The sequence below is a fragment of the Magallana gigas genome, chromosome 2, assembly GCF_963853765.1.
Source record: "Magallana gigas chromosome 2, xbMagGiga1.1, whole genome shotgun sequence".
Taxonomy (NCBI): Eukaryota; Metazoa; Mollusca; class Bivalvia; order Ostreida; family Ostreidae; genus Magallana; species Magallana gigas.
This window is the reverse complement of record NC_088854.1, coordinates 32,460,042-32,532,130: the sequence shown is the minus strand read 5'-3', so window position 1 is coordinate 32,532,130 and position 72,089 is coordinate 32,460,042. Positions and strand designations below refer to the sequence as shown.

General features: G+C 35.4%; 5 protein-coding genes and 1 long non-coding RNA gene across 6 annotated transcripts; 3 read left to right on the top strand and 3 right to left on the bottom strand.

Moving 5' to 3' along the window:
- Positions 1-22,956: 22,956 nt before the first annotated feature.
- On the top strand, positions 22,957-24,977 carry LOC105337593 (uncharacterized). Its single transcript, XR_010711014.1, has 4 exons — positions 22,957-23,036; positions 23,658-23,772; positions 24,472-24,582; positions 24,731-24,977. It is a non-coding gene; the product is annotated as an uncharacterized lncRNA (long non-coding RNA).
- A 912-nt stretch (positions 24,978-25,889) lies between these two features.
- LOC136271493 (uncharacterized) lies at positions 25,890-31,696 on the bottom strand. The gene is made up of 6 exons (XM_066071606.1): positions 31,629-31,696; positions 31,338-31,365; positions 31,188-31,241; positions 30,901-31,047; positions 30,648-30,734; positions 25,890-27,205 (listed from the first exon to the last, which is right to left on the bottom strand). Exons 1-6 carry the CDS (start codon positions 31,694-31,696, stop codon positions 27,047-27,049), a joined length of 543 nt encoding a protein of 180 aa, XP_065927678.1. The 3' UTR covers positions 25,890-27,046.
- A 15,362-nt stretch (positions 31,697-47,058) lies between these two features.
- On the bottom strand, positions 47,059-50,708 carry LOC105330440 (uncharacterized). The gene is made up of 10 exons (XM_034448407.2): positions 50,685-50,708; positions 50,506-50,594; positions 50,315-50,396; positions 50,056-50,108; positions 49,880-49,946; positions 49,737-49,789; positions 49,475-49,541; positions 49,206-49,258; positions 48,703-48,862; positions 47,059-48,517 (listed from the first exon to the last, which is right to left on the bottom strand). Exons 1-10 carry the CDS (start codon positions 50,699-50,701, stop codon positions 47,452-47,454), a joined length of 1,707 nt encoding a protein of 568 aa, XP_034304298.2. The 5' UTR covers positions 50,702-50,708; the 3' UTR covers positions 47,059-47,451.
- Positions 50,709-53,865: 3,157 nt separating this feature from the next.
- Positions 53,866-56,345, top strand: LOC105330438 (IgGFc-binding protein). The gene is made up of 3 exons (XM_011432111.4): positions 53,866-54,454; positions 54,865-54,903; positions 55,132-56,345. Exons 1-3 carry the CDS (start codon positions 54,217-54,219, stop codon positions 56,343-56,345), a joined length of 1,491 nt encoding a protein of 496 aa, XP_011430413.3. The 5' UTR covers positions 53,866-54,216.
- Positions 56,346-56,686: 341 nt separating this feature from the next.
- On the bottom strand, positions 56,687-64,003 carry LOC105330437 (centrosomal AT-AC splicing factor). The gene is made up of 9 exons (XM_011432108.4): positions 63,815-64,003; positions 62,542-62,705; positions 62,297-62,401; positions 61,825-61,891; positions 61,550-61,624; positions 59,115-59,243; positions 58,534-58,654; positions 57,948-58,080; positions 56,687-57,627 (listed from the first exon to the last, which is right to left on the bottom strand). The coding sequence occupies exons 1-9, from the start codon at positions 63,935-63,937 to the stop codon at positions 56,901-56,903; spliced, it is 1,644 nt and encodes a 547-aa protein (XP_011430410.4). The 5' UTR covers positions 63,938-64,003; the 3' UTR covers positions 56,687-56,900.
- LOC105343948 (G protein pathway suppressor 2) lies at positions 63,992-71,531 on the top strand. The gene is made up of 11 exons (XM_034448409.2): positions 63,992-64,081; positions 64,818-64,949; positions 65,425-65,531; positions 66,734-66,858; positions 67,046-67,145; positions 67,415-67,550; positions 67,787-68,005; positions 68,807-68,910; positions 69,286-69,384; positions 69,555-69,635; positions 70,008-71,531. Exons 2-11 carry the CDS (start codon positions 64,853-64,855, stop codon positions 70,074-70,076), a joined length of 1,137 nt encoding a protein of 378 aa, XP_034304300.1. The 5' UTR covers positions 63,992-64,081; positions 64,818-64,852; the 3' UTR covers positions 70,077-71,531.
- The last annotated feature ends 558 nt before the right edge of the window (positions 71,532-72,089 follow it).

The following is a 72,089-nucleotide window of genomic DNA, read 5'->3' as shown; positions in this document are numbered from 1 at the left end:
ACGAGAAAATATCTCGTTATTACGAGTAAATCATCTCGTTATTACGAGAAAAGATCTCGTTATTACGAGATAATTTTCTCGTTATTACGAGAAAAGATCTCGTAATTACGAGAAAAGATCTCGTTATTACGAGATTATTTTCTCGTTATTACGAGAAAAGATCTCGTTATTACGAGAAAAGATCTACATAGAATTGTGCGTTTCTGAAAAGAATTCGACTGGAACACCCTTTCAGTCTTTTTCAATCAAGAAACGTTGATTCAATTTTGATTAATATTTGAAAATAACAACGATCATTTTTCATTAATTTCTACACATCAATAATTGGATTTGACATTTTATCTTATATGAATAAAAGGAAAGAACTTCATGTTATTTTACTATTTAACTTATATATATTATAATCCCACTACGAAGTAAATACCAGGTAGTCCTATAGTCGTAAAAGTTACAGTTAACTTTAATGACTTTATAGTTTCAGTCATGGATATGGATATACACGATTTACCCGATTTTGTGTTTTATATGTTTATACACAACCTACATGTATATTGAAAATCATTGATTTTTTATGCTAACATTTTGGAGTCTGAAAACAAATAACACGTATCCTTCTTAATTATTGATAAACAATTCGATGAATTTATTAATCAATCTGCTTGCTACTTCTTCTGAAATTTCTTTAAAACTGCTTGATCCGATTTTATATCAAATTATGCGTACGCTTTTAAACGATGATTATGCTAAGTATGTATATATCAATAGACATTGTAGTAGTTCATACACTTTACATAAAAAGACTAGAATAATGAAACGCGACATTTTAAATAGATCTTTTCTCGTAATAACGAAATAATTAACTCGTAATAACGAGATCTTTTCTAATAATAACGAGATCTTTTCTCGTAATTACGAGAAAATTATCTCGTAATAACGAGATCTTTTCTTCTAATAACGAGATCTCTTTTCTCGTAATAACGAGATAATTAACTCGTAATAACGAGATCTTTTCTCGTAATAAGGAGATCTTCTCTCGTTATAACGAGAAAATTAACTCGTAATAACGAGATAATTAACTCGTAATAACGAGATAATTAACTCGTAATAACGAGATCTTTTCTCGTAATTACGAGATCTTTTCTCGTAATTACGAGAAAATTATCTCGTAATAACGAGATCTTTTCTTCTAATAACGAGATCTTTTCTCGTAATAACGAGATAATTAACTCGTAATAACGAGATCTTTTCTCGTAATTACGAGATCTTTTCTCGTTATAACGAGATAATTAATTCGTAATAACGAGATTATTAACTCGTAATAACGAGATCTTTTCTCGTAATTACGAGATCTTTTCTCGTAATTACGAGATCTTTTCTCGTAATAACGAGATGATTAACTCGTAATAACGAGATCTTTTCTCGTAATTACGAGATAAAAATATTTTTTTTTAGTGGCCCTATTCGTCTTTCGTACGGTTCCCATACAATTCACCTCAGTTTAAATCAGCCAGTACCGGAAATGCATGTTTCCAGATTTACTTTTTTGCGTACTGCGTCATCAAAAAGTGGTGTATAGAGCCACCTTAACAAGCAAACGACCAAAAATAAGAAACATGTTTACAAATAAATTCAATAAGAAATATTTACATTATATAAAATAAAACCTATTGTCTAGATACAATAAAATAATCAGCGTTTTGAAGAAATATCTTGTGTGTCAACCATAAAATAAACAAGAGATGTTTGTGAAACACATGCCCCCCTCCCTTGGAAATATCCACAAAGAAAATGAACGTAAACCGAAAATATTTGGAATTTTTACTAAGTCCAAGGGGCATAACTCTGTTATAAATTGCTCTACCATACCAAAAATCGAACTTGACCTAGATATTTTATAGATAAACCTGTATACAAAATTTCATACCAATATGTGTACCCTCTGTACTACTCAGTACTACTGGAAAATTGGATTTTTTTTTACGTCCAAGGGCCATAACTCTGTCGAAAATTGCTCGATCGTACCCAATATCAAACTTGACCTAGATATTATCATGATAAACCTTTATGCCAAATTTCAATTCAACATGTTCCACCTCTGCAAAGAAAATGAGCGGAAACTGCAAATAAATGGAATTTTTCTACGTCCAAGGGCCATAACTCTGTCGAAAATTGCTCGATCGTACCAAATATCGAAATTTATTTAGATATTATCATGATAAACCTGTATACCAAATTTCATTTCAATATGTTCATCCTCTGAGAAAAAAATGAGCAGAAACTGCAAATAACTCAAATATTTCTAAGTCCAAACGTCATAACTGTCGAAAATTGCTCGATCGTACCCAATATCGAACTTGACCTAGATATTATCATGATAAACCTGTATACCAAATTTCATTTCAATATGTTTATCCTACGCGAAGAAAATGAGCGGAAACTGCAAATAACTCAAATTTTTCTAAGTCCAAGGGCCATAACTCTGTCGAAAATTGCTCGATCGAATCCAATATCGAATTTGCCCTAGATATTATCATGATAAACCTGTATACCAAATTTCATTTAAATATGTTCATCCTTTGCAAAAAAAATAAACGGAAACTGTTGGTGGACCGACCGACCGACCGACAGACAGCAGCAAAGCAATATGCCCTCTCTTCTTCGAAGGGGGGCATAATAAATATGACAAGAAGTCAAACTTTAATCACTATCAGGTTGGTGTTTTGGTCTCTGATTAATGGAGAGCCCAGATACTGACCTTGAGAGTCACAAGTTGCAACCAAAGTACATTGGTCCTTGTTTGATTCTAGAAAAGATCAACAATTTGTTATACAAAGTTAAAATCAACGCGCAAGCTAATGTCAAGATGATACATCACAATAAAATAAAGCCATATGTAGGAGAAATGTTGCCTTGGATGAGGAAGTTTATCAAGAAGAATTAAATACATTTGATAACTAAAATATATTGATCATAGATATGTTATATCCTCTACTGTCAGAATTTTTTTTCATCAATACCTTAGGAAGGAGATGATGCATTTCGAATTCATATGATAATATATAAACAAGCCGAATACATATTTAATGTATCACAGAACTTGGTCCTAGCCGGGGGTTGGAAATTCTGGGATTAGAGATTACTAATACATATATAAGTACTTATACTTACATGTATCTACTTCTTATTACAGTTGTTGTTATCATCGTTGATCAGAAAAGCCACTATGGACCCAGCAACTCTTAAATTGGCAAAGAAGAAAGGCCCATTCTTCCATTGTACATGTACATTTACAGATTGTTCCGAGCATGGAGATCGGGCGCGGGTAACCATGGTTAGACATGTACTACTTAAACTTACAGCTAATGTCAAGGTCCCTCTTTAATGTTCCATTTGTGACTTCGTATCGATGTCAGAGAAAGAATTAAACATACCAAGTTGAACCTCCCACACAAGAGCCAGGGTCAAGGAACATTCGAAATTCTCAAAGGAAGAGAACCTATCGGTATCTCAGAGTTGAATTTGAAGAAATGGGAGAATGTAGCATCAGTCACATTCTGGTCAAATAAATTACAAGAAAAGAAGAGAACAGATGGCAAGTCAGATGAAAAGTTATGCAGTGTCGAGAATCGTGAGATTGAACCGGTGGTAGAAGAAAGGATAGAAGACATTAGAAATCAGCTGTTGGGATTAGGCGATGAAGACTACGAGATTGACCAAGAAACAGTTAAGGAGAATGACAAACCAGAGGAAGATAGTACATGCATATCTAAGAAAGAGAAAATCCTGGATGAGAAGTTGAAGAAGATCGACGAAGTATTTAGAATGATTTCAGAAATAAACAGGAATGGCCCGACCAGGGGACTCTCCCCAATCCCTCTGAGGGAACAGACCCCACCACTGAGACAAAGGAGTGCATCAAGAAGTCCGATTAGGAGAAAATCAGTTCCCCTCGCCCCCAATACGTCATTCCCCTGTAGAAGACATCGTCCTAAAAACAAGAGAACCAACAACTGGTGAGAAATGAAGTGGAGGAGAGCCACGACCCTTTTCGAAGATAAAGATCGATTATGGATTTTTGCCGTCGGTAGTTTTGATCGTTTGCCGATTAGTAAAAATATCGAGAATTATCGCCTGTTCTTCACCTCTGACTCCTTGATTTTATAGAGAGCAGTTGTTCCAATTTATTTATATTATTTTTAATTATTTATTTTATTTTATTCGTTTAACTTAGGGATTAATATTTTTATTCATTTATATGATCGGAATATCAACTATGCGGTGATTTAACTGCGAGTTGTTATTTCCGTGATTTTTTTTATTGAGTTAATAAATTTTACGGTAATTCTTAGACTTTTAATTTGATTGAAATTGGTTAAGATTTTTGAAGTATTTTTGATTGAGAATTATTTTTGAACAAGTTTAGATTTATTTAATTATTTTTGGCGATTTTTTGGAAAATCATTTTTCATTAGTAATATTTTTCTTTTTGCAATTATTGATAAATAAGTTATAGGAATAAACCAATGTTGTTTATCAAAACAGTAAATTAACTGTGAAATGTATCCGTGGTTCTGTTTTTGTCTATTAGTAGGTTAACCATAATGAACATCACAGTAATTTAACTGTTCGTTCATTTTTTGGTTGTTTGTAAATTTCAATTAATGTTCTTATTTAATAGTATGTTATTAGGTTAACCATAATAGTGAACGAATGAGTAATTTAACTCAGTTTACCGAATGGTACAGTTAATCCTGTTTTACATTCAATCAAATGTCACATAACGGGATTATATAATAAAAGTTATTCCCTTTGCCCACCCTTATACATTTGGGAGGTTTTTAAAAGAAGGTTCTGGTGATACATTAATGATTTTAATTTATTAATTATATGTGTAATTAAGGTCTGAATGAGTGTGAGAGTAAAATTATAATTATATTATTACATATGTTGTGTCATTGAATAAATTTAATTATTATCTTGAATAAATCTTGATTATTTATTTGAATGAATTCAGGAGTTCTGCACAGATTAAACTGGTATTGACTTTGTTTATAAATTTTGCATATTTATATATCTTACAATGCTGCTGCGCTACGTTAAATTGTAATAGGTTAGCGATAAATTACAGCTACCCGTGAGCGTTATGATAAAATGACGTTATGATAAAATGAAGCTTTGTTGGAGTACGTTTGTAAGAAATAACATAACAGAAAAAGTAAAAATTGTACGCCATTGAAATTTGATATACAGAATTATGCTATCCTCGGGAATATTTTCATAATTTTTTGAATGAATCCATTTTACCAATCTTCATTCGTAATGCTCCAAATGTATAGCAAAATTTGGTGCATTTCAATATTTTGAGATGGTCCCAACCAAAAACAAGACGGTAGAATTTAGTATTTTATAATATAAGGTAGAAAATAATATGATAAGTCATATATATCAATTTGAGAAAAAAAAAATTGTATTTTATCTGCTTTTTAGTGCGGTAAATGACAGTTTCCAATATATTCCTATAATAATAGTACCTCTATTTTGAGATTTCACCCCCCCCCCCCCCAAATCGGTCTCCGGTAGTAGCTTTATTTAGCTACTTTGTAAACATCCGCCCGAACTATTCGCGGAAAAAAACAGAGAGGCGCAATATGGTATGTATGACGACTTTGAATTTATACCGTCACTTAATGAATAATGCTCAGACTTTGTTTCAAAAAGGCTGCAACTTTGTAAGGTGATGGGTTTAGTGTATGCACCACACGTACCTACCGTTGAAACTGTCATTATTTTGTTAAATTTATCGTAAACGCATGCATAGAATGGATAAAAACTTAAATGACCTGAATTAACCCTCCATGCCAAGCATACATGCAGGAATTTGATGTTTAAAACTAAATCCCGGAGGTGGGGATATCATCAATCTGGACAAAATCTTTGGAAGCACAGAAAGATCTTTAATTCAAAGTTGCACAGAAGTGTCAGACTCTTTCGATGAAATAAAGCTCAACAGAGGGACAAACATCAAAGGACAATCAAAACGTGGAAAACCATAGAGCGGCCAAGTAAACATTCAGTATATTGAGCATGGTGAGAAGAGAAAGCAGGCCTTATACTAAAGAAAAAAGACCATTTTATCAAAAGTTTGGATTTTCAAAATACACTTTTCTATATAAACCACGTATATCAGCTTCTTCTTCATTTTCTTCTCTTTCATATTTGACAACTAGTCGGCTCTGAATGTGCTCTTTAATGTTCATCGAGTCTTTGTAAAACTTAAAGAAAAGAGCCTTCTTCTCATTCTCTACGTCTCTCCAAAGATCTTGCTGCTGTAAACCTGAAGTAGTATGATTTCCATCTAGTAACAGCGGGTGTATTAATGATACTTGACTATGACCCGTGCGTGCACGGGTTGACGTTGCATATGACATCGGAAATTTGCGAAATAGATACAATATCATTGACACCGTATATTGTTGACATTAACATAACCAAGCTTTAAGCCTAAAAGAATGCTTTAATTTCACTATACTCTGCTTAGTTAGATTAATCTGTGTTTCAAGACAGGCCTTCACCACACCCGCTATGAAGCAAAGAATTGCAGAATCGCTCGGAAACGATTTTGGAGAAAATTAATGAAACAGTTTAATTATTCATAAAAAACCCATTTCGAGGCTGTAAAATTCCTTCATTAATAGAGAATTCCAACACTTTTTCACCACCGTTTTTTACTCGTTTCAATATTTACACACCATCTTAACATTCGGAACTCTCGGGATTTTTCATATTAACTTCATATTAATTTCATATTTTCTTTGTTGACAGAATACGGTATATATAGCAAAATTTCAATAAATATTTACATGGATTTGTGTTATCGTTTCCGAGTTTATCGAAGCAAATGTGATATTGTGGAAACATAAATTAAAGAGCCTCCCGTAATTTAGCGTGAATGTAATGTGCATGCGCAAGATTGTAACATCCAAAAAATCCGCATGATTTCCGGATTTTTGTTAGGAATTTTCGTTGATTATTAATTAGGGAAGCTTGATTGCGAAAAAATAAAAACAAATTGTCAATCTTCAGGTACCGTTGATGTTAGAAATATATAAAACAAAACACAGTACTCTTCCGATTTCTCGGTATTAAAGCTAAAAAAATCGAGTCTATTATTTTAATATAGTAGTATAGATAGATAACGATGTGTTTTCTATTGAATTGTTACAAGCGTTTTTTTAAACTCTGATTTGTAAAGACACTATTGTTTAAACCAATTACGGTTGGTAATCTGGATTTGGAATAAAAAGTGTTAGGGTCGGCGCATTAAAAATGGGGTAGGTCTGGAAACCGGACACACATAATATTTTTTGTCCTTACTAATATGGCGGTTGTCAAAGGGAAATAATGCGTATAAATTACTATTTATTTTTGAATTTATATCATCTTTAAGGACATTATGAACATTATTAAAATGCATGACATCTCTTACGACTATGGTAGTACAGAAGAAATGTTAACTCGTTCGATTTCAGTTTCTCAATGAGTGGCATATTGGTCCCGCCCTAGGGATTGAACACCTGAGTCGTCCTCACCCACCCAGAGACCATGAACCTCACAATTTAGGTGGAGGACTTTATAGGCATCATAACCATGCATTTATCTTTTCTCAAGCTTTTCCAAGATGTCATACATTTTCACAATAAGGTAATTTAATACATTTTTACTAAATGGTCATATTGGCTCCGCCCTAGGGCCTAAACCCCAATCCCCGGAATTATGAATTTCACAATTTAGGTATATAGCTTCATGGACATTTGACCCATACATTTAGTGTTTTTAAAATAAGTAAGGGAGTAAAACTTTTTTTTTCCATTTTTACTATGTGGCATAATGTGGCAATATTAAACCAATGTCCTAGGGATCATGAATTGCACATATATAACAAGAAAGCCTCATGGACATTATAACCATGCATTTAGTTTTACTTAAATATATATGGGAATATAAAAGAATATCAGATTTACAACACTTTTACTACATGGTCATATTGGCCCCACTCAAGGGTATGTACCCCGACCTTGGGCCATGGATTTCATTATTTTTGGAAAAGGTCTTCATGCTCATCAAAGCCATGACTTTGTTTTTTTTCCTAAATTTTGCCTGAAGTCCCGGGAGTTGTAAAGCCATGAATTTCATAATTTAGATTCCTCTTACAATAAGATATATTTCACAGCAAAAGTAGTCATGAAATTTTCCTGAACGAATTAAATATGTAAAATTCTAAAAGCACGAGGAACGAAGACCATTTGCAATAGTGTCACCTCGCATTAAATAATAAAGCAGACTTTCAATTACATTGCCAACGCAAATAAAAACGCATCACTGAAACTATAAAAAGTGTAAAATATCATGCGTGTCCAGAACGAGTGAAGACAGCGATAGTCCATGGAAATCCATATACAGCCAACTGCCAGCTGCTTATTGCTGACTGCCAATAGCTCTCTTTGCCTTTTGAATTTGTTAAGCGCATGTGCAGTCATTTATTTGAGAATGGGTTGATAGATAGGTCTTTCTAAAAGGGGTACACACTATGCCACTTATTTTAAGAGTAAATGCAGGGCCAAAAAATTGTTGAATGACAGATGTCCATTCACTGCTTCGTAAAGAAAATAACAATGAATTTGCAGAAAACTGTGCTTTTGCAGGGAGTCCTCCCAATAATAAAAGAATAGAAAGGTGGTGGAGATATCTCAAAGAAGCGTACATTGACTCGCATTTACCACTTTTGAGAGACATGAGAGATAGTGGAGGTCTTGATTTGTCTAAAGCTATTCATATAGAATGTCTGAGAATTTGTTTCATTCCTGTCAACCATTATGATCTAGATATGTTTGAAACTATCCAGGCAACTGAAAATGACTTTGCAATGGACTCATGTAACGAGTTTTCTGAAATTGCCTTAGAAACGATGTTGCATCTAAATCTATAGCTCCCAAGCACGTTACAAAAAACTGGAACTTTTTGGAACCTTATGTTTAACTTAAAAAGTAACATAATTTCTGTGAAAATAATGTTAAAAAGGCAACACTATACTTTAGAGTTTTAGTTTAATCTGCTCACACCACGATGTTCAAAACACTTTTTTAAAGCCATACAAATATGTAGATAGTATTGGGGGTCTTAATCTATCATTCCCAGTGCAAATTCTTTGCAGCAAGTTGCGCATGGGGATACTAGTAACAATATTGCATACAGATTATGTAGAAAGAATAATCTCACCGTGACCAGGCTACGCTCAGGTCACAGTAAGAATTCGTCCCATATACTTGCAATGTAGCAGCCGCGAAGCGGATCAGCTTTGCGTCGATTTTTAGTATGTTAAAAATTATCTGCAGAGGAAAGACACATTTAAATACATTACAAACCTTTTTGAACATGCATATGTAGTTTAGTCCACAAAATATCCATTGAATGAGTCGTATAAAGTCATTTTGTTAAATACGCGTTTGAATCTGCCTGCCACACCCCTGCGAATGTTATTGTCATTTAAATTTTGGACCACGTGATTTTATTTGACCCTTTCAGTTTCGCAGTAAAAATTGTGCCTAGTGTTTATAGTCTATTTAATAGAATCTAGGTACTTGTAGTCAAATATAAAATCTAGGGGTTATTTATTCTAAACTTTATCTTCATTAATAATTGGTGGATGTAAAGTGTTCTGGAAATAAATGTGACAATATAAAAAATAGTTCTTGTCTGCGTTTGCAACAATTAACATGCTTGTAGAGATCCTCCCTGATGATTAATTTTCGATCCGCGCCTGACCTAGTAATAGCATCAATAGTGAAACAGACTATGCTATTTTATGCAGAATGTTCCTTGAAAATGGCTCGATATACTAAGTTTTTATGCAAAACAGACACCCATTATTTTTCTAAAAACATGGTACTGCACACCACAAGCATCAAACATGGCTATGATTTTATTAAGCAACCTAATGTTTATATTTTCAACCACTTTACACGTGGCTGAACACGAACGATAACTCTGTTCTGAATATTATCGTTTAATATAAGTAACCGCTAGATGGCGAAATAAGACATACATCTTAAAAGGTTTTCATGTTTTAACATAAATCCAAGTAGGATATGATATAAAAACGACCAGTACTTACGTATTTTGAGAATATTATCCGAGCACTCATACTTCCGCTCGAAATTTCACAGGAACTGAGCACATCTCGGTGAAGTCTCGTGAACTTTCATTCGAGCACCTCTGGATTTATTACATACTTAGCAACGATAAAGAAAACATTCCGAACACATTCGCAGGGGTGTGCCATTTTGGCGGAAATCGCACGCGGAATATCTCGGATTTTATGGTCAACATGGCGACCATAAACAGCAAATTTTCAAACGTTATGTTTAAAGTTGCAGCGATTTCGCTACAAAAACAGTTAATGTGGTATTATGGGATTATAAAATAGCAACATTGTTGGTATTAGAAACCAATAACATGAAAATTTAGGGGAGATACAGCGCTATATAATTTCTTTATTTGCTAGGAATCGAGTATATGGGACGAATTCTATCGTTAAACCGGGTTCGCAGGACATCTGTCATTTTAATTATAGAACATTCTATCTATAAGAGCAAAGCAAATAAGTATTTCAAATTACAACAGAAACAGTGAGGAAAACTAAAGTTTAAATATATAAACCTCTTTCAATCCTAGCATAAATGATGTTTTCATATCATAATTATCACATTTTTGACATACTGAGATATCAGCTGTTAAAACTACGTTCACATAAAGCACCAGACCTGTTTCTTTACAAGATTAGAATATTGTCAGAAACATTAAATAAACTGTCTTCCACTTATGCTTTTATTTCTGAGACAAGACCATCTACACTACATGCAGTTGGCAGTAATCAGTTAGGAGCAAGCAAGTTGGCAGGTGATAGTTCGCTGTTGTATATGGAATTCCATAAAAGTCATACTATAAGTTGCTCAATTTTCCGATTGCTTATACATTTACGTTTTGTAGTTTTTAATGTCATTTTCACCCTATTTGAAAGATTTAATTTATAATCGAGGTTAAGACATTAGTTATTGAAAACCTTATTCTGAGTGCATCAATAAATTCTTGTGCAATGATTGCGAAGGGAGATGAGGGTCTTTGTTGAAATATTTCGTGGAATGCCATTGATATCTACATTTTTGGAAGAAATTGTCACTTTCAAGAAAGGAATAACCACATTATCTATTAGAAACATGTAACTGGTGGAAAGATATTTTTTAGCAGTAAAATCAATATTAATGCTGTCAAAAATTACAGATATGAAAATGTGTAGTGTCTCCCCGACTACCAAACTGGTTGTACGTTGTCAGTTACATTACACATGTACTAGTATCTGCATAGTTACCTGCAAAAACATCATAAACTGACTCATGATTAACAGTTTAGCAGTCTACTTTTACTTCGTTGTTTTTTGTTTTCTCCTTTCCGAATTCTCTCTAGACGAGAACGCATTTTTGGGAAGGCTTTTTGTATTTACATTTAGGAATATATGGAAAACTCTTGTGGTGTCTGCGTTTCTGGTGAGTTTAAGATGTCCTCGGGCATTAGAACATTGATGAACACTAAAATATTCTTTGATATGTCAGCTTTACCCTTCTTGTGTATTTTTCGGCCTGATAGTCCACACACACTGACGTCATAAACTTTACGAACATATTTGCCTTTTCAAATCATTTGGCTATGTCTTGCAAAAGTTGCTTCGTCAAGTGTCCTGCGGCATCTTTGACGTACACTCTCTATAAATACACCTTTTAATATATATAAAACTTCTAAGCTACTGCATAGATGTATATATCTAATATCAATCCTCAGGTATAAATAGAATAAAACTTACCTTGTTTCATATTACACTCTGTATCAGCCCGAGACACCAATATCAGCCGGAGGGCTAATACGAGGTGTAATATGGGAAATAGTATTTATTGTTATATTTATTATATAGTTAGAAATAACATACAGAAAGTAAAAAAAAAACAAACTCGCCAAATGCATGTCGAGCTCCCCAACCGTAATTTCCTCCGGTTTTCTAAGTTTTCCACCCCGCATAAAGTAATCAGTACCATTTTGCTCGTCCTGTAGTCGTATTTTGCAGACCTCTTACAGATTCAAAAGTAGATTCGTTCTGCGTGTCTGTCACGGTGTCCCTGTCAACGTTAGTAATAAACCTAGCAGCAGGTTTTCAACTACACTTAAGCCTAGACTCGGCTCCAACTTATTTATCCCCAGCGAAATTAAAGGATTTTTTTTCACTTGCATGGGTGTCGTAAAGTCCACATATGAATTTAAATGTTTTTGCATTGAGATAAATTTTACCGTGTGCAAATATACACACATGCCGAAGCGGAAAATACAAAGGACTTCCGAAAAGAGTTTATAAACTTCTTCCTATTTTGGAAGGAGAAAAAACCTAGAGGAGTTTCACAAGGGGTGCGGCACGGATCCGTATTAGCCTTGCAGATCGATATCAGCCTTGGAGGCTGATACTGGTATTATGTAATAAATGATATTTTATGTAATAATGTTTTATGTAATAAATGTTATTATATGTAATAATTAAAGAATGTATCAAGGTTGCATGCAAGCAAGAACTTTAAACATTCAAGGTCTGTATATCACCTAAACATTTTTGCAGTCCTGGAGATACTGAACCATTAACAGCAAGCAGTAATCTAGTGTTAAGAGAAAATAGGTTGAATTGTGTTTGCTATGAACTGAAAATGGTTAAAATTTTCAGTGAGAAATAATTATACTCACATTGTTCCCTCTAAGGGCATCTTTCCTTGACAACTGGGAAAATCCTTTCCACGTCAGTAGAAGAGCTTAATGCAATTTTAGATCTGCAAGTGTATAATGTATTTGCAGTTGTGGTTTTCTTTCTGCTCTTCTTGACATTCTCTTCCTCACAGCTGGTGCTATAGTACCATGCCCCTTCCGGAATGTCATCTTCCTCCATATGTAGGCACTCTATGTAAAACCACACTGCTCTTTAACAATTCTCATTGTCGCTGAACATAATGGCAACCCCTGGTTGTTCAGTCTTGCATAGCCAGAAACAAGTGCCCTGTTCATCAGAGTCATCAGCACACATTCGCAATATATTCTGCACCATGGGCATAGTAGAGATTTTGTTTACTTTTTTGCTTGCTGTTGAGTGCAGGCACATCAGTTTGTCTTCAGCATCTGGGATGTCCTGCAAGGATTCCGTATCCAAGAAACGGAAAACGAGTAAAATAACATCTCTCTCTGTAAAAAAAACCTCTATGAAGTTTCGTTGTAATTGAAAGATTTTTCTGCGCATGCGCACTTTGATATTTCCACTGTAATGGCGTCCGTAAATGGCGAAATTTCTCATGTGAAAAACGTGGAACTGATTTACTTGGAAATACGATGAAATTAGCATGTGATGATATGGGACTATGTAAGAGCAACAAAATACGTATTTGAAAAAATCAAATGACAATTTGGGCAAGGTGCGACGCGTACTATATTTTTCATTTAATACGAAGAGAATATAGGAGACGAAGTCAACCCGTAAGAAATCTGTGTTTAAAACGATAGAACATTTTATCTATTTTACACTGTGCGGACTTAAAAATCTTTGTTATTGCTCAAATATAGGAGGAAACATTAAGAAAAACATGCAAAATAAAGCAGAAGTAGGGAATTTTTTATTACATAGCTGGAATCACGAGCTGGTTTAACCCTCTTTTGTTCGGGTTAACGATAAAATTGTCATTCAATTCTTTTAGTGATCGAAACCACAAATTTATTTTTATTTCAAGAAAAAAGAAACAATGCAAAACAAACAAGAGATGTTTGTAAAACACTTGTGCCCCCCTAAACCTCTGAGGAAAATGAACGGATACTGCATATAATTGAAATTTTTTAACTCCAAAATTGTTTGAACGTACCCCTGTCTTGATCTAGATAGTCTTATGATAAACCTGTATGCCTTTCATATCAGTATATGACTCTCTGCTTGGAAAAGAAACTGAAACCATTGGTGGAGTGACCGACAGCAGAAAAGCAATATGCCCTCCCCCGGTTCTTTGAAGGAGGGCATTAATATTAATTTTCTTTCTCTGATAGAATAGAGTGTTTGAACAGTATGATTAGTACCATCTTCCCAAGTCAAGGGTTTCTGGTCCGCGAGCGGATCAGAAACAGGCCTCTGAACGCTTTATATACTTTGAAACAGGAAGGAAACTGGTCGTCTTCCCACATTGTTCAGACTTGCTGCTGGGTAGACAATGTATATCAAAAGGCTTAACATTTTATTTCAAATACCTAGAATCAAATGAAGGTATTATTTTATTAACAACATGTACGTTTTATTTAAAGGAACGCTGAGAAAATAATGGAGTCACAGTAGGCACTGGCACGATAAACAGAAACCGTAGCTGTTCGACATCTTAGAGTCAACAGATATGTAATTTCCTACGTCATCAACATTTTCTATGACGTAAGGCTTAAAATTTGACGGTCGACAGTATTGAATCATAAATTGAGAAGATGCAGACCAAATCAGGGGCAGAGTCCGAGTGCACTTCTCTATATTTCTCGAGAAATTCAATCCATATCCATGAATTAAAAGTAGCAGACGACAGAAATAGTGCCAACATGTGGCTAAATATAGCTAGAGAGGCGCTATATGTACCTGATTTGCACATGCTGGTTATTAATCGCAGAATCAAACACGATACCCACCCCAAATTTTCCTCCTATTATGATGAAATTAAAAATTTAGAATGAAAATAGTTTTAACAACTGATTGAAAGTAAAACTTGTATGGCTTTATATGATAATGAATAAGAAGTCCCCCAACCCCTTGAGCAAAATAGGATTAGGATATCTGTAAATGATTCATGCATATTATCCTTGCTTCCCTAGTTACAGCTACTAACAAGAAGCGAAAATAATCACTACCAATAATGGACTAGGCTCTATAATTGTTGGTCATTAGTTCCATCAACAGTTTCCGTGCATGTTCTTCGCAGAGATGATTGTATATACTTCTTTATCCGATGTATACTGTTATACATGTATCAAGTAGGAATGACAATATTTAACATTGATCAAAGCTGTAGAGAGAAGCCCAAAAATACTGGCATTAAATCGATAACAACAAATTACTTCACAAACTTACTAATTTATACAAACTTACATATCTATAGTAGAACACTTATCTAATGTTTCTAGTCTTGACGGCCTCTATAGTGAGGACGGTCAGTATAAATGTAAGTGAAAGTACATCCTCTACGAATGCCGCCAAGGCTTCGGAAGAGGGGTGTTGCTAAAACGCGGAACGGAAAACGGAACGGAAAGCGGAACGGAACGGAAAACGGAAAATATCATATCACGTTTATTGCTTTAAAAGGTTATAGACTGGCAAAAAACGATTTACTTTGTGTCATGTATTCATATCTAATGAATGATTATCAACATGTGGCCGTCTTATTGATATTTTTATGAATGTCTATCAAATAAAGCATTGTATTCAATTGGCTTTGGTTGAGTACGAAACGGAAAAAATCAAATGTATACGAATTGTGAAATATTAACATGATTAAACGAGTAAATTAGCTATTATAAATATTTTACTTATTTTTCTTATATGGTATTGCTGGCATATCAGCGTGACGTACACAGTTAATGAAATCGTTTCATGTGTTATTTGAGTATTTTTATATTTCAAATATGTTGTATATACTTTGAGCATTCAATTTTTGGTGTTCTATATGATCTTAAATCAAACAGACGATATAGTATAATTGAGATGGAAAAAAAAACCGTACGACTGACGACATTTAAAATTAAAATACATTTAACATTATTATACCCGGTACCTAGTGAAACTAGTATTTTTAGCAATGCAAATTTGTTTACGTTAGCATTACTTAGCAGTTGTTCATTCCTGCAGCTATATACATATGATCCGAATAGAGAGCTCTAGACGTTTCCTGGTTAGATTTTCCGATTATAAATCGGGACTATAGTCTGTCGATCCCAAAATATTCATGTAGTACATTTAGACAAATTAAAAAAAAATACACATACCTGTAAAAAATGCAGTTGAAATAGATGAAACGGGAAATATCAAACAAAACTCAATTGACGCTTTATCATTTGTTTTTCAGAAAATTCACAGGATCGAAAACATATTTCATACGGAGATTTATAATGGAAAAATGTTGACATCCTTTCTCTATTTGAAAGTCACTAAGAAGACACTACTCAATTTTTCAACGTTATAATCTGGGTCTGTTGAAATGCAAAACCCCGTAGATGTCTTTATTTTTTAGCCATGTTTTGAAACCAGCTGATGAGCTAGCGAGGACGTTTTAAAGAGGAATAATGAGCATTTTTTATTCTCTATGAAAGAAAAACGCTTGAACCCTGAGGTATATATAAATATCAAGTTATTCAGCAAAATGTGCATGAATTAAGGATATTTTGGGACAGAATATAGTAGTCAATGCATGTACTGTTAATTTTGAGGAAATAGCTATTCTTGAATAAATAATCTAATATTGCTAATCTTTCAAAAAAAATTGAAAATTACATAAAGTATATCGTTTTTAGCATGATTAACGAATCTATCAAGTAAATAACATTAGATAAGATTTTCTGTTTTCCGTTCCGTTCCGCTTTCCGTTCCGTTTTCCGTTCCGCGTTTTAGCAACACCCTCGGAAGAGTACCCTTGGCATCCCCCTCACTACTACTTGGAGGTTCCTAAGAGAATTCTTGCCAGCGTTGGAGGGTTTTCGGGAACCTGCGTCGTTCACTTCTCCTACCCTAGGGCGATCATAACATGAAGGAACGGGTGATTTACACTTATTTTTCCTGCTTTACTTAAAATTAACGAGAAAAAACCTCGCAAGTCGAACCAGACGAGCGCAGAGATCATCCTTTAAAGAAATGAGAGGGAAACTAACTCCCGTTGTTACTTCTGGAGTTAAGAAGCCTGGGAAAAACATACATAAAACGGTTAAGTTAGTTATTTATATATATTTATTAACACGTGTTATAGATAAAAATATACTATGTCCCAAGATATCCTCGATTCACATTTTGCTTAATTACTCGATATTTACAAATACCTCGGGGTATTTGATTCCATTTGATACATTTACAGAACCCCGCGTCAAACGGGCGCCGCTCTAACTTAAAATCATGGATACGCCTCTGACTTCTGTCAGAATTTTGTTTCCTGACATAAAGTTGTTTTCCTCTAGAAACTCCCGTTACCATACAATGTGACATAGATGCTATCAGTTATAATGTTTACTTAAAAAAAGTACATGCAGCTGAGTAGGGATGGCATTGGACCTGTTAGTATATGGTCGTTGTTGCCGTTTCCCTCGAAGGGTAATTCTTGATAATTTTTGATATGATTGACGGAGTGCCGGTATCTAGAAATGAGCTGCGAGTCATTTAAAGAGTCCAATGGTTTCGTTCTATTTCGAAAAAAACCCACCACGCTGTTGTCTTTAAGAACGCTACATAAGGAAATCTGTCGCCATTTTCATTACGCTTCGTACGTTCTTACGTCTGCTGTACGTCACCCATAGGTTTTCATGTAGATGTACGCCAAAACGCAAGATAAGGTCTTTAAAAAAACGCAAAATTAGCCTGAGTTACGTCTCTATTTCTAATTACGACCTTTAGTAAAACTGGCCCAGGGCGATATTGTATCTAAGTTGGAGATTGTTTGTCAACGGGAGGTTCTGGGTCATTCCCAGCCCTTGCCTTAATTTGTGGTCAATGTACGAATTACCAAGCCCGGCAAACTTTGTTCTCTTGTAGGAGATAAAATGGCAAAATCTACAGAAGAGCAGATACTTCCCGCGGGACAGGTGCTTTAAAAAAGATAATTGGTCACATCCTACTTCTCTTGCCTATATTCACAGGGTTTACATGTCCACGTACGGCCACACTTCCCGGTCGAAATCTCCATAGAAATGTGGAAGAATATCAATTCAATATTAGACCAACCTAAGATTTGTACACATCCGATCAATACAATATTGGTTAACTTTAAACCAACACAATATTGGTAAATTCTATTGAGGGAATATAGCAATATTGTAAATATTTTATGTTCGTTTGAACGGTAAGAACTAAAATTCAAGAAGAAAAGGGTATACTATGAAATGAAATTTAAATTGGTACATTAACCGAGCAGTAAACAGTTATTATATGTTCTATTCTAAGACACAAAAAGATTTTTTAAAAATTTGTAGAGGGTGTGAAGCAATGAGTTAAAATCCAGATGTTCAATTGTAGTGGAAAAAAAAATTATTCACCAAGTTTGACAGAGACCTGGAGAAAAGGACCAATTCTTACTCAAAGTTCGGAAGGCAACATTTGCATGTTACGAGAGAGACTATTCAATGTGTGCTGCCTATTTCTTGGTCTGCGACGGTGAAGTGGTCTCCCAACTAGTATATACTCAGCCGCATCTTTTCCATTTATCTACTTCATTTCAAGCTTGAACTAAACCAATAGTTATCTACCACATGTATAAACTGTCCACCATTGTGAGAAATATGCATAGCTCTCCAATATATAGCGTAGTAATCTAATAAATTTAATAACCTATTCTTTGTGTTCTTCCTATCAATCATCAGGTCAAGTCAAATCTACGTAGCAGATAATTGATGTGGCCCAGGCAGGTGGCCCTAGCTCGGAAGGTTACCCATTTTATAAATGACACTGATTATTACTTTCTTTAAAGCTTAAATTAAATTCATCATTATGTACTATCAGGCATATACTAAAACCATTATTGTGAGGAGAGATACACGACTCTCCAATGTATAGCTGTGTAACATTCTAATAAATAATCTTACCTATTCTTTGTATTCTAAATTCATATATCGATCAAGTCTGCAAGGCAGGTAGGGAAAGTGGCCCAGGCAGATGTCTCTAGCTTTGCAGGTCTTTTGCTGGTTGTTTACACTCTGTGGTTCTAGAGTAACATGCTCCGGAACAACACAGTGTGTCTTGGTATGATGCAACAATGGATGCATCCAACTTTATGATAACCATGACTCTGAGTCTATGTTCATGCACGGCAACCCACGTGTTCTTAACTAAATGCTAAAATACTAAAATCCATACTTGTTGCTGCTTCTAGCGCCAAGCCAGATGCGACACGGACCATTCGAACCACGAAGAGAGCCCGAGTATACTTTTTCCTCTATATTTCTCGGAGAAATTTATTCTGTAACGCCTTGTGTTGAGAACAAAACGATGTAAAGTTTATTATTTATTCAACCATAAATAACATGACACAAATAACAACGCCGTTCAAAAAGAGCATCAGACAAGTCTCAACCCTTGGGACGATGGCAAAATCTGTACAATTACCGACACAAATTAACTGGTACTTATATCCAGTATATATATCCTATACGTAAAATCCCACGATCAAAATAAAACTTTAAGGCTGTCGATAAAATACGAATAAATATCGCCACTACAAGTATACAGAGAAAATATTCCTTAACTCTCTATAAATCGAAATAACTAGTACTGAACTAGTAAATATGAATTAAACTAGCAATATAACTAGTAATAATTAATTAAACCCTATTACTACAAATGTACTTCAGTCACTTAGATACTTAAACAGTACACACCTTCAAATCTGCTGCATAATCTTCGTGTGCTTCCTTAGCACACAACAAAAAGGAGAGAGCAGTGTTGGGGTATTTATAGTGTGCCAGAAGAACACAAAGAAAAGAATAATAACTTTGTAGACTGGCAATCAACATGTCTACCATATTAAATATACTCGTACCTTTTTCACACACAGTAAAAAAAATATATACTGTACTTAAAATAATTATTCCAACTCATTTACGGCATTATTATAACAAAATACACTTGTCATTTATCAATCAAACAGAATCAAATAATGAAACATATCATAGATACATGTAGCTATCTACAATAATGCCAGCACAAAGGAAAAAAAAGAAGACTTCCAGCAAAGATCAATTATGAAAAAAAAACAATTCAATACTTTTAGTACATTTTTCTCCACAATGGTTAATATTTATTATTCATACATTAATTAATAATTCTCAATTAAATAAACAAGAACTCCACCAATTCCACAATCATTACGCAGTATTTACTTTTATCATATAATAATGAGTAGAAGATTACAATATTTAATATTAATCCAAGCTGTATAGTACATAAAAAAAATTCAAGAATGAAAAATACTGGCTCAAAATTAACGTGAACAAATACTTACACAACCTATCTATATCTAATTACACATCCTAATGTCTCTTGTTAGATTTACGGAATGGACGGTCTGGCTGAAATAAGTCATCTAATGGTGATCTATGCCAGGGACGCTGCTGGGGCTTGGGACGATTCGGTCTGGTAACCACGCGCACCACCGACTGTAGTTTCCTAGGAGACCTCCTGAGAGGAGCCGATGACCTTTGCGGACGCGGATGGTAGGGCTCACCCTCTCCCGGACCATCATGGAATGACTTAGGCGCCTCATCCCTACCCCTCCTCAAGGCTGAAATGGTAGCCTGGTGCTCCTCAATAACTCGCCACTGTCTTTCCACCTCTCTCTCCAGGCTCTCCGTCTTCTGATTCCGCTCGACCTCAGTGGAAGAAGGCTCCCTCACGATGAACTCGTCCAAAAGTTGTTGGTCCTCCTCAGTCAATAATTCCGGTAGGGAAGAATCCAACGCCGACTGGGGGGGGGGGGGGTGGCTGCCGAGGACGGGAGGGAGACTACTGGAAGGGAGACTGCTGAAAGGGAGACTGCCGGTGACGAGAAAGCCAACGTGGAAGACGGAAGGGAGGAAGAGATGAAAACGGGTACAGGCGGCAACGAGGTCACACTAAGTGGTACGGCGGCGGCCAGGGAAACTGGAGGACCATCAGGGGGAGGAAGACTGGATGGTCGCCTGCGGGACTCCCAGTGCCTCAACGAATCCTCCACAGACAGCACCACCATCATCTCCTCCAGCATGGCGGTGTTGTCTTTCATCTGAAGGTACGAGCTCACTGGAGGCTCTGGGCCGTCTGCCACCCGCATCTTATGCTCCAAATACCATTTCCCATGTTTTACAAACTTGGTCCTCTGAAAAGCGGTGAATTGGCACAGCCGACAGGAGAAAGGGTAATCCTCAAGAGATTGAAATGTCGTTGGTATACATGGTTGGTCACAGATAGCTTCTCTCCCCTGTACCCACTGGGCTTGCAGGACCACACTCTACCACGTTTCCCAGCGGAGACATCCATTATGAGATCTGTAAGTGAATCAAGTCAACAATTAAATATGAAACCAACACAACATTGGTAAAATTTAAGACCAACACAATATTGGTAAAATTCTATACATGGAATATAACAAGGCCCCCCCCCCCTTTCTAACAGTGGTACTGGTTGAGACTTGTTCACAAGACAAGTGAATAGAAAATGTTTTATTAGGTAGTCTATCATCACAACTATGTATAAACACAAAGAATACATATTGTGCATATTAAATCTTTAAGGCCGACGCTAGCTTCTGGGCCCACTTAGGGGGGTTTATCGCCTCGGTATGGTAGTAGTTTATTGTGATTCACTACTTTTTAAAACCCACGGGTATCCATCTGTATTTCGAATACTAGTTCACTGTGAACCTTAACCACCACACATGGGCCCACGTAAACAGGCTGTAATTTGGTACATTCTCCAGCATATATGTTTTCATTTAATTTCCACACCAGATCGCCCACAGAGTAGCTATGTGTGAAAACTTTTGAGTCATATAAATTCTTCTGGCGCTCGGCTGCTCGTCCCAGGTATTTGCGACATATCTCATGTGCTTTATTAAGTTGACTTCGTATTTCCTCTACGTAGGTACCATAGGATGAAGTTAATTCTCTTGTGGATGTTTCAGGTCTGAAGATAATCTCAGAAGGAAGGCGGACCTCTCGACCGAAAATGAGCAAATTTGGTGTCAATCCAGTAGACTCTTGAGGGGTAGAACGATACGCAGCAGTAACACAGCTAAGGTAAACATCCCATTCGTCATCGTTAACTATATAGGAACGGATCATCTGGATGAGGGTTCGATTAAATCTTTCCGATGGCCGATGACCTTTGCGGACGCGGATGGTAGGGCTCACCCTCTCCCGGACCATCATGGAATGACTTAGGCGCCTCATCCCTACCCCTGCTCAAGGCTGAAATGGTAGCCTAGTGCTCCTCAATAACTCGCCACTGTCTTTCCACCTCTCTCTCCAGGCTCTCCGTCTTCTGATTCCGCTCGACCTCAGTGGAAGAAGGCTCCCTCACGATGAACTCGTCCAAAAGTTGTTGGTCCTCCTCAGTCAATAATTCCGGTAGGGAAGAATCCAACGCCGACTGGGGGGGGGGGGGGGGTGGCTGCCGAGGACGGGAGGGAGACTTCTGGAAGGGAGACTGCTGAAAGGGAGACTGCCGGTGACGAGAAAGCCAACATGGAAGACGGAAGGGAGGAAGAGATGAAAACGGGTACAGGCGGCAACGAGGTCACACTAAGTGGTACGGCAGCGGCCAGGGAAACTGGAGGACCATCAGGGAGAGGAAGACTGGATGGTCGCCTGCGGGACTCCCAGTGCCTCAACGAATCCTCCACAGACAGCACCACCATCATCTCCTCCAGCATGGCGGTGTTGTCTTTCATCTGAAGGTACGAGCTCACTGGAGGCTCTGGGCCGTCTGCCACCCGCATCTTATGCTCCAAATACCATTTCCCATGTTTTACAAACTTGGTCCTCTGAAAAGCGGTGAATTGGCACAGCCGACAGGAGAAAGGGTAATCCTCAAGAGATTGAAATGTCGTTGGTATACATGGTTGGTCACAGATAGCTTCTCTCCTCTGTACCCACTGGGCTTGCAGGACCACACTCTACCACGTTTCCCAGCGGAGACATCCATTATGAGATCTGTAAGTGAATCAAGTCAACAATTAAATATGAAACCAACACAATATTGGTAAAATTTAAGACCAACACAATATTGGTAAAATTCTATACATGGAATATAACAAGGCCCCCCCCCCCTTTCTAACAGTGGTACTGGTTGAGACTTGTTCACAAGACAAGTGAATAGAAAATGTTTTATTAGGTAGTCTATCATCACAACTATGTATAAACACAAAGAATACATTAAATCTTTAAGGTCGACGCTAGCTTCTGGGCCCACTTAGGGGGTTTATCGCCTCGGTATGGTAGTAGTTTATTGTGATTCACTACTTTTTGAAACCCACGGGTATCCATCTGTGTTTCGAATACTAGTTCACTGTGAACCTTAACCACCACACATGGGCCCACGTAAACAGGCTGTAATTTGGTACATTCTCCAGCATATATGTTTTCATTTAATTTCCACACCAGATCGCCCACAGAGTAGCTATGTGTGAAAACTTTTGAGTCATATAAATTCTTCTGGCGCTCGGCTGCTCGTCCCAGATATTTGCGACATATCTCATGTGCTTTATTAAGTTGACTTCGTATTTCCTCTACGTAGGTACCATAGGATGAAGTTAATTCTCTTGTGGATGTTTCAGGTCTGAAGATAATCTCAGAAGGAAGACGGACCTCTCGACCGAAAATGAGCAAATTTGGTGTCAATCCAGTAGACTCTTGAGGGGTAGAACGATACGCAGCAGTAACACAGCTAAGGTAAACATCCCATTCGTCATCGTTAACTATATAGGAACGGATCATCTGGATGAGGGTTCGATTAAATCTTTCCACTAGACCATTGCATTTCGGATTCCTTGCCGTCGTTCTAGTTTTCTCTATTTGTTCTGCCTTGATCTGAGTGTAAAGTCATGGGGCAACCAAAATGGGCAACTACTTCAAGTAAAACTTTAGCGGTAGTACGAGCAGTCTGATCAGGTACTGGAAATGCTTTAACCCACTTGGAGAAGTAATCTATACAGACCATAATATAGCGGTTTCCTTGCTTGGTTATAGGTAAGGGTCCAAGGAAATCAACACCGACTCGCTCCCAGGGTACACCAACAGGACAACTTCCCAACTTGGCTCTTGGAGTTTTAATTGTCTTCTTACTGGTCGCACATATATCACAGGATTGAATGAAAGTTTTAATCGAATCTCTCATTTCATACCAATAAAATTGCTGTGTAATCGTATGCTTGGTCCTTTTGGCCCCCAAATGTCCAGATAATAAAGAACAATGACATAATTGTAGAATTTCGGGTTTCAACTTCTCTGGAACTATAAACTGGGTCATTGTATGGCCTAGTGTGGTTGTGCATTCTTTATACAAAACCCCATCATTGAAACAGAGTTGTTCCCATAAACACACATAATGTCTTGTTGTTGGAGAATATTTTACTAGTTCCCCTTTTGTAGGTTTACTGCCAGAAAGTTTCCACCGAAGTACTGGACCAATATGAACATCTTCCATCTGGAGACACAGTAAACTGGATGAGTTATATCTTGACATCCATGCCGTACCCTCAGGTAGGTTTGTAGAGTGGTCGCGCTTTCTTGTTGAAACTCGATTAACACCTCTTTGAGTCTGATCTTCTGGAATTTTTCAGAATCTCTGCCCTCATTCTGCATTTAATACAGGGCCCACACTTAAGGCTTTCTAAACTATCATTCTCAGGACATTTGCAGTCGGTTGGGTTGGGACATCTGGATAGACCATCAGCGTTACCATGACGAGTTCCAGGTCTGTACTCTATCTCAAAAGTATAGGCAGAAAGAATTTCAATCCAACAAGCTACTCTTCCTTTAGGTTCCTTTAGTTTGTATAGCCAGACTAATGCTTGGTGGTCTGTCCTTAGGACAAACCTCTGTCCTAATAAATACTGTTTGAAATATTGAACAAAACAGCGAACAGCAAGAAGCTCCTTGTCAGTCACACAGTAGTTCCTTTCAGCCCGATTCAGGGTCCTGCTTCCATAAGCTAATACTTTCGAGAGTACTGCTGTTTCAGGTAACGCAAGGAAATTCGACTCATCGATAAGCAGCGGATGTCAACTGGTCCCTCACCTCCATCCTGGTCTACTTCGCCTGGAGGACAGAGCTGCATAATTAACCTCCAACAGCCTCTGGTCTGGGCTCCGCTTAGTGAAACCAGGAAGAATCAGTACTTCTGCTGGACATCTTAACTGTCTCCCACTGCTCCGACTGGCGTCTGCTGGTGGAAAAAGAGCATGCAACCTTTAGCCAAGAGTGTCCTAGCTCTTTCAGAAAGAGTTTTTAACCGGGTTTTCCAACGGAAAAATCCGGTTATTAAAATGGTCAAAATGGTGGGCGGGCGGGCGGCTGCCAAAAGGGTACCCTCATAGTACGGATAACTTCTCCTACAGTTTTCAAGATAGGAAGTTGTTCTTTTGCAGATCAATTGTACATATATCAGAGGTGTGCATATTGCTAGGATTATGATTTCCGATAATTTATCGAAAAAATACCAGCTATTGAACTGAGTCATTTTTTGGCAAAATATTGTATATAGGGTATCTCATTGTACGGATAACTCCTCCTACAGGTCTCAAGATAGGAAATTGATCTTTTGCAGATCAATTGTACATATATTAGAGGTGTGCATATTGCTAGGATTTTGATTTCCAATAATTAATGAAAAAAATAACAGCTTTTGAACTTAGTCATTTTTTGGCAAAATATTGCAAATAGGGTACCCTCATTGTACGGATAACTCCTCCTACAGTTCTCAGGATAGGAAGTTGTTCTTTTGCAGATCAATTGTACTTATATTAGAGGTGTGCATATTGCTAGGAATTTGATTTCCAATAATTTATGAAAAAAATACCAGCTTTTGAACTTAGTCATATTTTGGCAAAACATTGCATATAGGGTACCCTCATTGTACGAATAACTCCCCCTACAGTTTTCAAGATAGGAAGTTGTTCTTTTGCAGATCAATTGTACATATATCAGAGGTGTGCATATTGCTAGGATTTTGATTTCCGATAATTTATGAAAAAAATACTAGCTTCTGAACTTAGTCTTTTTTGGGCAAAATGTTGCATATAGGGTTCTCCATTTCACTGGATACGGGTTGACATGGATACAGTTTACATAAAAGAAAACCCGGTTTGCTGTCACATTGACAGCTTTTCACTTGTCTATGGTTGTTCTGCAGGTGATGTGGATGTATCAGGGATGATGGCACATTCTATTGGGATGATGATAGCTGGTGTTCGAAGGCCGTCTGGAAGCACTGGCAATGCAGCAGGAGGAAAAGCAGAGTGAGGCATTGTAAAGTGGTACTCTTGAAGGCAAATTTTCTTCCTCTTTGGCTTCTCAGTGTAAGCAGGGATAGTGCTAATCAAAAGAACTGTTTTGGCAGTTGATGGCAGGGATTTGATGCCTGACTCCGCAAAAAGGTGTAACTCATGTTCAGTAATTAGATTTTTCTGCAATTTTAAAATTGCCTTAATGAACTTTTCATGTTGCAGTTATAATCACAAGGGGGTGTATACTGGAGTTGCTTGGTTTTAGAACTGTAATCTCTCTGGACAGGCTGGCGATACCCCTGGGATCTAGCAGTATGCTGTTGTCGATTTCTACCCGGTAATACGAACTGCCTTTCTCCTGTACTGCCAATACATGTAGGTTGTCGGGGACCAGGGAAATCGAGAGAATGGTGAATAGCCCTTGGGATTTTAAATTATACTCATTAGATGATGCCACACGGAAATTCTAAGCCTGGGCCATCAATCCCTTAAGACACGTTTGCCTTCGCCGCTTTGGAGTGAACACAATTTTCTTTATGCAATTAAGGATCAGGGTCCTCAGCTTACTGGAGGCTTTGGAGTTACTCTCGTTTGGCTCAACCAGGGATCTATACACTGCAGGCCAGAGGAGATCCAAAAACAGTTATTTTCAGAGAAAAAGGTATCATCAGGAACATTGAAGGAAACTATGGTCTCCTTGTGCCTCTTAAGTATGATTTTTAAGGTCGGCAGGCCGGCTGAAAGTCACTTTCTTCGTGATGCAAAAAGGACATATAACCGTGCAGTGAAGGGCTGGTACTAAACGATCCATGAGTCTGTCGACTATCAAAGTGAAGGTTGTACGGCTTTCCGTCAACTTGAGGAAGTAGAAAGACATCCTGTGGATGGAAACAATTTCGTTACATATCAAAAACTACAATTTCATACATACAACTAGACAAGGGGTCCAAATGTTGATACGACCAAGGCCTATAAAAAAAAATCGGGTGTTTAGGGTAACACTGGTGAAAAAATTAGGTTAGGTACGTAGGGATGTTTTTTAATTTTATCATATTTTTTTCTGCATGAATCCTAAGAATGTTTGTTTGTGTCATATTTAAAAACGTATTTTTCAATTGAAATAATAAAAAATTTACAATCGGATAAAAACAGACATCTAAAAATGGTAGGATAGGGGCATTTTGTAGGTTAGGTCGGGTTACCCTAAACACACAACTTTTTTTTTAGGCCCAACTATGGTAAACAGTCAAATGGCAGCAGCGGTGATTTAAAGGGAATAACCACTGATATAAGCATTCAAAATATTTTAAAAAATTCGCCTCGCGTCAAGAAGCAAATGCATGTATCGTGGGTTGTGAACCAAAATGCGTTGCTTTTAACTAGAAAATAAACTGATGTACCCGTGTTTTTCCTTGAAACGAAAAAAATCAATGGAACACAAAAGAAACAAGTTGTCCAGGCTGATTGTGACGACTTGGGAAGGATAGAAGTAAATTAAAGTTTACACGTTTGTACTTTAAATGGACTTGGACATAATTAGAGCTGAAATTTTCAAAATTTATTTTTTCTCTATTTGTCAATAATTAATATGGGTGTTTTTAATGCTTTGTAAAAATTTAAAAAATGAAATATAAAGTTACATGCGAGTAACAGGTTATAGTTCTTTGTTTTTTAACAAAGCTGAGGTCCTGTTATTGTTTACATATGTATTGTATTGGTATAAGCTTCCATCCATAACTGAGGTGAATTTAACAATTTTGATTGATATTAACTATATTGAATATCTGTTTTAAAAAAAAGTATGAGACCGACATAAACCAAACTCGGGAATATGTATGCAGTCGATTAAATGAACGTTTTGCACTTGGAACTTTTTTAAAGAGTTGTCTTCCCCTTGCAAAATTTAAAAAAAAAACTCAATTATTAAAAATATCTAAGGTAAATAATGAATTTTTTTAGCATTGTCAAGAAAAAGGAAAGCTTTTGCAGCTTTTTCCCAAGAGATTTGTGAGGAAATTATATGTACTATTAAGATATATTAATTAAAAATGCATTTTTTCCCATAGACTTCAATGTTAACCTTAAAATGAGATAGATTTGTTAAAATTCAAATTTAAAAAAAAAATTTAAAGATGAATCTTTATACTAATTAAACCCCTTAAAATCATACAAAGATTTTAGTAATTGAACTTGCAATCTATTAGATATGAAATTAATGGATGGACGAATTGATAATATTTTTGCTTTTCTTATTTGTAACAAATATAAATCTCAAGCATTGTTTGCATAACACCGACTTCTTTCCTCTGTATCTCGCTTGTAACTTGATTTCTAGCTTTGAAATTTTAGTGAATTGATCAAAATACACAAATAGAAAAATATTAATATTAATAATATTTTTCAACTCTAATCGTATCTAGGTCCCTTAAAAATGACTTGAATTCGGATTTTAAATAAGGTGAGAATGATATTGTCTGTTGGGAAATCTGTCTAGAAATGTGCGAAAAAAAAGTAGCGTTATGTGACACTTGGACATAATTAGAGCTGAAATTTTCTCTAGGGGATGCTTCTCTTTTAATTAATATTTGGTCAGGATTATTTTATACTTGTATATAGTCTAGAATTACCAGACTATTTGACTCTCCGGTTAAAAGAAACAGCCTTGTAAAGTTTACTTAAGTTTACTTAATTTATTGACTTATAACACACAAAATATAAACAAATACACTACTAAAAACAATAAACAGTACAACTTTGGCTCCAATTAATTAACAATTATCAATGTAAGGGGAGGATGGTTGAACTATTTGCCCTGAGAATGTCTGAATTCCAAATAATATATATATAAATTAATCCAACTCTAATTTATTCCTAAAATTGTAAACTTTACTGTTTTAAAATTTCAGAGGAAGAGAAATAATCTCTAATATCTGAAAATACCTAATAAATAAAAATATTTATAAGATTCAGAGAAGTAATCTCTGAAAATAATTAATCTATAATACTGAATCTTTACTTTAAAACTTTAAAATTTCTATCACTGAAAACTGAATTATTTGATTATAAAATTTGATTAAAACTAATTAATTAAGGGACTTTAAAATTAATCTTTCCTAATGCCTAAATTCTCAAGTTGGTAATTAATTAAGGGAATAACCCGTTACATGTTATTAATACTTACACGGCTCAAACAAAAATAATTTTGCTCTTATTCGGAGAAAACCCACCCTCGGTATATATAGAAACTTAGATCAACCGGGGCAACGAACGTGCTCAGATAGAAACCACCGGAGCCTCACCACATAATCACCGGTGATCATAATTCATATAATTCACATTATAATGAATACACGCTATACATCAAAGATAATTTAGTTAGCCCTCCATACGAAAACAAAGAGTGAACTGAGGTAATATAAATACATTAAACATAACTTCTGGTGCAACAATGGCGACCTGGAAATAAAAGTAAATACAACACATGTTTTATAAATTGTAGTAGATAAAACAACATCTGATCATGTCTATGTAAGTAACACATTTTAGAGTAAAGGAACAATGTATATCAACAATGAATAACACGTATTTTATCCATAAATAACAAATTCAACGTAGTAAATCTATAAACAACAAACACGAATGAGGTACAGGGGTCGTATCAACATTCAAAAATACCGCTGATCAACTGATTGATCAAGAAAGGATAATAAATACATATTCATAACAGGAATAGGTTATTATAACACAATATTTCATCTCTAGCTATTGCTTTGGCTCCACAGTCGTAATTTGCAACTTTTTGACAAGTAAGAAACTGTAGATCTACGGTCGCACATTCGAATTTTTCTGACTGGAGAGCTACAGTTCTTCAGCCAACCTTCGCCTCTTGAAGTAGTAGGAAATAAGCATTTGCTAATGTATTATGTGCTGTAGTTAACTTGGCAGGCAGTAAATTGAAGGACCGCAGAACGGAGAGGGGCTAAAATGATTTTTATTATTATTGAGTTATACCAATTACATGCAAGTCAGTACATGAAATATCATTCGTTTGAGGATTATAAGTAGGTTGACTGTCAATGACTACTGTAGAATCATGTTTATTCGTAGGGGTCAACGTTTGTGGGTAGCTAATATTTTCCAGGTTTTAGGGGACGTAATTTTATTGGTAATGTGCGTGTACATGTACATATACGTTCGCGGATTTAAATTCGTGGGAAAGGGCTACTCACGAAAACCACGACCCCCCCCCCCCGATCAATGACGATTCGTAGTACTAGTATACCTCAAATTTCTTGTAAATGGTTATTATATATTACTTACATCTGTTGTATTGTGCGTATACTTTGGAACAGGGGCGCGGAATTTCTTTGTGCTTTTCCTGAATCCCAATCTTCCGTCATTTTCAGTCTTAAAGAAAAAAAATAAATAAACCAAGATCTTCAAACTAATATAATTATTTCAGCCGATTAACAATTTCAGAACGTAGTTTGTCAACTTAGAACTGTGGGATCCTACGTTTGATGATTAAAGAACTATTACGGTTGATTGTAAATCAGCTAGTTTTTATATATACCTTAAATTTCTCCACTTTAAATAGAAGGAGTTTCCTTGGTATAAAATGGCCGTCGTCGTCCTCGCAGACGTCTTTCTCTACGTATTCTCCGGCATCCAACCGTTTTTCTCCCAAATCAATTTCTTTTTTTGTGTTATTCTCATATTCCTGATAGAAAAAAATCCATTTTTTTTAAAATTAAAACTTATAAACTATGGTAATATTTTCGCAATGTTGCTAAAGAATATATTATTACATATGGTACTTTTAAAAAAAATATTAAATAAATGTCAAGAGTATTTTCTTACTTTAATATTTCTTCCATGCCTCTTCAGAAACTCCAAAACTTGTCCCTGACTCTTCTATGAAATTAAAAAGAATGCAAACATACATAATACAGTATATTTTAAGTTGACTTTGTAGCATTACAATAAAAGAGAGAGAGAGAGAATCCTTACCAATCCGTCTTCTGGATTTCCATATTCTCTCGTTAAAAATAAAAAATAGTAATGTTATCTAATGCATCGACTTTCTATTCAAAGGACCAGCAAGGCACAAATTACAAGGAAAGAAACAATAACCACAATTTTTTTTTATTAAAGTCTTGATTGGAAAATGAATTCCTGATGTAGTCTACTTTAAAGCAGAACCTTATAAATCCATTCATAAATAAATTTGTAAAAAAGTATTAATGGATTTCAATAACCAGTTAATATGTACGTACATACATGTATAAGATAAAACCTTACTCAGAACAAGGTGGCGTGTTGTTGTTCTTGTCTTTGGGGATCATCTTTGTGAAAGACTCCTGGGTCATTCTATCCAGATTCTCAGGTATTAGTTATACTAAAGTGGCTGCGTTTTCATCAATTTAAGATGTCGCACCAATAGACAGGATCACATAAAAAAATAATATTGTATTAATGTCAGGAAAACTATCCTCTACATAGTTATATCTCAAACACATGTAAATTTAAAAACTGCGTTTACAAAATAATAATATATTCATGATAATTGATATCACTACTTCATTCAAGAATTTTTACACGAATTTTAAAAAATGAACGAGATGAGATGCAGCATCCACGTAAGCCATCAAGTCCATTTCACCTTGACGAAGCCTGTTCTTGAGACTCTGAAGACGGGAATTTAACTGACGATACTTCCTTTTTAGGGACGGACAATTCCACCTGCTGTCATCTGGATGATCTTTGCCTCAATCGCAGCCTGTTCCTTTTGAATTAACTCTATAAGCACAAAGATGTTTGGGTGGGTCCGTCTACACATTCTGTTGAACTTGTTGTGCTATCCCTTAACTGCATTTGTTGTTCTTTGGCCGTCATGGTCGGAGTGGTTGCACATTTCAAGGTGTCCTTCAACCCAGGTTTCTATCACATAGTCCTTGAATCGCATCACAGGAGCGGTCTGGTCATCACTATCCTCCAAGGCCTGGAACCACACATCTTCCACACGGTGACAGGGAACCAGAGGAAGGACGGCTGCTCTTCTAACTAGTCGGTGGAACTCCTCGTTTTCTCGAAACTCTGCGGTCAAACCGCAGTTTTGAACTTTCCTCCGGATACACTGTGTGTATTGGAAAAAACACCCTCGAATTGTCGTATTTGGAAAAATCCCTCCTACTGCATTTCTGGCAGCCACCTCAAAGTCAATCATCCAAGTTTCAGGCGTGAGCGCAGACTGTCGTTCGCTGACTGCGGTCCTGAATAGTGAAAACAGACGGCGGTAAGTTGCTTAAGTCTTGTTATGGAGCAAGGAAAACACAAGAGGGAAAATTGTTCCTTCCACATCTGCGTGCAAAGTGTACAGCTGGGTGAATAGAGATGTACAGGAATAAAAGGTCCCATCACTATACAGTCGAGGATACATACAGTATCTGAAGATTGGCATCAGTGGCGAACAAATAAATTCGGTTTCCAGCTTCATCTCTGTCGTCACACAGCAGGAATCTCTCGTGAGCAAGGGTCTGTGTCCACTGATCTTGGAGGTTGATTTCCTCTGGTGTTGTTGATAGTTAAGGCATCATCTTCACCCACCTATCAATAAAGGAATTCAATAGATGTATGGGTGTCTGTATTATTTTGTAACTAAAAGGCAAGATTTTTCAATATATAAATTCATTTTTAAATACAACAATTGTAACGAAAATATATAACTACCACAATTCATTTATCTTCTTTAAATGTACAGCTCGTAACAAAATAGCTGTTTTTGCTATTAATCTTCTGCAAACATATATGATAATATGATATTTTTCACAACTTATTAACATTTCAAAGCATCTTTCAATGGTACATTCATTATTGCTCTGAATTCTTGTGAAATCTTCACTATAACGAATTACTATCGCTCTCCAATTCTCGTTAGAAGAGAGAAGCGATTACTTTTCACTATTAACTTAAATTCCATCCAGTCTAGACGGTGAACTTCCTCCACGTGAAAGCCATGCTGTCTCCCACGTGCGCTTTTTGGGTGCTTGGTTTGCATTTCCCTTAAAGTACCACATCGTGTGTACCTTTCATCCTGTTGCACAACAATATCGTCACATTTACATTTTCGACTGTTACATTACGTTGTGGAACTCCAGAAGTCCAAAGCATCTATGACTTCTTTTTTTTTCGAGGCATCGAATTTCTTTTATAACAAATGTTTTTAGTTGAACTTTTGGTGAGTAGGTTTTTTCAAAGCATTTTAGTACTCCGTTTAAAATATTTCAGCCAAATTATGGTTGTTTTCTGTGGGGTTTTTTTAGTCATTTTTTGGCAAAAAATTGGATATAGGGTACCCTCATAGTACGGATAACTCCTCCTACAGTTTTCAAGATAGGAAGTTGTTCTTTTGCAGATCAATTGTACATATATCAGAGGTGTGCATATTGCTAGGATTTTGATTTCCGATAATTTATGAAAAAATAGAAGCTTTTGAACTTAGTCATTATTTGACAAAAAATTGGATATATGGTACCCTCATTGTACGGATAACTCCTCCTACAGTTTTCAAGATAGGACGTTGTTCTTTTGCAGATCAATTGTACATATATCAGAGATGTGCATATTGCTAGGATTTTGATTTCCGATAATTTATGAAAAAAATACCAGCTTTTTAACTTAGTCATTTTTTGGCAAAATATTGCATATAGGGTACCCTTTCACCTTATCCATTTCACTGGATACGGGTTGATATGGATTATGGATACAGTTCACATAAAAGAAAACCCGGTTTGCTGTCACATTGACAGCTTTTCACTTGTTTTAACGTATGGGAAGCCGGTTGTTCGAAAGTTGAAATGGGGCGTGGAAATATCTTTTTATTTGAGCTGTGTTATTCGGAATGGCTGTTAGGATGGCTTTTGGCGTTGGTGTAGTATTCAGACCAGTTCAATCAGTGCTCTTCACACATTTAGGAGTGTAGTGAGTTTGGGTTTTCTTCGCGTCGGTGCCTCTCCCTTGTGATGTCTGGATATGTGGTCATAGACCCAAACCCAATTATTCTGGCTCCTTTTTATTATTTCAATCGTTTATTTCCTACATTTCAAGGGACACAACTATATTTTTTTCCTCTTTTAAAACATGTTCAGTCGCAGACTCTTTTCCCTTTGCTTTCTCTTTCTCCTTATATTTCTCTGCAAATGCACCCATATTGGTCTGATACTGTTGGCGAAGTTTGACTTTGTAATGTGCATCAGCCATATCATTCTTCGCAATATCGTGGGCAAAGCGCAAGGTGGGTGTTTCAGTCTCCTGGTATCCCTCCTGAGATTTCCTTTAATCCTCCACATCATGATGGGTTTGGCAATATTTTCCTGGGCTCTTCAAAATAAAATGAACTGAAAACTATTTTAACTCTCTTAATTCCGAAGATAAGCCAGAAAAATGAATGGAAGTACAGAAAAAAAGCTTTAATATTTAATATGTCACTCTAACCATCCAAATGCTCCTGCATATAACGAGAGGATAACCTCAGTTGGTATGTTCCGCAGGTAAAATTCCCGACTTCCTCATCGGCAAGTCTAGGAAACAAATCCAAATCTACTTCCGAGGCCGATTTCCATATAGCAGTTTTTCTCTGCAGTCCGCTCTCATCGACAAACGTCTTCGATTGATTTACCTGATTTAAAAATCCATTTCAACAACATTTCAAACTGTTTCAGAAAATTTTCAGCATCCATTAAATATAGATATTATGCAATGCATTAGTATAGGTAAACACATTTTATGAGTCGAAACAACTTGATGTTTAAACAAAAACCTTCATTATTTTCAAGAAGACAAATATATGCATTTGATTTCTTACTTGCTTGGGCAGATGATGAATTTCAGCAGCTTCTGCATCGTCCTCATCTTTGCTGGAACAGGATGAGCTGAATGGAGGTGAGAATTTGTTGGACACTGCACATACGATCCTAACATAACCTCCTAAATTCGGAATCTGATTGGTTGGCATAAAACACAGTCTAGATATCTCCGTCTCTTGATACGAGCATTTGATGACTCAACAACCCAAAGCACCTGACAAAAAATAAACTCATCATTAATTATAAGTGATTTATATTTACATAAACTTTGATAAATTGGTATGCTTTTTTAGAGACTGAGTACCAGTGGTAAGCAATTTGTCTGTGGTATAATATTCCACAAATGTCTTAATTGAGCTTAAAAAAACATTATTACTGATTCATGCCTTTGTCACTAGCCGACTCATAATTGCATCCTCAGTTGACATCTGCTTTTTTCCAGCCTCCAAAAATTTTTGGCATTTCGGCCTGTATCCCTAGATCAGCCAACAAAGGTAGGGCATATCTGACGCCCCTATCCACGATGAATACATCATCTTCACTAAGCCAGGAGCGGATACTTTCAGCATTGCTGTTGATAATGTGACTGAGGATGGATGCTTCATTGTTGCTTCTATCAGCGTAATAGGGGCCACATATAGATACAAAATACCCTGTTGTTATAATTACCACCATCTTTACGATGGGTCTTCCTTTATGGATTCTGTACGACCGTCGCTGACTGTGAAAATTGTAACTTTTGTTCATATAGATGTATGTTCCATCCAAAACTAAGATGACTTGGTTTTTTCAATTCTTCCAAACAAAGTCTGAGCAAGTGGTCGGGTGTGTTTGTTGATGATTTCTTCCCGTGAGATGTGGGTAAAACAAGATTTTCTGGCCTCTCTAACAGTGTGTCTCCTTATATTTGTTGCAATTATTTTCTCCCTCGTTTCACTCTTCCGAAAATAAATATTTTCTTGACTAATTTGTTGAAAAACAAAAACAGATTTTTTAGGATTGGTGCGTTCGTTACAAATCGCATTTTTAATATACACATACGACATACAAATAAATGGCAACACAAAATATTAGTTAATCTCAAAAATATATCTGGGTCAGGGCGGGTAGGGAAAACCAAAGACAACCTATACTACTTTGTAACGAACGTCGCATTAATCGAATACTCCCCGGGAAATCTATTTATACTAAGAGCGAAAGCGCTCGTGTATGAAAAAACCAGTATTAAAGTAAACCAGATAATACGAATACTAACAGAAATAAACGAAGTTAAAAGCGTGAAGAAATAAATTGAAAAATTCATCCAAATTTGACACCAGCAAGTCAATATTTCAAGGAATGATGGTAAACTTCAACTAAATTTGACCATCTTATATTTGTAGCAATGTCAGGTAAAGGTCATGGACACTTACTACCCCCCCCCCCCTCCCCGAACATGAATGAAATAGATTTAATATTATGTGACACCTACATCTACATGTATGTGAAACTGAAATTGTTTATTTTTAAAATAGAAATGTTATATGTATGAACAAAATATCAATCAGATGCTTTTTATTTAAAGTTCGATAAAATCATAAAGAGTCTGTATAGGATAAAATTATTGGCTATCAATTGACGTAGAAAATACTTAATTTAGTTGGGTTTTTATTCAAATATGCATATATACACTTTAAATTAGATGCTTACAAGAGCTAAGTTGTTAATATTTTGAAATCACATCTATAAAAAGTCTATTCTGAAACCCAAGGACTAATCCACACTTTACAAAAGGTTTGTCTTGGGACACTGGACGTCATTGGCGGGGGGTTTCCATTTTTGTCCCCCGCCGCAACGCGGTGCGGGGACATAGAAATGCCGGGCGTCCGTCCGTGGGTCCGTGTGTCCGTGGGTCCGTGTGTCCGTCCGTCACACTTTTTTGTAAGCGCTCTCATGCCTACAAATTTTGACGGATTTTAATTAAATTTATACCAAATGTTTATACTACTATTACCTTGGTCAAGTTCGAAAATCAGCATTGGTGGATACTTTTTGTTGGAGTTATGGGACTTTGACCACAATAATGACTCCGTTTTATCCAAAAATTGACATTGTAAGCGCTCTCATGCCTACAAATTTTGACAGATTTTCATTAAATTTATACCAAATGTTTATACCACTAATACCTTGGTCAAGTTCGAAAAGCAGCATTGGCCGATACTTTTTGTTGGAGTTATGGGACTTTGACCACAATAATGACTCCGTTTTATCCAAAATTTGACCTTGTAAGCGCTCTCATGCCTACAAATTTTGACGGATTTTTATTAAATTTATACCAAATGTTTATACCACTACTACCTTGGTCAAGTTCGAAAATCAGCATTGGTCGATACTTTTTGTTGGAGTTATGGGACTTTGACCACAATAATGACTCCGTTTTATCCAAAAGTTGACCTTGTAAGCGCTCTCATGCCTACAAATTTTGACGGATTTTCATTAAATTTATACCAAATGTTTATACCACTAATACCTTGGTCAAGTTCGAAAATCAGCCTTGGTCGATAGACTCGATACTAGTATACTGCTTGACCGGCGGGGGACCCTGGAATTCTATTCTTGTTACCTTTGGGTTGACCCCACAAAGGGAAACAACTCAATCCATTTTATTGCAAAGTGTGAATTTGTATTAATTTATCTTTTATTATAAAACAAAAAACTCGTATGATTTTAATTAATTATTAATAATTCTAATGTGATTAAATTTATTTAATCACATTACCCTTCGCCCCCTCACCCCAACCCCAACCTGCATTGACAAACACACATCACCCCCCCCCCCCCCCCCCTTGGAAATCCCCGCATGTGATAATAAGTCGTGAAAAAAACAGTGTATTGAAAGATGAATACATCTCGTGATACAGCTTATAATTATATGAATGAAATGCTTGCCGCTGACGAAGTCTCATTATTGGTTCGTAATGCACTAACAATTTAAATTTAATATCAATGTAATTAATAAACCAATCGCACTCGTATTCAGGAAAGAGCCATATACACTGTAAACTACTAAAAGAGATTCTAAGGGGGGAAAATCCGGAAAAAATTATCTTAACAACAAATTTTGAAGGAACAAAAAGGACAAAGATTTCTGATAAATTGCTTTTAAGAGTCATAACTAATCAATACAAGATATCTGTAAGCCAATGCTCACTAGTGATACCCCCGCTCTGATGTGAATATGCAAAATAAGCAAAGTCGACATTTAACAGAAAGCTGGCATCCGATTGGTACAGAAATATATCCCACAATATGGCATGCCTAAACAAATAGTGTGTTAACATTTCAAGCATCTGCGATAAATAGCTGCTGAGAAATCTTTGAGGAAAATTTGTTTGAAAATTTTGGCTAAAATAAACAAAGTACTCATTTAACAGGAAGTTGACGTCCAATTGGTACAAAAATATATCCCACGATATGGCATGCCTAAACAAACACTGTGTAAAAATTTCAAGCATCTGTGATAAATAGCTGCTGAGAAATCTTTGACGGAAATTTGTTTGAAAATTTTGGCTAAAAATAAACAAAGTCATTATTTAACAGGAAGTTGAGGTCCGATTGATACAAAAATATATCCCACAATATGGCATGCCAAAACAAATAGTGTCTTAAAATTTCAAGCATCTGCGGTAAATAGTTGCTGAGAAATCTTTGACGGAAATTTGTTTGAAAATTTTGGCTAAAAATAAAGTACTCATATAACGGGAAGTTGACGTCCGATTGGTACAAAAATACATCCCACGATATAACATGCCTATACAAATACTGTGTAAAAATTTCAAGCATCTGGGATAAACAGTTGCTGAGTAACCTTTGCCAAAAATTTGTTTGAAAATTTTTGCTAAAAATAAACAAAGTCGTCTTTTAACAGGAAGTTGACGCCCGATTAGTACAAAAATATATCCCACGATATGGCATGCCTATACAAACACTGTGTAAAAATTTCAAGCATCTGCGATAAACAGTTGCTGAGAATTCTTTGACAAAAATTTGTTCGAAAATTTTGGTTAAAAATAAACAAAGTCGTCATTTAACAGGAAGTTGAGGTCCGATTGGTACAAAAATATATCCCACAATATGGCATGCCTATACAAATATTGTGTAAAACTTTCAAGCATCTGCGATATATAGTTGCGGAGAAATCTTTGACGAAAATTTGTTTGAAAATTTTGGTTAAAAAATAAGCAAAGTCGTCATTTAACAGGAAGTTGACGTCCGATTGGTACAAAAATATATCCCACGATATGGCATGCCTTAACAAACACTGTAAAAATTTCAAGCATCTGCGATAAATAGTTGCTGAGATAAATGCGACAGAAATTTTTGTTACGGACGGACAGACAGACAGACAGACAGACGGACATACAGACAGACAGACAGACAGACAGACAGACACACAAGGGTAAAACAGTATACCCCCTCCCCTTCGGAGCGGGGGAATAATTAATAAAATCATGTTAGTATAGAGAGTTCTTTGGTTTGTTGTTATCTATGAGATAGAAAGTGGGGATGCGAGTGCAAGTGGAGTGAAAGGGTGAGTCTGTAGAGTACCCTCCTTTTTTGTCTCACTTGCTCACACACACACATACTCACTCTCTCTCTCTCTCTCTCATCCCTCTCTCACCCCACTCTCACTAGCCGAGTGGGACGAGAGAGAGAGGTGAGAGTAAGGCGAGAGGTGAGAGTAGGGCTAAAGAGACAGAGAGAGGGGTGAGAGACAGTGGTGAAAGTGGGGAGAGAAAGAGGGTGTGAGTGAGTAGGACGCTAGAGAAAGGGGTGAAAGTGGGTAGAGAGGGGAGGCAGAGAGAGAGAAAGGGATGTGTAGCACAAGAAAGAGAGGTGTGAGTAGGGCAAAAGAAAGAGGAGTGTAAATGGGGCGAGAGAGAGAGGGCGTGAGTGGGGCGAGAGATAGTGGTAAGTGGGACGAGAGAGAGGGGTGTGAGTGGGGCGAGAGAGAGGGGGTGTGAGTCGGGCGGGAGAGAGGGGTGTGAGTGGGGCGAGAGAGAGAGAGGGGGTGTGAGTGGAGCCAGTGAGAGGGGTATGATTGGGGTGAGAGAAAGAAGGGTGTGAGTCGAGCGAGATAGGGGGTGTGAGTGAAGCGGTAGAGAGGAGTGTGAGTGGGGCGAGAGAGAGAGAGGGGTGTTAGAGGGGCGAGAGAGGGGAATGTGAGTGGGGCGAGTGAGAGAGAGGGGGTGAGTGGTGAGAGAGAAAGAGAGGGTGTGAATTGGGAGAGAGAGGGGTTTGAATGGGGTGTGAGTGGGGCGAAAGAGGGGTGAGAGAGAGAGAGGGGTGTGAGTTGAGAGAGGGGGAGTGAGTGGTGAGGGTGTGTGAATTGAGTTGGGCGAGTTAGAGAGAGAGAGAGGGGTGTGAGTTGGGCGAGAGGGGGGTTTAAGTGGGGGGAGAGAGGGGGGTGTGAGTGGTGCGAGAGAGGGGGATGGATGTATATGGAACGCCATAGCTGCCTTATGTGCCTATTTCATGTGAAGATGGTGCTTTATTATATTATGCTGTGGTTATTTCATGTGAAGATAGTGCTTTATTATATGAAGGTGGTGCTTTATTATATGAAGATGGTGCTTTATTATATGAAGATGGTGCTTTTTTATATGAAGATGGTGCTTTATTATATGAAGGTGGTGCTTTTTTATATGAAGATGGTGCTTTATTATATGAAGGTGGAGCTTTATTATATGAAGATGGTGCTTTATTATATGAAGATGGTGCTTTTTTATGTGTTGATGCTTTTTTATGTGAGGGTGCTTTTTATGTGAAGATGGTGCTTTATTATATGATGGTGCTTTTTTATATGATGGTGCTTTTTAATGTGAAGGTGGTCACTCGGAACTCCTCTTATTTTTGAATACTGGGTTAACCATTAATGTATTATCTCGAAATATTGAAAGTAAAACAAAAAATTGATGCGATCAAAATCCATTTGATACACTATTGCTAGTTCATACATGTATACTGGTTTTAGATTAATAAAATCATCCCTGAATTAATAAGTATGCTTTTAAGGCTTTTTAGAGCTCGGATCTTGCTTCATGGAAATTTCCAGATACAGTTAGATGAACACCAAGATATTTGTATCTAGATACACAGTCTATCATGTTATTTTGGAACATAAGTTTTTGCGTCTTATTACGGCCAGCTTTGTTAAAGATCAAGTTCTCTGAATGTTTACCTTTAGACACCAATTAGAACTTTAGACATTCTTGCTTGTAAATCTAGCACAATTAGTATATAAGCTATCGAGAAGATCTAGCTGTGTACGACTTTACCCCAACCGAACTTACATCTATTAAGTGACAACTATATAATGACGGAATATTACAAGAATTAAAGCCTAGTAACGTTATCCTGAAAAGCAGAAAATTGAATTTAATAATTATTTGTGTTTAAGTGAAGGTTATGCCCTAGCAATCTGATTAAAATAAGATCTTTGATCCGCTCTTAATTGGGAGTTGATTTTAATCAACTCTCCTATGCAGTTACTCAGACAAACCGAAAGTGAAACAGTGTTTGGACCTCATCACAAATCATCGCTGCTAACAAGACTTAGTTCTTGAACATTTTTGATAAATTCGATGTAATGTATGCTACAGCATTGTTTTTCAAGGAAACTTATTCATAAATAGCTTGAAAATAGTCAGATTTTAAATGGTACGAACAATTTAGATATTTTTTGTAGTCATATATATTCCTACGCCAGAGTTCAATATAGTCTCGTTCAACTCGACGCTCGGCTGTCTCCGTAAATCTCCGACAAGCAGAGAGTCTCCCTTGCTTGTCGGAGCTTTACGGTGTCAGCCGAGCGTTTGGTTGAACGAGACTATAGAGTTCAATATTGCTTGGATCCATACAATTTTCGAGAAATATTTCTATTACTGATACATAGTTTGATTAAATTAATTTTATCTTTAAATATTATTTAAGATGATTCATATGGGGGGTTTCTCGACATTCTTGTCGAAAATGTCCAAAAATTCATATTATAAAAATGTGCGTAATTCAAATACAAATTAGAAACTACATGTACTTGTCATGCAAAATAACATATCATTGATTTTAAAATAAATAAACATCGACAAAATCGACAAAATCAACTCCCGTCAGGACAAAAGACAAGAGTAAAATGTCAAGAAAAACAGACAAAATATTGTATTATTCAATTAATCATATTTGTCAATTCAGTTGAGATTAAGTCGTAAAGTTCATCTCGTAACATAAATACTTATTATGCTAAAAAAGAGAAACTAGCAATTGTGTATTAAATGGATTTTAACTGTATCAATTTTGTTCTACTTTCAAAATTTCGAGATAATAAATGTTTAAGTCAGTCTTCAAAAATAAAGTTCCGAGTGACCATCTTCACATTAAAAAGCACCATCACATAAAAAAGCACCATCTTCATATAATAAAGCACCATCTTCATATAACAAAGCACCATCATCACATAAAAAAGGCCCATCTTTATATAATAAAGCACCACCTTCATATAATAAAGCACCATCTTCATATAATAAAGCATCATCTTCATATAATAAAGCACCATCTTCACATAAAAAAGCACCATCTTCATATGATAAAGCACCACCTTCATATAATAAGGCACCATCTTCATATAATAAAGCACCATCTTCATATAATAAAGCACCATCTTCACGTGAAATAACCACAGCATAATATAATAAAGCACCATCTACATATAAAATAGCCACATAAGGCAGCTATGGCGTTCCATAGATGTAAGTGCGGCGAGAATGAGAGAGGGGTGAGAGTGAGGCAAAAGAAGGCTGAGAGGTGAAAATTGGCAAGAGAGAGTGTAGGAGTGAAGTAAAAGAAAAAAGGAGTGAGGGTGGGGCGAGAGAGAAGAGATGACAGTTGGGCGATAGAGAGGGGGTATGATTGGGGCGAGAGAGAAAGAAGAGTGTGAGTGGGGTGAGAGAGAGGGGTGTGAGTAGGGCGAGAGAGAGAGGGGATGAGAGTGGGACGGGAGAGTGAAAGAGGAGTGTGAGAGATGGGGTGTGATAGGTGCGAGAGATTTGGGTTGGTGAGAGAGAGAGGGGTGAAAGTGGGGAGAGGGAGAATTGGGCAAGAGAAGGGTAAGAGTTGGGAGAAATAGAGAGGGGTGAGAGTGAAAGAAGGTGTTAGAGTTGTGTGAAAGAAAGAGGGGTGAGAGTGGTTCGAAAGAGGGGGGGGGGTAAATGTTGGGAGAGATAAAGAGGGGGTGAAAGTGGGGCGAGAGAGAGAGGGAGAGGAAAGAGAGTGAGGCGAGAGACAAGATGGAGAGTTGGGTGAGAGAGAAGAGACTGATGAAAGTTGGGAGGGGTGAAAGTTGGGAGGGAGAAAGAGGGGTGCGAGAGGGGAAGTGAGAGTGTGGCGAGAGGTGAAAGGTGATAGTGGGACAAAGGAGAGACATAATGGTGAGACAAAGTGATGACAGTGAAGCGAGAGAGAGAGAGAGGGTAACAGTGAGGTGAGAGAGAGTAACTGGGTTAAATGTTAGGATAGAGAGATGGTGTGAGTTGGGCGAGAGTGAGAAAAAAGAGGTGTGTGATGCGAGAGAGAGAGAGAGGCGCAAGTGCATTGAGAGAGTGTGAATGTGAGGCTAGAGTGTGGGGGCGTGAGTATGAGTTGTCAGAGAGATTTGGGAGAGTGTTTAGCAAGAGAGAAGGGTAAGTGTGTGGGGAGAGTGTCGTTGGGCGAGAGAGAGAGAGTGTGTGTGTGTAAGAGTCTGTGCTTAGAGAGTGGAAGAGAGAAATGAGAGTGGGGGTTGAGAGAGTTGGATAATAGAGGTGAATGAGAGAGTAAGATGAAAAGATTGGGGATTGTGGAGGAAAGTGGGAAGAGAGGGGTTGAGATTGGTTGAGACCAATTTACATCTATAGGGTTTTTCATATTACATGAAATAGAGTATAATATTATGAACGTAATCCATGTGGTCATTTGTTCTTTCTAGCACCACACATTCTTTGTTATATTTTGTTGTGTCTGCAACTTTGTGTGCAAAAACCTTAGATAGATTCTTATTTAATAATATGAACGAATTGTTTTAATGTCGTTCACTTAAGAACTATGCACTTTGCCTGCACTTTACCTGTAACAATTTTGATCTACAAAGGAACCAGTCGACGTTATTTGGACTTGCATGCAAACCCCTCGCTTCGTTCGTCGAATATTAAACAATAAAGTGCTAAATGAATTTAAAACAAAAAACAAGTATTACATAGGAACGCTGCTCGCTAGAGTTTTCTTTATTTAACACAATTAAAAACACATATTTACAACCACAGCGAGTTACAGAGCTTACAATTCTTTGTTATGTAAACATACAATGATGTTCTTATATATTCATTGGGCCTTTGCCAATTATTGTAATTGCGTTTGTGCCAATAAAATATTTGTATTTGTATTTGTAAACAAAGCTTTGGTTTACATTTTGAATGTTGAAATGAAAATTCTATTTTTAGACTGAAAATGAATAAGTTAAACGTTAGAAACTTTCTATTTATGCTTAAAATGAACAAGAAATTAGACAAATCAGCTTAAAAAGATTTTTTGCTGATATATAAACAAAAACAGGGCACAGGCCTTGTTAACATGACAAAGAGTTGTGACCCGTGTATCTTCCTTATAACTCTACGACTGACTTTCAAATTTCACGTGATCATTAGAAATACATTTCTAAAGCATTGTAAATAATAAAAATAGTAAAATTGAATTTGACCAAAATCGTGACCATACCCCTTTAAACAACGCACAGCTAGCTTAGAGTCCCACGCCACCGCATGGTCATACTATTGATATAACCTGATCACGTGACCAAAATCCTATTCGAGTACAAAGGGAAACCAATCACGCATATAATGAATATCAAAAGCTTGTAAAAAAAAAATCTGAAGACGGTTTCATGACGAGAAATGGTTGGGGAGCCATTTAATATTTTCTTATTAAAAAGATATACAAGTATTAATTTATGCATGGCTCATAAATATAATAAATGTTGCTAATAAATAACGTGCAGGAATTCAGTAAAGCCTTAAGAGGGAGTTGAACCATAACACAAAATATGTGCATTGAAAATGATGTAAGAAATTGGTTTTTGAATGTTCGTAAATAACTCGAGTTCTATGTAGACTTTAATGAGATTTCATTAACATCCATATATTTAAACTTGTAAGACACACGCAGGTAGGTAGCAATTTGCGGGGTTCTTTTTTCTTATAATCACATAAAGAAAATAATTTTTAAGAAACGCTTCTCTAATTTTGTTTGACGGTATGAAATGTTTTAGGGATATTTTAACGTATATTATAATTCAAAGTAAGAGGTAACTAATTCTGCAAAACGGATTATTTATTTATTTATTCTTTCATTCATTTATTTGTTTATTTAATCATATTTGTTTGTCGCGATGTTTAGGTAGGTCTGAACCCCCCCCCCCCCCTTCTGTCACAACCTGCCATGAGATGTACATGTACATCGGGCAGTTCATTCGGTGTGGAATAATAGTCTAGTCGACTCGGAGAAAAAATAGTCCAAAATTGAACTCGATCAGCAATTTAGAGGACCATTAAAAAGGCTGGGTGGTCAACAAATTTACCAGATCTATCTAAAACCTTCAAGATATGGTTTGTAAAGTTATAAATTACTAGTATTATTTAGAAAATAACGTTTTTTTATCTTTTAAATCTTGGTATTTTCCTTCATTTTTATTCTTATTTAATGCTCTTCTTCCGAAGGACACCAATAGATTCCAAAAATGGCCAAGACCATCGTATTGCCTCGATTTTGGGTGCTCATTACTTTTCGTACGTTATGTAACTTATTTGTGTTTGAATTTGAGGTTATAAGTGTATATAACATGTATATGAAAATAAAACTATGCATATTGTTAATTGATAATAAATTTACGTTCATTTATTATTCTTATATATATTGATTTGGAACGGAGAAGGAAATCGTGCTTTTCTGGCATGATTGCGCACTGCAGATATCCGGACGCTTAATAATATCCGTAGAATTTCACAAAGAACATAAATGTCCGAATGAATAAGGCTCAGCTGTATGAGATCTGTATCGAAAAATCCCACTAGCTACAATGTACAATATGACACTTCCTTTAACATCATAATCTCAAAATTAATGTGGATTCAGTAAACGGGAAATGCAGCATTTTTATGCATCTGCCCTTTTTTAGTTCCAGATACGTCAATAATCAATTCAATTAATTTGGTTTTAATTATTTTATGCGGAAGTTAAACACGACAAAATCAGAGTATTGCGAAACTTTTCCTTTTTCCAAGTTCAAAAAATCACTAGTGGATATAGAAATTCTTTATTACATATTTATTTATTGGTCGACATTGCTTTTATGTTTGTTATTGCTAAAAAATTCTATTATGATATTACAATTTAGTGAACATGCATTTGTTTACTATTTTTCTGTAATTCGAAGACACATAAATCGTCACACTCTGATAACTTTGCTAACGCAATTTTATTCAGAATTTTGACAATAAATGAAATTGTGTCACACATAGTTTTAACAATAATCAGAACAAAACCATTATTATAAATCATCTCGCGTTATTCTTTATGTAATTATACAACATTCTAATACAAAAATTAATATCACAATTCTAATTGTTTCAAGTTATCATTCATTTCACCTCCGCCAGATGAAATATTTACAGATGAACTTTGAGATCGCAACCTTCTCAGATATAGAAAGTTCATTCATTAATCGATGGATGCTCTTTCAAAAGAGCGAAGCGGAATCAGCATTTGCAGGAACCGATTCCTCGCCTTGTCCCCTTTTGCCCGAGTTTCCTCCATATGTAATGTTGTAGATTTGCAAGTACAGACTGCATGTATACGAACCATTCCAGTTTTTCGGGAAATAAGTTTTGTTTTAATAATTGTTCATATATTTATCCATTGCACGGTAAATGAACAAGAACATGGTCCATTGAAATGATATCATTCATAGGGGAAATGACGACATCAAAAATCCAGGCTATTGAAATCGAAGGATTTACCGTAGTAAGTCCATGAATGACTTATATATAGGAACAGCGAGACAAAAACAGTTTCACATTACCGACAATATGTTGGAACATAGTTGTCGGGTGTTGTAAAATACGTTTTAACTATTAAAGCCAAAAAAGTACTGCTGTTCCCAATATCATCAAACTAAATTTAGAAGAAAGGTTTTTCATTCAGGTTTTCTTTGGGTTTTTACGGGCTTGGAGGCATTTGCGGATATCTTGAGATGTTGTTGGGATGTTCATCAATGGAGAACGAATAAGTGGTGTGGATGGTGTGCCTGATCCAGTCCTGATCATGGATCTTGCAGCAGCGGGGACTACGTGTCCAGGGCTAACTTGCCGAGGTACGGGAGATGCGGGTACACGCAGAGCGCATGCGGGTCGGCCCTCTTGCCTACTCGGTGTTCGGGGAACCATTGGTGACAGAGTATCAAGGCTTCTGTCTGAAACAGTGCAAACGGCCAATGCTGGACTAGACGTCTGCTTCGATCCCTGAATTGGCGGGAGTTTGCAGATTTTCTTGCTCTGTGCTGGAGGGAAAACAGGCTCTCCTTTCTGGTGAGGGCTGAGCTTCATTCGTGGTAAGTGCACCTCTTTGCAGCGCATACTTTCAGCGTAAGGGGATTCTGACATTAAAGCAGAGATTTCCTTTGACTCTTTTCGTTTTTGTCGCATTTTCTGACGATTTGTAGACGGTTCTCCACCACAGTGTTGCACGCTTCTAGAATCCTTCAAAGATGCGTTGTGTTTGTGGTTACTCTTTTCCTTTTTGGGGTTTCCAGGATGGCCGTCACCTTTTCGAGCTTTGTCAAGAATTTTGATAATTTCACAAACGACTTGGTCAGAATGCGCACGTGTTTCTCTCTTGTCTATCTTAGAATCTATTTTCTCCTTTTTCGGATCTGCCTGGATTTTTTCATGATCTTGCTTATTCTCTATCTTCCCTTGGGTCTTTCCCCTATTCAGATCTCCGTGACACTGTATTGATTGTCGATATATTTCTCTCAACTGGTTTTTGTATTCCAAATCCTTCAGTGCCATTTCTGGAGGCGCAGACAGATAGGCTGTTTTATTCTTGATTTGGATCTCCAGGATGTCCAGCAACTCTTGCAGTTTGTGAATCCGGCTTTTTTGAATCTCTTCTGTTGGAGTCTCAACATTATCTTTGTGCTCATTGGTCAACATATCAAAGCTTTTAGTGACCTCAATGTTTTCACTCGACAATATCTTTTCTTTTCTGTAAAAGGATAAAAATCATACCAATGCATTTCTCTACATATCTAAAGTTTTCTATTCAAATAAAAACCTGAAACGAATATATAATGAGTTGGGAATAGTTTACGCTTTATATTTTGTACAGTACTAGTATCCTTAGTTAAAAAGTAATCATTATTCAGCATGTAACAAGAAATGTCCCCCTACGGTACAAATGCGCTGATATGGGTCTCCCGTGTGGGTTGAGGGGCAAATGCTCCAGCTGCACTCTGCGCTGTGGCTGAAGTTGGTTCTACTGTCAAGTCCAGCCGCTGGACGCTGCTCTCTGACAGACTCTCTGTCTCGGTCACACTCGGCATCTTGTTATCTATACAATCAGATATTGGTCTGTGATTAAGAATATCATAAAAGAGTAAAGAACTAATACTAGTACTATGTATTCTGTATACAGTAAAATATTCGCCCCCGTTTTATTTCTGCCCCCCTTGTCCTCGTTGTCAGTGGGTGAATTGTATACTTGGCGAATTCCAATGTCTCATATTAACTATCTTTAAACAGTGTTACATGACTTTTTCTGGGCGAATTCAAGACGGGCGAATCTGTTTTCATGTAAAGAATGGAAAAAAAATAAAGGGGGCGAAAATAACCCTGACAACAGTATGTGTAATCAAGCAATATTAAATCTAGGAGCCAGATGATAAGCAATATACCTTCCTTGGCTACTTCTGTCTCTTGGGCCCCATCTTCCGCAATCATTGAAAGACTTCAATCAATAGAAAAAAATATCTTAAATATGATAAAAAAAATTACTTTCTACATACCGTGGAATCATTAACATTCTGGTGGCCAACTTTTGTGGATTTCGTGGGCACCCTTTATAAACGAATTTACATCGTCGGCCAAAAAATTGATATATTTATATATGTCTATGTATTAATAGAGAGAGAGAGAGAAGGGGAGAGAGAGAAGAAAGAATTACCTGAAGTTCTTGATGTTCTTTTTCTTCCTACCATGAAGGCATGCTCTTTTCTCCTTCGCAATGATATCTAGAATAAATACGTTCAAAACTCACATGTAACAGAAAAGAATGTTATTCTCTTATATGTACCCATTAATTTGAACAGGGGTGGATCGTCGCCCTTCAGTTTTGCGATGATGTAAAACAACCACCCACCAAAAAAAACCCCCAAAAATTAGGCTAAATGAGTTAATTAATTTGGTGATTAAGTATGTTAACTTACCTTCATCTGCCATTTCAACCTTCAAGTCGTCATCTTCCTGGATAACGCAAAGGCTTCAATAGAAAAAAATTGGCACAATAAAAAAAAACTGCATATGTGAAGAAAGGAAAGAAAGAAAAAAGAAAGAAAGAAAAAACTATTACCTGATGCTTTTTGCTTTCTTGATCTTCCTACCATGAAGACACGCTCTTTTTTCTTTTGCCATAATATCTTAATAAAGTTAAAACAATTATGAATATGGGAATTATTAATTAATTGACAACAAATGTGAAGATGGCAATTATCATGTGAGTTGTATAACACATTATCTTTAATTTACCTTCTATATCCAAATCTTCCTGCAAAAAGTTATCTTCTCCAATGGAGGAAAGTCTTACAGAAAAGAGGAAAATTATAGTATGAGAGAGAGAGAGAGAGAGAGAGAGAGAGAGAGAGAGAGAGAGAGAGAGAGAGAGAGAGACTTGCCTGATATGGCCGATAGAGGAAATAGTTTAAAAAGGAGAGAGAGAGAGAGAGAGAGAGAGAGAGAGAGAGAGAGAGAGAGAGAAAGAGAGAGAGAGAGAGTTCAATAGAGATACCTGACACTCTTTACATCCCATTTATTTCCTCTATCCTTCTTTACCACCGGACCTCCAGGTCTCTTTTCTTTTGCAGTCATTCCTATTAATATTTTAATGACATCAACAATAAAGTGACCTTTTACCGATTTTTTAAGAATGATGGAAATTAACTCGTATTTCAGACGTTTTTAAACATCTAGAGAGCGTACCTTGAACAATTTTACTTTGGGGTCTACCGAAATATTTGTCGTGAACTTCTAAGTCCTCATACAGTACACCCTCCCGAATGGTGGGAAGTCTGTTAATTGAAATGGACATTTTTTTTAAATACCTTGAACATATTACTATAAATAATCTATATATTGCTCAGCATAACATCGCTACTTACGCTTGCTGTGAATACATCGCTAAGTGAAATACTCTGAAAAGGACTTCACTTTAGCAATATTAGCGACAAAACTGTTGATGTCGAATCACTTGTGACGTTGTGTATATTGTGACGTCACATATACCTACCAATATAGCTAGCGCGGCAGGTGGAGCAGAAATTAAAAAAAACAAATGTCAGAAATGAAAATTTAAATAGAATTATCTATCAAATTTTATAGTTAACTAAAAAACCCCAATAAACTTGGTCTATAAAGTCATATGCTACACCGCCTGATTAGTTAAATTAAAGACTTTCTACAATATCATAAGCGTTTCCACCCTATCTAAAATATCTTTTTCCTTCGTAAAGCGATGCGCGGTTTTTAAAAACACTGATTTGGATGAGGAACGCCCTTAACAAAGACTCCTTATCTAAAAAAAATACCCATAAACCTATATTCCTTTTTTCTTTCTTCTTCTCTTTGTGAAAACCCTGTTTTTAATTAACATTTATTTAGCCTTTCCATCTCCGGCTTCAGTTTCTTATTTGATAATAGGTACCGTAAATACATGTTTCTTTTTACATATTTCTAAGATCCGGCTTAGTTTTACAAATCTTGCTTGAAGTTCTGTATCAATTACAGCACTGCTCTTTCATTTTGGATGCACCTTATCTTTCTTCGCCTTCTTACCAATCTGGTTTCTCTTCTTTTCAATAAAGATGTAAAATGTTCATGATAAAAGAAGATATATATATATTTTATTGTTCTCATTTATCAAAACTATAATTCATTGGTTGTATTAGTTTGTTAATAAAAAAATAAACATTCTTTTTCAAAATTAAATTGTACAATGTAGATAGAAAAAGACCATCCCCTCGAAAGTCGTTTGTCATTTCACTTGCACTTTTGAATTCAACATTAAAAAAAATGAAGTCATAACTTTCCACTTAACAGTAATAAGAATTCATATGAGAGAGAGAGAGAGAAAGAGAAAGAGAGAGAGAGAGTATCTAAATTTCATATCCGTTTTTTATATTTCAATTTACTTCAATATCCCTATTTTGTCAACACATATATTTTTTATGCAAACAATTCTATGGAAGTCACTGAAAAAAACCTAAAAACTTTTATACATATAACGAAAAATAAACAAAGTTTATAAATAATATTTGGTGAAAGGTTTATTATACTTTTGTATAAGTAAGTTAGTATGTAATTGTTTATTATAGTGACATTGTGCAATGACATTTATATTATACAAACCATATGTCAAATACTCGTAATTTGAACCCGGCCTCTTGGACCTATAAGTCACTTTATACAATTTTAACTTTATACATGCATTATTTCAGATTTATTTTATATATTAACGTTTGGACATTGATAAATTACATTTCTGATGTACAATATTTCAACACATTTACTTTTGAATATTATTTGCAGAGTTTATAAATCTAGCAGTTTGTAATGGGTAATTGTTGATCAATGAAACAAATAAATATTGACTAATTATCAAATTCTTCGAAATTAAAAGAAGAAAGGTTTTTGACGGACATTGCCTAGCTTCTTTGGCTTTACTGAAATATTCAATGATGCTTGTAAATTCCTTAATATGTTTTACTTCAACTTTTTACACTTTTTCGAAAGACATGGTGAAAGTGAAAATGCTTGTAATGTTGGACCAAAAAGTCTTCAGATGCATCAAAATTAAAATTGTATGCAAAACAATTTGTTTCATACTTATAATATAACCCCGTAATTCAATGTTGAGCTTAATTTTTTTTTAGATTTAACGTCTTACTAAAATCCGAAAATCATGCTTACATTACATATTTGTTTTTCAGTGGTGAAGTATAACAGGGAATTTCTGTCTGTTAGGAAGATTGAACGTTGTATACATATATATGTATTTAAATTAATACTAAACAAAACGACTGCGTTTCCCCTTCTGCCGTTGTATAGTGTGCTTCTATTCTGTTCAGATTTGTCATCGGTGGGGGTTTTTTTCCAGGAAGTCCAAAGTTAATTCCAAGTCAACTCTTTACGAGCAAACAGCAGAGTTTAAGAAGTGCCGGAAGTTAAGTGGTGAGACAGTATTTAGCTTTGCCAAATACAATCATACCCTCCTACAAAGTCAGGATGAAACGTTAACATATGATCAATTATCGACAAATAAATATTATTTACGTATGTAGAGTGCTTAAAAATTATTCAAAGTATTCAAAGATATCTGCTTAACATTAATTTAATCGGGGATAGCCTTTCCAAAAAAAAAAGGTATGCACACGAACCGGTAATTACGTTTACCAGAAAATCAATCATATTTTCGCAGCGTTGATCAAACTTTCAAATACATCGGCATGCAAACATTTAGAATGAAGAACTCACCCTCTATAGGTTCAAAATACCTTTCTGCGAAAGTTTGTTTTGTAATCGAAACGCAAACAATCTTGCTACATAAAATAAAGTTATTAATAAATAGACTACAGTGTACTAACAAATACTTATTGTACTAAATATGTATAGAAAAAAGCATTATGACAATCTTGTAAACATTTAGCAATCATTTTGTGACTTAATCCAGAACATTTTTGTCATCTGTTTTCCATAATTGTGTTGAAGGGTTAACTGACTTTGTCACTCAAAATCGAAAAATCAATGAATCATTTAACCAAATAAAAGTTTGGAATTTTAACCATGCAGACGAATCACGACTGCTGATGAAATAGCACACTCATTTTTTTTACAGAATGATAAACCAAGTTTGTTTTTATTTTTGATTTTTCTTTTCTTTTTAAACTGTTTATTTTTTTTCAAATTACATAATTTTATATTTTTAACCATTTATTAATTTTAACGTTACCGTTGTGTAAAGGTAATAAGTGATTTGCGGCAGAAGAAAAACATGGTAAAAAATTGCATTACAAACAGATATTGCAAAATATATGTATCTCAAACATTTATATTTTGATTATGTCTGCATTTTGCAATCAAATGGACAAGTCTTCAAGTAATACGTCCATGAATTAAAAAATCAAACAAAAAGAACATGACTCTTGTGTTTTTATTCATGACACAAATTTCATTAAAGATAAAGGCCAAAAATGCCACCCCCTAACATTCAGACTAGTCCTCTGGTTGCGACCAGTAGCGAAAAAAAAAATCGGACAAGACAAACTGAACAATCTCCAGCTTTATCTGATCGGATGCCATTGTCGTGAACTCACTCCAGATAACGTTCTCCTGATAAGTAGCTGGAGATCGAGGTGTACTCCGACACATACCGTGGGCCACCACTGCCATTCAAGCATGTGATGTTACACCTTAACAAAACAACGGCCCTCTAAACGAGCAGACCAATATCCTTTAGATAAACAAAATCCGCGAGGGGGTCAAGCTAAACGTACACAGAATGACAAGCGTACAACATTTACATAGCCCTCATATTCATACTTTTCATTCAGACTGGTTAAAGTGACTCAGTTGACTTGGTTCTCGATCATTTTTTGGGCTGCACCTGTGTTGTAGTTCATTTGACAAATTAGCGAAATGGCGACGACCAGAAAACAGTGTTCGTTTTGGACCCTAGTTCTAATACTACTATTATCAACTGATGTGTACCGTGGTCAAAGACTAAATCCTGTTCCAAATACTTGTACGGGTCCAGACGAAAATGCCATTCTTAAAAAGGAACTTAGTGTTTTACATGAAATTGTGAAAGACCAGGCCATCAAAATGGAAATCCTCAAAGGAGAGTTAAATTCTCTGAAAGAAAGACTTTCTAAATGTAAGTAAATTTCTTGAGATCGTATACACTACAGAAAAAGTGTTAATGTTGTATTTATATTTACACATCTGAATAAGCTATTAAGATGGTATCTGCATGAAAAAACATGATTGTCGCTTCGGGCAATATTTTGTTTTACTTACGAATAACGATAAAACAACGAAGTGACACGGCCTAGAAAAATATTCACTTGTTTACCTGTAATTGATTTCAATTTCCTTTCCAGAGTGTAATGTTATTTTTTATTCAGTTTCTATTTTGTTCATATATGGGTTTACAAATCCTATTTAGCTTCTACGAAAACCGATTTGTTGTAGTACAGTACTCATGTTTAGTAACAAATGGGTTAAGTACACTTTGTACAAGACATCATTTAATCTTATGATAATAAATTCGCTGGATTTTTTCAGGCTGCTCCTCAACGGGACCGCCAGATTCTGGAAATGATGGTAAGGTCCCATGTTCAACCACTCCCCCCTTTTCATTGTGTGTACTTTTAAAAAGACTTTTTATCTATTATTAATAACAAAACACTGCACTTTTTATCAAATTCCACAAACAGGCAATGTCAAGTTAATATCCTAACACGTAAACTATGAGATAAAACTCAAACCAATTTGCAACAACATTTTTTTTATCTTGCATGATTCTTCTCAACAAGATTATTTTTTTGACAGGCCATTACGGTAAAGAATTCCTTATCACCTTTCCAAAAAGCAAAGGGCCTGTCTCAAAGGTGCAGGTATTAATCACAGCAAAGAAGGACGCCTTTGTGGTCTTTGAGTCACTACATCCAGGAGTCAACAACACGTTCCAAGTCTCTGCCAACGCAGGGAAAGAGGTTTCCCTTCCGGTCTCCGTTGTCATGGATACGGATGGGATTTTCGGCAAAGCGGTGGTGATTCGTGCCTCGCATCCAATCAGTGTTCACTGCGTTGTTCAATGCGGCTGTTCCGCAGCAGAGGGATTTCTCGTGTATCCAAAACAGTACTTAGGAACCAAGTATCTCTTAGCCAACAGCGATTTTGCCAACATCGCCATCGCATCTCAATACAGAAATACCACAATAAAACTGACCATCCTTTCATCTCCAAGTTATATAACATGGAAAGGTACCAATTATACTGAAAACGATGTCCTCAAAATTGAGCAGATTGACGACTTTCGAACGATCCAGCTCAGTGCGAATGGCTACCTTTTTGGGTTGATAGAAAGCACTAATCCGATAGCAGTTATATCGGGAAGCTCGAGCGACGCGTCCATGTTTGAAGCAAACAGCGTCATGGAATACATGGTCCCAGTGGAATATCTTAGTTTCAAATACATAATTCCCAATTTTGCCAAATCTCAACAAGACACTTATCAATTTCAATTCCAAAACCACAAACAAAATAACGTGACTATTGCAGGGTTGGATGTACTTCGAGGCGGTGTTACCGATTTGTTTTACTATGCGTTTGGTAACCAACTTCCGTGCATTGCTAAGGCCAATGAAATCGTAATGCCTGTTGTGTTTTCTTCATACGAGTCCACTTTTATGACTCTTATACCTCAAACAGAACAGTTTTCAAACGACTATAGATTTCTCACGCCATCTACGTCACTATTTCGTCATTATTTCGTCATCACTATACGAGCATATCTGATTAATGGAATACTCATAGACAACAAAGCCATACAAAAATATCAGAACACTATGAAATCCGTCAGAGACTCCGAAACAAGCGATGAATACATCACGGTAACTATTGAAGTTTCGCCTGGATATCATCACATTTACCACACAGATTCTGACGTCACGTTCGGATTAATTTTATATGGATATGGAACTACTGAAAAAATGTCCTATGGGTATCCAGCTGGTCTAAGATTTCAAGCTACAGCTGCTTAAACTTTAAATATATTTTGACAAATGCAAATTTTTCTTTAAATAAGTCAAGATGAGGAGTAATTTGCCTTATTTGGGTAATATATATACCAGTTTTTCAAAGCCATACTGAAAGGCATAATAAAATCCTGCTTTAGGTTGATAACAACAGCAATAAATAAAATATCCTAATTCCAAAAAAGTGTCACAATTTTACCATTTTACCTCAATTATTGAACTGGCTTCTATAATTCAAAAACCTCGGCACTTCTTTTAATATGCAATTTGTTGATACTATGAGATTCATTTACTGCACGAGTGCTATTAGACCTTCTTTTATTTTGACAGATAACAACTTGCTGCTTTTTTTATATTGACACTTTTTTTCTTTAATGTATAACAATTTGTATGTTACTCAGCTTTACATATAATTTTTGTTTTATATAAACTTTGTTTTCTTTGTTCAATTTTTATACAATGTGTTCATGTTTTTAATAAAATTATAACATATAAATAGTGCTTGTAACAGTCTTTTTTTGAAACTGATAAGCAAACTAGGACACAGCTTTTGCTTGAGGTTTATTTCCACCTTGAGGTAGATGGAGGTGCTTTCGCCTCCAGAATGGGGGTAGGGATTACTGGAATATGACCCATTGAGTTCATCTCTGTTGATCCAATATCCTCACTTTTCCGTTTTCTAACATAAGGTTTGGCTGTTCTATAGTGAGTCGACTGAACAGGCTGAGCTGAATAACTTGTAGACTGAGACCACTGATTCACTGAGTAAGTTGACTCGTTCATCACAGGTTGAACTGAGGGGTTCATAGAATGATTTAAATAACTCCCGGATTGATTTAGATGGTTCATGTTCAAATTACCTCCATAACTTTGTGACTGGGGTTGGTTCATACCTCTGTGTTCATACTGAGCTTGCCCCTGAGTCTGTGTATAACCTGAAGCTGTGCTTTCAGGTCTGTGTTTTTTCACATAGGGTTTCACATTATTCCTTGGTACCACTGAAAAGTTTGTATCTACCTCCGATTCACTTTGGTGATGAAAAGGAAATGTTGAATTACTGTGGATCTGAGGACTGTCTGTTCTTACACCATTCTGAAAGCTGTGTTCATTCTCCCCAGCATTGGATTGAACTGACATATCACCGTTCATCTTGCTTTCCACTCTATTCTGGATGTCATTTTCGCTACTGTATACACTAGAGGATGATGTGTCTCTATCACTAGATGCTGTGAAATTGCTAATGGTTGAACTTTTCTTTGTTGTTGAACTTATCCTCTGGAAATACTTTCTGTAAATGTAGTATTTGAATTACAGGATGATAATGTTGGCACAACATTTTTTAACAATATACATGTACTATTTAGCAGATAAGATTCAAATGCTAAAATAATAATTTTCATACTCATACACTTTTCTAAGAAGAATGTGTTACTCCTTGTCTTTTAATATAGTGCTTGATGTTTCAATGATAAAAAATTTTCAATTTCATTTATTTTTTAGCAGCTTTCAGAAAAGACCTTAATAAAACCTATATGTTGAAAATGGAAATCTCATTCTTCCATTCATTATTACATTTTGATGCATTTTGAAACTTGATGAAAATCTTACTTTGATTGCTGTCTTCCTCCCTTACTCCAGACACGCCCAAAGGACGGTAGCCAGGCCTGGTCTGTGCTCTGCTGGTGATCAAACTTAGCACCCACCCTGTTGGCAGGGAGTTTCTTCTTTTTCTCCCTCTCCACTACAAGGACAGATTTTGACTTGAGTCAAATAATGTACATGTATATAAAAAGAATGAGTCCTTAAAAAAGCCATGCATGTCACAATTTGGAAAATCTCTATATTATAAACTTCCAGCAATAAAAAAAATCCCACACACTGTAAACATGTATACATGTAATATTAACTCTTTTGTGCAGGGCTTTACTAATTACTTAGAATATACCGGTATATTTACTCATCCAAAAAAGGCAACCCAATTTTCTAAAAGTTTGCTTGATGAAACATAACTGAACTTCAACAGGAGGAGGAGGAGGAGGAATGTGTCATTATTTTATTTTGACCTCATATATTTTGTGATCTGAACAAGACAAATATCAGTAAGTGGCTAGATTTAAAATGATGATGAGGATCCATTCAATGATGAGTATCTGTTTAATGATGGAAAACAGATTAAGGGGGCAGATATACTTACAATGTGCTTTATACGAGTCTATGGTAGGACCTATCTCACCGCTGGTTGTCTCCTCCGACGAGGACAACAGCCAAGGTGGAGGAGCTCCTGAGTGAACATTGCCCTCATTCCTGTTATAATTCTGTAATACAAAGAGTATTTCATTATTTAGCTTAGTAAAATCCAGCTTCATGGGAGAAGTGAATAAATTTAACAGATGCTTTATTTACCGGTATTTAACTATGAAAATATCTTGAATACGAAAATTTGTTATTTAAAATAACTCAAAAAGACAAGATTATGTACTAGCATATCTGTATTACTGGCACTCATTCCTCTCCCTTAATGTGCAATACAGATACTGTGGTTTCATTAATATTCAAGGGTATCAATTTTCGTGGATAAAGTGAAAATCACAGTTTCAAGGATACCGGTACGTAAATTTGTGGCCAATGATCCTATCAATACAAACTGGTAGTAGAAAATGCACTTCAATGAACATTTAAATTCATGGTCAAGCTTAAAAACGAAACCCACGAAAATTGGTATACAACGAATATTGATGAAACCACAGTACATGTATAACAGTATATAATACTCACGTGACTCCCAATGAAAGTCAAGCCATCTCCTTTGGCAAGCATGGTGGCCTTTTTTTCAATAATGGTTCCAGGACTTATGTAGTTTGGGATATTCATTCTCTGAGATGATGGATTCTCAATTGTCTGCGGCTGTATTATTGTTCAGGAATAAAGTATAGTCGAACCAATCAAATGGAACGCAAATGACACATCATCATAATTAGAGCTATGCAGCTATTGTTAATCTACCAATGCATGTATTAGCAGATTTCTAGGAAGGGGGGTTGTTGTTGTTGTGATATGTAAATGTTGAAGATTGCAAGAAAAAAAGAGAAGCAGTATTAAAACATGCCTACTTCTTTCCTTACAACTATTACTTTGTTGACTCCAAGTTATGCCAGTTAAATTTACTTATTCTTGGAACATGTACTAGTAATTCAGTGATATAAATACTATAACATACTAGCAATTATGACACTGGTCACCTGAATTGACAAAACTATACCAAAATAAGAATACAAACTGGTAGCTCAACAGTAAATGAAAACTGTTGATTATTTTTTAACTCTTAAACTGAAAAGCTTTTATAAGGTAGAAATCAAAATTCTGAAGGTTTCTGTATCAAGCCTCTGTAATTGTGGTTAACATCAAATTGCTCTCTCAAAACACAATCAAATATTCATCTAAATAATAACAAATGAATGCATAGCTCTGATTATGACAAACAGATGAATGTTGATGACACATCTTTTGTTTATGGTTACCTCCATTTGACTAAACATGTAATTTCAAAAATATCTTTCAGTTGAAACTTTTCTAGCCTTTCAGTCACAGCTTGGAAAAACAATGCATTAACAAATATTTTTACAACACTGAATGTAAAAACATTTATCAGAATGGTTGGTTAATACAAGTATATGCAGTTTAAAGCTTGTACTGCTGCAATATATTTTTATGCCCCCCTTCAAAGAAGGTAGGGCATATTGCTTTGCTGCTGTCTGTCGGTCAGTCAGTCTGTCGGTCGGTCGGTCCACCAACAGTTTCCGATCATTTTCTTCGCAGGGATGAACATATTGAAATGAAATTTGATATACAGGTTTATCACGATAATAACTAGGTCAAGTTCAATATTGGGTACGATTGAGCAATTTTTGACAGAGTTATGGCCCTTGGACTTAGAAAAATTCCAGTTATTTACAGTTTCCGCTCATTTTCTTTGCAGAGGATGAATGTATTGGAATGAAATTTGTTATACAGGTTTATCATGATAATATCTAGGTCAAGTTCGATATTGGGTATGATCGAGCAATTTTCGACAGAGTTATGGCCCTTTGACATAGAAAAATTCCAAATATTTGCAGTTTATGTTAATTTTCTTCGCAGAGGGTGCACATATTGATATAAAATTTGGTATACAGGTTTATCTAAATAATATTTAGTTCAAGTTTGATTTTGAGTATGATAGAGCAATTTTCGACAGAGTTATACCCCTTGGACTTAGAAAAATTCCAGTTATTTGCAGTTTACGTTCATTTTCTTTGTGAATGTTTCCAAGGAAGGGGGCATAAGTGTTTCACAAACATCTCTTGTTAGTTTATGCTTTACACTCAATGAAGTCAAATTCTAAACTGTATTGGTAAGAGATACCTCTTTTGATTGTATTTAAATGCTTATATTTACATCTACCAAGTATTAAACCCTCTATTTCTTATGGAAACTTTAGTTAACCATCCAGCTCTATGGAAACTAACAGGACTGATATTTTCACATCCGTTTATCAATTAGTCATTGTCCTCAGTGACCTTAGAAAAATCATGGACTGCATAAAGTAATCATGATGATATCAGACTCAAATTCCCATTAATAGAGACAATTTGGCTGTTTATTTATTCTAGTTATTTAGTTCATTTAATTAACTTACTTTTTACAATCAATTTATAAATCTGTAAAAAGATAGATGTAAATATAAACAATAAAATGCTCTTTTTGAGGATTAATGCGGGTTATGAAGATGGCAATCATTGAAGAAAAAATTTACGTGACCCCCCCTAATGCAGGTTATGTATTTTTTTCTGCAATGTTCTCACCTTCATATCCCACATGAATCACCACAGAAAGCATTTTATTGTTTAAATGAAGATAGAGGTTGTCATGGATGCTGACATATTACATTTTATGTTGTTGTTTTTTTTATGTTGTTTTTTTATTGTTAGAAAGAAAGAAAATATCTGCTTTTACATGAACCAGAATATTCTCTTCCAAATCTAACAGACGACTAGTGTAAAATGTTATATCTATAATTACTTCTATGCATCATCATTCCAGTAAAAACTTAAAACTATAGAATAACAGAATATTAATTTAAACAATAGTCAACAAGACTAGTAGAAAACTGATAATGAAAAACAAGGCCAATAGCTGGCAGTTTTGGATACGTTGATTCAGGCCCCACACACCTTCAGCGTCGAGAAGAGGTGAGACTGCACCACTTGATTCCTCAGAGCATCGGTCTGTCGGATCATCTCTGCTGACTGGAAGATATAAAAAATTTATAAGAAAATGTTTCCATTTACAATTGTAAATAATACATGCATTTCAAAATTTACAAAGCTAAAACTTATTTGATTCTAATGAGGAGATCATTTACAGGTAGCTTTAATTTAATTAATAATTAATTATCATAATTAACTAATAACTGCTATCTTCATAGATAGATTGAGCTAATAAATACCTTTTCCAATTCCTCTCTGTTGCCAGAATCATACTCTTTAGCTTGGATTGCAACTTTCTCTTTAAACCTACAAGTTTTATATAATCATCAATACTCAGTTATTTCATTATTCATCAATACAATGTACATAAACAGTTGCTCCTCATCAATATAAATGTGTTTCAGATATTAAGTCCCTGCTTTATGAAAACAAAATATCTTATAAAAGTGTCATACTCATTTCCCCACAATATTCTGTTGAAAATGAGATTAAAAATACAATCAAATAGTTTAAAAATTGACAATGCCAAAACAGATCTCATCAGAGTAGTATGTCATTTTCATTTATTCTTCTTCATCACACCTGCTTGTAAATAATTTATCTAACTCATATTAAATTTTAATATATAATAAAAAATTGTAATTGTGAAAAACTGAATAGGGTTCTCAATTCTTAATTAAAACAGAAATGCTGGATGGTGTCTCTGTTTACTTTTTTAGTTCCTCCTCTGGCATGTGAAATAAATCTGGATGTCTCTTGGTCTCATCCACTTTATTCTCGTAAAAGAAGTTGTACATTTTTCTTTTATGTTCATAACTGCAAAGACATATCAAACAATGACTGTATATGCATGTACAGCATTGGGTACAAGGGCATGCTGCCTATATAAATAAATATATTTGAAATTGGCGAGCCTGTAACAAAACACACATATGAGTATTTATGCTACGAAATACCTTGCAATGTGTTCAATAAGACCACCATATTTTACAGTACAAGTGTCTAGCTCCATGTGTTTCAATTCCTCCTCCACACAGAAATGGCACCAAAATTTGGCACCTCTTTCAAATTGTGCATTATGAATCTGAGGAGATTTTAAAGTACTCCTAGCTTCAGTGACCTGCATATAAAAAAGTGAAATTTAGAATGAATCAATTTTTCTCCTGTGCACTTGTTTCACTGCCAACCAAGATGAAATTTATTCACTGTTCTTGAAAAAACATATACATTACATGTACTGAATTATCAAAACTAGAAGGATATAAAACAATATAGCAAGCTAGGAAGTAATGTATAGTAATCTTAAACTTAATTTGTATTGAACATGTTGAACACTCAATTCTTTTTTTCTCTGCATGATAACAGCATCCCCATGAAGTTTTATAATCTATGCATGAATATAAAGACACAGTTAGATACAATATGCTAAAATTAATATAAAAATTTACGCTAAAGGCTGCCCACTCATTTGATCTCAATCCACATTATGGTGCCATTATATTAGTAAACAAACATCACTCAACAAATTCTGTCAAAGTGTCAAAGCTACATTCAGTTACAAGTTCAAAAGAAGATAAAAACGACCAGTTGCAGAAAAATTACAGTTTTATCCTTTTTATGATTGAAGTTTCTGAATTTGAATTGCAATTTGTTTTTTACCAAATCAGAAAACTTCTTTTCTTACGAGATTCAAAATGGCAAAGAGTAAGGACTTCCATCTTGAATTACAATTTTCATGTTTCTAGGGTAAAATTTGCAATCTCTGAAATAGTCATTATTCTCACATATATGTGTTATGTAATGGTGAAGCTTCATAGAGAGCAAATTCACAGGCCCAAAAGGGTTTGCGAGATTTGCCCTCTAATGGCTCTATTGTGTCTGAATAATTCGCATAGGAGAAATGGGATTTTACTGAAAATGAAAAGTAAGAATAAGCTTATGGCGTTATGAGGTCAGAATTATAATAAGATTTTACTTTCATCAGAGACATAAATACATATATGTTATATATGTCTCTGCTTTCATGTACTTCACATTTCAATAAATTTATAAAAGTTATCCATGGCATAAATGAGTTGAGTTGCGAGAATAAACCATTAAAAACAACGTTTCTATTTTCCTTATCTATCAGTAGATAGTTACCGAAATTACTGACCCGCTGTGAAAAAATAACCAAATGTCGAGTTGATAAAAACCAACATGACCAAGTAGCTAATCTTTGTAACTTACCTTTCTTAAATACTTTTCCAATATATTATTGACTACATTTTGATGTCTGATAGAATAAATATGTTTCCTCTTCTTCTTGTGATTAAGACGACAAAGTTGACAAAATTGAAACTGAGTAAACATTGCAAAAATAGTGTGTTTAAGATTTCTTTTCTTAAAAAAATTTGCTCTGTTCCGCCATCTTGTTAAGTAAATATCTATCTTCAGAAACAGAAGAGTTCCAATGTAAACCACCATTACGCATAGAAAAATAAAAGTGTATTTTCGGTAAATATTAATACCTTTCTTTCTTTGACATGCTGTGTATCTAAATGTTATATATCGTTTTTAAAAATAGAAATATAATCAACTGCATACCTTATATATCAACACTTTTGTGCGTTAATTCTCTGTCTCAACATTGTATCGATTTGTTTGCCAAATACTGATATGTTTTTGTTTACTACTTCCATTTTCTTTATGTATCGGGATCAACAACGATTAATTGAGTAAATAATTAATAGCCAAAAATTAATATATGCATGATATAAAATCTAGCACCAGGGTATCGCAATGAAAGCTCTATTTTGCAGGTACTTTCGAGCTCCTTAATGTAGAAGATGAGAAAAATCAAGACTCTCTTACCAGCTTATAAATTGCATCCTATACGTCCCTGGTTTTATGTCCAAACTGCCATTTTGAGATTATATCCGCAGAGATTATTTCAGCTCGGCTTAATATTTTACTGATACTGTCCAAATATATAATATGTCAGCCCAAATCTTTTCGAAGATTACAATATTGGGGTGGTTTTGCCTAGATTAATTTACTGGCTACCCATACACTTGCCTACATGTTATTTGCATGTTGATTACTATTATTTTGCCATGACTTGTGATTGCAGTTTGTAGTGCATATCTTGACATTGTACCCTTTTTAAGGAATATGCATGCATTTGAGACGAAGGCCAGTTAACTATTAAACATCATCATTCATTGAAAAATAATTTTTTTTTTTATTTTAGGTGCTTGCGCATATTATAAATAGAAGTACATAGCCATGCCAGGAGCATTGATAGACAGGCCAAAGATGACAAAGACAATGTACCAGGCCTTGAAAAGGCACATCATGAAGGAGAGAGAAAGGAAAAAACAAGGTATTGTATGTTTGCAGATGGAAAGAAGAAGACATTGCAGGCAATGTTTCAAACACAAGCCCCAAAGCCCCCAAAATTTATAGCTATAAAAACAATCTAATTAATAAGCAATCCACAAGTGATGATCGAACTGCCAGGCATTGCTAATGAGTATGCACAATATATTTTTGTATGTATCAGTATTGAGGTAATATATACTCTCATATAAATCTGTTCATGTATAAATATTATGCATATTCATGAGCATGCAAACTCTCAGCACCAAATGGAGAGAATAGAGTGAATCTGAAAGACCTGCTCAATAATTTATATTGGGAGTTTCAAGGGCAGTCCATATTTCTTAACCAGAATTATATCTTTGTGACAATTAAGTGATAATAATGAATTTCTGCTGTGTGTAGTTAAAGTTTCAAAATGAATTTAATAGTGCATTTGAACAGTTTCCTAATCTTTTAAATTTTATTCTAAAAATCAGAACAAGAACAAGATGCCATGATGATGGAGAGAATAAAGAAGGAAGAAGAGATGAGAAAGAAGAAGGAACAGGAAGACAGTTTAACTCTAGAACAAACAAAAGAGCAGGTAAACTGAATTTTAATGGTTTATATTCATGTGTTGTACAAAAATAGTTCATTTTCATTATGAATACTATATATCACCTTTTTTATGTGAGTCGCTCAAAATTTGCGAAAATGGGGAAATTTGTAATTTTTTTATTTGTGGAGATCATTTTTTGTCATTCAAAGAGTTTCTTTTAGCAAACAATACCGGATATGATTTTTGCTTATTGAATATTTTGCGATTTAAGATTGATCGCGAAAAAGGCAATAATTAGCTCAACACGGAAATTACCAGTCATGCGCTAACAATTTTGATAGTTGTGGTTTTTTGGTGACATAATACCTCAAGATAGAATTTTGTTGAATAAAATCAGATGTAGAACACATTTTTCTTCTTATTGAATAATATGCTGAAAAATTACAGTTGCAGTACTAAAGTCACTATCGCAGTGTATTAGTATCACAGTTTGCATGTACAATATTGGAGGGGGTGGATGGTTAAAGATATTTTAATGATCTAGCATAAATGGATTTAAATGGGGCATATCTTGAGGTAATATGTCATTACTAGTATTTAAACGTTGTAATTGTTTTCAATGACAGCTGCTTTCAGTCAATGATTACTGTGGAATCATTTAAATTCGTGGGAGCCAATTTTCGTGGATTGTGGGTTTTTGGCTTATTCGTGGGGATGTAATTTCGTGGATGCACCGGTTTTCAGTTTCAGTTTCAAAGATAACTCTTTCTAAATTTGTTTTCGTTGAGGATCTAAATTCGTGAGGGAGGGCTACATCCAAATACCACAGAAGTTGAGCCACCACGAATTCTAGTGATTCCACAGTATTATTCAATATACAGTACAGCCAGATGTGTCACATTTATAGTATTCCTGATATTATTTTATGCATATAACTCTGCAAAATAAAACTTGAGCAGTTGTTTAAGGGATAATTTAAGTTAAAGCATGATTATTTAAGGATATAAATTTACAAAGTACAATCTGGTTTAACTGAAATTATTTTGATTGTGGATATATATGACCGTAAAATAAATACTGTTATTTATGTACCATGCAAATTTTTCAAAAACCAAAAAGTATAACCATGCATATATGCATTTTTACATGTCTGTTATATGCAAAAATTATTGAGTGATATATATGTATTAAAAGTTTTTTTCTGTACTGTCTATTTTAAACTTTATTTGAATTTTATTCATTTGAAGATTGCTCAGCTTGACAAGAAGATGGAGGACCTAAAAGCAGAAAAACATGATTTGTTCTCCCAGCTGAAGAAAGTTCTACATCAAGAAGATGAAACTCGCAAAAAGGCCCAACTGAAGGAACAAAGGTATGAATTCAATGCATTTTCCACTGGGAGTAGTTGTCTTAAGAGGTAAAATTGGAAAGTCAATGATTTTCTTTCTAGAACAGTTTCAGTTGAAAATTAATATGTAAATGTTTGTTGTTAAGGATATATTTACGGTACTTTTTCATTGTGTATTAATGAAAATTCTTGATACATTAATCTGTTTCAGTGAGCTGCAGATCATGCAACACAGCACAGTTCTAGGGCTGCCTCATGCCATGACAGGCCGACCCATATTATACAGACCCCCACAGCCCCAAATGGTACAGGTAAGCTTAAGATCTTGGTGGTGATTTCAGGAATTTACTTTCTAGAGATTAGTACATGTAATAGAATGTGAATTTTGTGAAATTAAATCAATAAAAGATGTGTATGTCAAAACCAATGGCAAATTGAATTTAAACTTAAATTTCTACTCAACTGTAAATTTAAAAAAATATATTGGGACCCAAATCTTTTTGTTGATATTTAATAAACAAATCTCGAGATTTGAAAGTTTAATATTTTTTTCTAAAGGATTTTGTACATAAATTTGCAGCAAGTCAGTTTGAAGAGGGGAAGGAGTCCTTCTCCCCCGCCAACTCAGCCATACCAGTATAACAACAAAATGATGGCAGCTTCTCTCCCAGTGGAGAAACCCCACCCCTACACCCACACCTCCCAGCCAGATTATAGTAAGTTAGTTTTCTCTCTCTCTCTCTCTCTCTCTCTCTCTCTCTCTCTCTCTCTCTCTCTCTCTCAATTCAAATATCTTTGTTCCTTTAAACTTTTTGCATGCTATCAAAAAACCCAAAACAAATCCTCATCAAAAAGCAAAAATTTTTAATATTTAGTTTAATTTTGAATAAGTAAAATGAAATTTCAATACACATTTGGTATTTAATGTGACTGAAAACGATTTGTTTTACAGAACAACAGTCCAATTTCCCCCAGAGTCAGGCGGGTCCTGGCTACCCTACCCAGTCAAGTCACGCCTTCCAGCAGGCAGGGTATGTCCCAAGCAAGTCCCCTGTCAAGTACAACCCGGGGAGTCAGTCTGCATTCTCCTCCTATTCTAATCCCTACGCACATCAGCAGACCAAACAGCTCCAGGAATCGGGGTTCCCAGCATACAGAATGCAGCAGCCAGGTATTTATTTTTAAATAGTTGTTTTTTTGTATTTTTAATGGCAATTTCAGAATATTATAGTTTAATCAACTTTCATTGATTACATACCAATTTTCATGAATTTCATTGTTGAGTAAACTTGAGTTAATCAGCAAAATTTTTAAATGCTGATTGAAGTGCAAATTTCTAATAACTAGTTGTATTGATAAGATCACTCTTCATTAATTTGTGCATTCTTGATATTGTAATTTTCAATGATGCCCATGGATGAAACTACAGTTATGAGTATATATATGTCCACTAGCTACTGCAAACTAACTTTTATTTATGTACACAGTGACAAAGAACCATTACTTATATTTGCATGTACTTCTTAATTGCAATGGTTTTTCATCAGAATGTAAACTATTAAATAAATAATACATATTCAAATCAAAGTAATGAGACCTCAATCATGAAAAATTAAAGACATTTAGAGCAAACATGCTTATTAAAGTGAAGTGATTTTCATTCATTGTGGGTTAAAACATGAAGCTAAAGGATATAATGAAAAACGTTTATAACAAAGCAAAATTGCTCGTCCTTGACACTCCATTAATATAAGCTTGTTTTATTGTACAGTGTATTTGTTAAATAAAGAAACTCACCAATAGATATTGATTTAGAGTATGCTGATTGTTCGTAAATGTTATCTTAAAAACCAACAAGCAACTTTATACAAATCATAAGTATAACGTATCATAATTCTTTTGACTATGAGTAAAGTGGAAATGGTTACGAAATTGATTTAAACACTGAACGTGCTATTATTTGTAATGACAGGATACATCACCACACAGCATGGCTCAAGTATCCCCCTACAGAAACAGTTGGAACATGCCAATCAACAGTCTGGTTTTAACGAGGAAAAATACAAATTACAACAGGTACATGTAGGTCATTCACCCAGTCAACCAGTCAAACAAGTCTATCCCAACATGTGTGTAGTCTGACATTCTAAACAGTAAGACACGCACGAAGATTGAGCTTTTTCAAATGTATTCATATCAAGATAAAGATACCAGTATTAATTTTTTTAAATGAATTTTGAACCACTGTCCAGATAAGTTTTGAGAGGGATTTTTTTGGTATTTAGATGTGTAATTATTGTGAGGAGACAAAACTAGCTATAAAGAACTAAACAAACTGAACATTTTATTTTTAAAAAAAAAGAGATCTGCCTAGACATTCAATGTAACTTGTTCACCTACTTTCGGTTTCATGTAATTGTACGTTCATTTTATTATATCATCCTATCATAGCAAAATTCAGCCATCAGAGGGGTTGCTCCATTGCCGGGACAGCAGTCCATGATGCACCAACCACTGCAAATTCAGCAGCAGCAGCAGCAACCATCTAAGGTAGTCCATCATAACACTGTTTTTATTGTTAATTAAATTTTTTTGTTCAGCTTCATACTTGGTTCAAATTTTGATGATTTATCATAGATTAGAATTTGGTTTAATTTTTTGTGTATATCTTATGCTTTTAATGCACTCCTGTAGAAATTTCATGGCTTTTCATTTTTCAGGGCAGTATTGTAACAGGTTACTCTGCGAGAGGACAGACCCCTATTTCCACCAGCCAGTACCAACCGCAACCTAGTAATCAGGTAACGAATTGGCCAATCACAGTATGTTGTAGACTATGATATCAGCCTTTAATTTGTATAGAGACTCCGACATTGTTGGAACCCATGAGTTCTCTATTGAAATGGATGAATAGAATTACAATATACTCAATATACATAATCGGAACCTATGGGGTTTTCTATCCGTTACACGGCTTATGAAACACAAGCTGCTTTGTTACAACCAAGTATTGCATCACTAAACAGCTCAGAAGCACTGCATGCTGTGTGCATTCCTATGATGACACCCAGATACAATAATGAATTTTTTTCAGTATGTTGTAATTTTATTTTTCATGTAATTCATATCAAACAAGATAATTAAGATGTTTTATTCATTCTATATCTCTGTAGCCAAATTTCACTGCCCAGTCCAGACCCCAGCATCACATGAGTGGTCAGCATCCAGGCAGATATTTCTGAGAGGTCAAGGTCATTCTGGGGTCATCTTTATTCTCCTGTACAGGTTCCTGTAGTATGGAGAGAATACAGGCCAATACATCACTTGTACCATTGACCAGCTCTGCCCAAACAGTACATTGTTTATACTGTGTACCGGTACTTACAATGTATATGTAAATCAGCGTGTACTGTTATACAGTATACTGTAAATGAAGAACCAATGTTTTTTCACACTGGTTGGTGACATCTTGGTTACAAACCGAGAATGTATTCCTGAAAAGTGTGTTTGAAGAGCTTTCTCCTTATTAGAAATACATGGTAAAAATTTTAATTTTTGGGCTCTTTATCTCAAAAATATCTTTCTGCAACATTCAAATTGTCTATCTCTAGTTGAATGCAAATAGATGTATATAAGAAACAGCCTTTTAGTTTGTATTCTTCTATTTTATAGACTGAAATAGAAAATATTATTTGTGTAAATGTTGTAACTTGTTTAAAACAATCAATGTTTTCTTATGATATTTGAACTTTTCTAATTGGGATGGGAGGGCGCATGTAGTATTTTACTATACAAATCAAGTGTGAAATTCCATATCTACTTGTACATTTAGTTGGTCATAATTAATCAAGAAAATTTACATACTTTGTATGTTGATTGTTAAATAGTTACAATTTTTGTAATTCGTTTGTTCCCATTTCTATTTTTTATATTGAATTAGTTTTTCTCTGCAGCTTAACGGATCTTGTGTAATATATATTTGATTGGGTATTTTTTAATAGTGGCATGTTACCATATAATTATTTCTTTTTATAAAACATTCACTCATGTAAACAATACATACATTTTGTCAGTTATCCTCTTGAGAAATACCTTTAATTCAGTAACTTACCATTTTTTTATTTACGGTAAGTTCAAAAAATATATTTTTTGATGAGGAAGAAAAATTACATTGTTTGAACGAATATGGCTGGTCCATACGGTTACTAATATAATTAAAGGAGAGAAAAAAACCGTTTGTAAAAATATTTAGTATTTTTATTTACATAAACATCCAAGGTAATTTTTATGATATCTTCTATTTTGTAACTATCTTTGTAATTCCCTCTATTTTTGGTAAAATAAGTAGAAAATCATTTGTTGTGTGATATCAGCACCTTGAAAATACACTCTTTTTTTTCTTCATGAAATCCAGTTTGTCAGACAGTTGTTTTTTTTTCTTATTAAGAATCTTCTTTGTTGCGGGAGACAGCGCTAGCTCAATCATGCACATTTCTTTAAATTTACCACCTAATTTTTTGTTGTCCATGATTAGGAAGTTTGATTTGTAGTGAGATGTCAGAAGTTAAGGGGAAACAACAACAAAATTATGTACATGTATGTAAGTATATGTTTTTGATGTCTTTAGTGCTGGATATGAAATATTGAATTCCTTAAATATGCTATTGTAATGTCGAATAAAAAATATTTTAAAAGCCTCTTTTTGTGTGTGCAACTTAATTTACATATGAAGTACAATGCATATTTGAGCAATGTGATGCTGCTTTTAATGGTCCATATGGAATGGTGAACTCAAGAGAGTAACACGAGTAACACGAGTTATGGGTTTTCGTCAATAAACTGATTATACATGTACGTGAAGTGACATTTCTTTAAATCTCCTTTAAATTATCTCTTTCAAACTCTCTTAAAGAACTATATATGATACGAGTTAAATTTGGCCCCCATAATTCGCCATTTTTTAAGTGTTTCGGGTACAATAAAAAGCTAACTTATTTTTTAGAAGAGTTGATATAGAATATATTTTTCATATATTTATTTGATTTATTTGCACTCACTGGCAGTATATGACGTCAGAAGTGACGCTATTTTTAGAATTCAATCAAAATCAGTCAAAAATCAACATTTTTCTTATCTTTTTACGAATGGGAAACATAGAGCACATGCTTGAACAAGATAAAAAAAAAATTGTCATTTACTATAGTATTAGTCTTGGCTAGATACATCTCTGATTAAAATATTTTGTTTGTTCAAGC

Excerpts from the sequence above, each read along its gene's own strand:
- LOC105343948 (XM_034448409.2), top strand. The coding sequence starts at position 64,853 with ATGCCAGGAGCATTGATAGACAGGCCAAAGATGACAAAGACAATGTAC. Across the intron at positions 65,532-66,733 it reads TAGAACAAACAAAAGAGCAG|ATTGCTCAGCTTGACAAGAA; the intron begins GTAAACTGAATT and ends ATTCATTTGAAG. Across the intron at positions 67,551-67,786 it reads CACCTCCCAGCCAGATTATA|AACAACAGTCCAATTTCCCC; the intron begins GTAAGTTAGTTT and ends TTTGTTTTACAG.
- LOC105330440 (XM_034448407.2), bottom strand. Across the intron at positions 49,790-49,879 it reads AAGAAAGCAAAAAGCATCAG|CCTTTGCGTTATCCAGGAAG; the intron begins GTAATAGTTTTT and ends TTTCTATTGAAG. Across the intron at positions 48,518-48,702 it reads CATATCAGCGCATTTGTACC|AAAAGAAAAGATATTGTCGA; the intron begins GTAGGGGGACAT and ends ATCCTTTTACAG.
- LOC105330438 (XM_011432111.4), top strand. The coding sequence starts at position 54,217 with ATGGCGACGACCAGAAAACAGTGTTCGTTTTGGACCCTAGTTCTAATA. Across the intron at positions 54,455-54,864 it reads GAAAGAAAGACTTTCTAAAT|GCTGCTCCTCAACGGGACCG; the intron begins GTAAGTAAATTT and ends GGATTTTTTCAG. Across the intron at positions 54,904-55,131 it reads GCCAGATTCTGGAAATGATG|GCCATTACGGTAAAGAATTC; the intron begins GTAAGGTCCCAT and ends TTTTTTTGACAG.
- LOC136271493 (XM_066071606.1), bottom strand. The coding sequence starts at position 31,696 with ATGACCCAGGAGTCTTTCACAAAGATGATCCCCAAAGACAAGAACAAC. Across the intron at positions 31,242-31,337 it reads GAAATCCAGAAGACGGATTG|AAGAGTCAGGGACAAGTTTT; the intron begins GTAAGGATTCTC and ends TTAATTTCATAG. Across the intron at positions 30,735-30,900 it reads TTAAAGTGGAGAAATTTAAG|ACTGAAAATGACGGAAGATT; the intron begins GTATATATAAAA and ends TTTTTCTTTAAG.
- LOC105330437 (XM_011432108.4), bottom strand. The coding sequence starts at position 63,937 with ATGTTTACTCAGTTTCAATTTTGTCAACTTTGTCGTCTTAATCACAAG. Across the intron at positions 62,402-62,541 it reads CTTATTGAACACATTGCAAG|TTATGAACATAAAAGAAAAA; the intron begins GTATTTCGTAGC and ends ATGTCTTTGCAG. Across the intron at positions 58,655-59,114 it reads TGACTTTCATTGGGAGTCAC|AATTATAACAGGAATGAGGG; the intron begins GTGAGTATTATA and ends TTTGTATTACAG.